This window comes from Hevea brasiliensis, chromosome 3, assembly GCF_030052815.1.
Source record: "Hevea brasiliensis isolate MT/VB/25A 57/8 chromosome 3, ASM3005281v1, whole genome shotgun sequence".
In the NCBI taxonomy this organism is placed as follows: Eukaryota; Viridiplantae; Streptophyta; class Magnoliopsida; order Malpighiales; family Euphorbiaceae; genus Hevea; species Hevea brasiliensis.
The window spans coordinates 24,150,626-24,222,714 of NC_079495.1; the positions used below are offsets into that span (position 1 = coordinate 24,150,626).

The 72,089-nt window shown below is 32.6% G+C and overlaps 3 protein-coding genes across 6 annotated transcripts; 2 read left to right on the forward strand and 1 right to left on the reverse strand.

The window, feature by feature from the left end:
• Nucleotides 1-17,166: 17,166 nt before the first annotated feature.
• LOC131178344 (uncharacterized) lies at nt 17,167-17,760 on the forward strand. Its single transcript, XM_058143302.1, has one exon. It carries the CDS (start codon nt 17,167-17,169, stop codon nt 17,758-17,760), a length of 594 nt encoding a protein of 197 aa, XP_057999285.1.
• A 29,593-nt stretch (nt 17,761-47,353) lies between these two features.
• LOC110638816 (uncharacterized) lies at nt 47,354-53,425 on the forward strand. Of its 4 annotated transcripts, none has more exons than XM_021789504.2 (3): nt 47,354-47,505; nt 50,139-50,229; nt 52,778-53,425. In XM_021789504.2, the coding sequence occupies exons 2-3, from the start codon at nt 50,199-50,201 to the stop codon at nt 53,161-53,163; spliced, it is 417 nt and encodes a 138-aa protein (XP_021645196.1). In that variant the 5' UTR covers nt 47,354-47,505; nt 50,139-50,198; the 3' UTR covers nt 53,164-53,425. The 4 variants fall into 4 exon arrangements, with proteins under 4 accessions (XP_021645196.1, XP_021645198.1, XP_021645199.1 ...); XM_021789506.2 differs by having other exon boundaries at nt 52,784-53,360; XM_021789507.2 differs by lacking the exon at nt 47,354-47,505 and adding an exon at nt 47,520-47,707 and having other exon boundaries at nt 52,784-53,360.
• Nucleotides 53,426-56,237, reverse strand: LOC110638818 (cytokinin dehydrogenase 1). Its single transcript, XM_058143949.1, has 5 exons — nt 55,161-56,237; nt 54,741-54,868; nt 54,385-54,645; nt 54,025-54,287; nt 53,426-53,940 (listed from the first exon to the last, which is right to left on the reverse strand). Exons 1-5 carry the CDS (start codon nt 55,840-55,842, stop codon nt 53,631-53,633), a joined length of 1,644 nt encoding a protein of 547 aa, XP_057999932.1. The 5' UTR covers nt 55,843-56,237; the 3' UTR covers nt 53,426-53,630.
• Nucleotides 56,238-72,089: the final 15,852 nt, after the last annotated feature.

The following is a 72,089-nucleotide window of genomic DNA, read 5'->3' on the forward strand; positions in this document are numbered from 1 at the left end:
ATTCAACTGCCGATAGTCAATGCATAACCGGAGAGTGCCATCCTTCTTTACAAACAACACTGGCACTCCCCAAGGTGACACACTAGGGCGGATGAAGCCCTTGTCAAGCAGCTCTTACAACTGTATTTTCAATTCTTTTAGTTCTGCTGGTGCCATTCTGTATGGTGTTATGGAGATTGGGTCCACACCAGGCATAACATCAATTTCAAACTGCACTTCTCTTTCTGGAGGTAGTCTTGGCAATTCATCAGGAAACACATCCGGAAAGTCACATACAGTAGGAATGTCCCTCAATGCTGGACTCCCCACTTGGGTGTCTATCACATGTGCCAGGTACGCCTCACACCCTTTCTTAATCATTTTTCTGGCCAGTGCAGCTGAAATGATGTTTGAAGGCAATAGCTGCCTCTCCCCATGAATTACTACATCACCATACTGAGGAGGACCAAAAGTGACTGTCTTCAGTCTACAGTCAATCATGGCGTGATGCCTGGCTAACCAATCCATGCCCAAGATAATGTCATAATCTCTGAAGGGCATTTCAATTAAATCAGACAGAAAAGTGTGTCCTTGGATCACCAAAGGACAATCCCTATATAGCCTATTTACCCTGACCTCCTAGCCTAATGGACTAGTTACTAGCACATCATAGTCCATTGGTACACACTGAATAGCAGTAGAACACATCACACTGGCACTAACATACGAATGTGTGGAGCTAGGATCAAATAACACATGTAAATCTTGGTCAACGATGGAAAAATTACCAGCTACAACGTCTGATGTTTCAGCTTCCTCCCTTTGACGCATGGTATACACTCTGACTGGTGCGCCACTGGGTACTGGCTGGTTAACAGTGCTTTGACTTCCAGGAGTGTTACCAGGACTGCTACCTCTGCCTCTACCTCTAGCAGCTGACTGTGACCCTCTAGGTGCAAAGACTTGGGCTGATCCTTCAGATTTAGCAAAAGATCCAGACCGGCACAGGCTAGTGCAATCTTTAGCGAAATGTCCGCTCCTTCCACAGTTAAAACATGCACCGGTGGCCTTGAAACAAACCCCACCATGAGTTCTACCACAAGTTTCACACTGTCGTACTGATAGAGCTCCTCCGGGTGTCTGCTGGGTCTGCTGACTAGACCGGGGTGGTCGTTGGCCAGAAAATCTGCCTCTGCCAGATCTACGGGAGCTGGATCCCCCAAACTGTTTCCTCTTTCCAGAACCACTCTCAGATGTTTGTCCCGTAGTCTTTTCAGTCTTCTCTTTCTCTTGTATACCCTTCTTCACTACCCCTTCTGATTCTATCCTTTCCAGTTCCAGGGCCTGTGAGATCAACTCAGCGAAATTCTGATGTCGAAAACCCACAACTTGCATTCTCAGATTCGGCCTTAACCCGAACTCAAACCTCTTACATCTGTCTCTGGGGGTGGAGACTAGGCTTTCAGCATAGTGGCTTAGCCTTGAGAAGTCTCTCTCATATTCTGCTATGGTTCTGTCCCCTTGTTTCAAACTCAAGAATTCTTGTAATTTCATATCTACATATGCATCAGGAACCCATTTCTGCCTGAATTCCCTCAGGAAGTCTGTCCATGTCAGCACAGATGGCTCAACCAGGCTGTGGGGGATGGTCTTCCACCATTCATATGCATCCCCTTGTAACAAGGAAATAGAATACTCGAACTTCATCTCTTCCGTACACTGCAGTTTTCTGAAAACTCGTTCCATTCTTTCCAACCACTGTTCTGCCTCTAGTGGATCCACAGTGCCTTTAAACTCGGTGGCCCCAAATTTCATCAATTTTTCATATTACCGAGCTGAGGGCTGTGGTTGTGCTACAAGTACTGGCATTTGAGCTTGGGGTGGCACATTACCCATCATTTGTTGGAAAAACGCAGCCATCTGCTGTACAAACTGAGCAGGGAACTGCGATGCTGGAGTAGGAGCTGGAGTGGCTGACCCACTCACGTTCTGGAGTGCTGGGGCTTCCCCTTGAACCTCAGCCTCAACAGATTGTTCTTCGGAATGATCTCCTCCTTCCATTCTGTTTTTCCAAATTTTCTATTTCCTGAGATAAAACACAAGGAGGTTGATGTTCGTTAGTGCATATTCATGATGTAAATATGTCATATGTATCAATTAAAGACACTTTGAGCAGTTGTACTTATCAAAGAAATATTCACATGCATAGTCAAAATTTATTGTAAAATCATGCTCTGATACAACTAAAACATGTCACACCTTACCCCTCTGTAAGGCATAACATGTTCCCGTAGAATACTTAATGAACTATCGAACTTCACCTACCGATAATTCACTAAGTACACTACAAGGGATTTTAAAACTATTTTCTTACATTTTGGAAGTGGTGAGCATTTTGGTAGGAATTAAAAACCATTTATTCAAAGTTTAAATACTAGTAAAAATTTTTGTCCATTTTAATTTTGCCGCAAATTTTATAAAAATTTTGACAGAGTTCCGTTTGTATTTGGAGAAAACAGTTCTTCAAATACCTGAAAAAAAAAAAACACTTCCAATAATTTTGTCAACTCCCAACCTCCAATAAATCTCAAATCAACTCAATTCAATTCACTTCAAAATAATTCCACAATCCAAATCAAAATTTATCATCTCAAAATATTTAATACTTCATTCACTAGGCATAAAGTATGAAATTCACAGGTACAAGTATTAATTTACAGAAGAAAATCCAAAAATAATATTATTACAATTTATTTACAACTGCTCAACTTTACATTGATACATACAACATTTCTATATTTACATCAAAATTAACTACAAGGGTATAAAATAATACCCGTACAAAATGATCAGTGTGGTCCACAATTCGATAGCAGCTCACTCTGCTGCTTTCTCCTTGCTCTTATCTGCGACAGCAAAATAAGCTATCGCTGAGTATAAAAATACTCAGTGGTGCACAATAAAAATTTGAAATGCAATACATAAATCATTCATTATCAAAACACAGTTTAAATATTTCTCAATCACATTTCACAAACTATCAGAGCTCATAATAACACAATTTAGTCAAATAATTTAAGAAACACAGTGTTGCCAAAATCATACACAACTTAAGCCATGACACAAAATTTTCGATCAATGCCGTGTTATACACCACGACAAAGCAATCTACAACCCCATTAATCGAAATCAATGAGGGAGGTGGCTAGCTAGCTAATGAGTACTCATCCGATCTACAACCTCAATTGCTAAACTAGAGAGGGAGGAAAATGAACGATCTCAACCCCATAAATGGAGGAGGAATAATGTGATACTGTCATGCTAAGTGTGAACACAAAATCAATTCAAAACAATTTATTCAAATAATTTATTGGAAATCTGGTCAATTTCCAAAGTCATATTCACAATCATAAATGGCAACAAAATTCATAATTAACTCAAAAAAAATCAAATTTTCAAGAATCATATATTTAAACAAAAATTATTGTGCACAGACCTGACGTGAGTCGCCTCTAGGCCTTGACTCAGTCTCTCAGAGCTTCCAAGCCTTTTTCAGCTGAAACACACAGTTTCACAGTGTTTCAGTACCATAACTTAGCATAAATCCAAAAATAAATTTAACCTCACTTTTACCTAGCTTTAATGTGCTAAATTCGACGTTCTCGAAGTTTTTGTATTTCGGGTTACTATTCACTACACTATTCAAGTCAAATTGTTGACTTTTTGAGGCTTAATAGGTATGGGAACTCCAACTTCACCCACATACCACATTTTGGTCATTAAATTTGTTGGTTTTGGTCATTTTCTCAAAGCTTAAATCCTTTAGGCAAAATTGTCAAATTTTTAGTTTTGGTGCTCTTAGTTGTACTGTTCCATTGGTAATTTTACTGTTGGAATTTGGCAAAACTTCCTTCATAGAAAATGTTCCTTATTGTCTTAAGTTTATTCTCATTTTTGAATCACCCCAATTGGAGTTTTGTAGCTCAAGTTATGGCCATTTGAACCATGGCTGCCGGATTAGAAACAACCCAGATTTTCTGGGCAATTTTGGTGCTGGCAGTTTTGGGTCACCAATTTGGGGTGGCCAAATGACTTGGTTGCTGGCAGAATTTGGGTTTGTGTTCTTCATGAAAGTTTTAGGTCTATATCTCATCTAACCACTGGTAAAATTTCAGGTCATTTGGACCTGCCTAGCTCGAGTTATGACCAAATGAACAAACACTATTCATTTGGTCAGTTTGTACAGGGCAGCCTGCACTTATCCAATTTTGGTCAATTTGTTCACTAGGTTTTGGTCACTTTTTGGGCATGGTTCCTAAATGAAAATTGTGTCATTTTATGTCTATTTTCATCCCCAATTGGTTCCATATCAATTGGACTTGTAAAATTTCATTTTTGGTCCTTCAAAGTTGACTTGGTCATACTGCCAGCAGCATGACCATACACCCTCCGAATTTAACTTAATTTCCAACCATTCCCACACAACTCATTTGGTCACAATTGACCATTTTTCACTTCACAATAGGTCAAACACATCATTTACTCATTTCTCCAATTTTTTGCCTCAAAACCCTAGGCCTCCAAACCCTAATCACACTAAATTGTTGCATTTAATCACATTTAAGCATTTCAATCTTACTACCATTCTCATACAAGTTTACTAACACATTTAATTCATTCAAAACACATCATACCCTCATACATCCATGGCTGGCCAAAATTTCAGTTTGGTCCTCCCCACATATTTTTATTTCATTTCATTAATTTTTAAGTTCATCTAAGTAACTAATTATGCATTTAAAGAAAAAAAAGTGAAAGTTAGCATACTAACCTTTCTTAAAACTTCAAATCTCTATCTTTTGTTCTTCTTTCTTCTTTCAATCTTCTTCTTAAGTTGAGATTACAAGCTCTAGTAAGGTTTTAGGGGAGTTATGAAGGTTGAGTGAAGAAATTTAAGCTTGAGTATAAGCTTAAATGAAGAAACTTTCATGGAGGAATTAGGGAGAGAGTGAGACGGCAAAGGGAGAAAGAAGATGACTATTTATTTTTTTTTCTTTTATCTTCTTTTATCTATTTTGGCTTATGAAAGACCACAAAAAAAAATCTAATTAATCAATTTATTAATTATACACTTATGGCATCATGCATGATGTCATGCATGATGTCATCACCTTTACTTTTTCATTTTCCCTTTTTTTTTCTATTAGTTCTTTAATTTAATTCTCAATTCCGAAATTTTCTTTTCTCTGATTTTATTTGACAGTTAGGTCAGGAGTCAGCTCTCGGGGTCAATTGACCAAATTGCCCCTCGTCGGTTCATCCCGGTTTGCAAAAAATTCCATATTTCTTTCGGCTCCCTGACCTAATTATTTGACTGGCTTAACAATTCTTTTTCGTGATTTTCTCTTTTCCACTGTGTTCATAAGGGTCCTAAGGACCGCATCGTCACTTTTTACGGTTCAAAATTTGAGTTTAAAACGACTTCGCAGTCGTTTCCGAGGAGGTCACCCATCGCTATGACTCTCGGCTCGTTTAACTTTTTATGTTCTGTTTTTCTTATTTATACTTAACTAATTGAACATTACTAATTATTTGTGTTTATGGTTTCTCTAGTTGTCTTAAGTATGGTTCTAATCCTCTTAATTGTCCGGACCGACACCGGTCACCGGAACAGTGAAATATACCAGGCTATACAAATAGGGGTGTTACAATAAGTATGTAAATGGTATCAAACTCAAGCTACCTATATACCAGATAACCGTGTTATCTCAGGCTAAAAGATTATATGCACGATTATGATATAGATGATAATGTGTTAACAAGAGTAAACTCCATGTACATATCATCATAATGTCACTGGTTTAGCCTACTTATCTTATAAGTGCTTACTATATTTATTATATGGCATGAGACTCACCATTCCATCTTATTAATATCTTATACTAATCCACAGAAACAAACAGATGTGATAGTCTATATGGATAAATCATACCTAATGAGGTATCCTTGATTATAAATCATAATTTATAATACTTGTACTAGATTATTTCGTCACTCATATTCTTAACCTCTTAAGAATGGAACATCCAACAAACTATTAAAGGATATTTTAAATTAAATTTAAACAATTTAAATTAAAAGAAAAGATATATGCCATTAAAAAGGAATTAATATTTATAAGATACAAATTACAAGTTATGCTCTAGGGCATACTACTAACACATCATATGTTGAAGCTCTTCGTAAAAAGAAACAAGCAGATGAAACACACTCATATTATAGGATGGAATAGCCTAAACAACTGATTTGATTAAAAATTCTTTCCCTTCCTTAGAAAGAAATTTGTTTTTCCAACTCTATAATTTTTGCCAAATCTTTTCTTTGAGAAAAGAGAAAATTTTTCTCTTATTCCTCCCAATCAAAGAAGGCAACCCTAAGTAATGTCCATGATCCAATGAAGAATGGACACCCAACAAGCCTGAAAGCCATAACTTCATATCAGTAAGAATGTTAGAACTATTTAAAAACTCTCGATTTTTGAAATTTAATAGCCTATCCTAAACCTTGCTCATAATAATTTAAAATCCACTTGATTTTTTCACACTCAGAATCCTTGCTGGCCTTAAAGAAGAAAAAATGTCATTTACAAAAAGAAAATGAGAAATACTAGGGCCACACCTACTTATCTTGCAACCATGGATCTCACTAGAAATTTTAGCTTTTACGAAGCAGACCCAAGAAGCCCTCAGCATAGATGATGAAAAAATAAGATGACAAAGGGTCCCCCTGATGCAACCCCCTATGAGGTTTTATAGGCCCAACCTTAAAATCATCGAAAGCCACAAAGTATTTGACTGAAGAAACACAAAGCATAATAAGGTCCACACATTTTCTTATTAAAACTCATCTTTAACATCATCAATTCAAGGAAACCTCAATCAACCCTATTATAGGCTTTGCTAATATCAATCTTTAGAGCCACCTCTCCTTTACCAGTTTTCCTTTTCATATGGTGTATTATTTCGAATGCCACCAGCACATTATCAGTAATTAATCTTCTAAGAACAAAAATTGATTGTGACTGTGAGATAATATCAAGAAGAAATCTATTTAACATATTGGCTAACACTTTAACAAAAATCTTGTACACAACATTGTGCAAGGAAATAGGTAAGAGATCTTTAAGAGACATAGGGGCCTCTTTTTTGGGAATAAGGATAATAGTCATATCATTAAGATGTTAGGGAAATTCCACATTGCAGAACCAAGATTGACAGTTTCTAATAATATCATCATCAATCACATGCCAAAATTTCTGAAAAAAAGCTAGATTAAAACCATCAGGGCTTGGCGCTTTATCTGGATGCATATGGAAGATAGCTTCTTTAACCTCATCAGCAAATAAAAGATAGAGTAAACTGGCATTATTAGTGTCCAAAAGATGAGGCAAAATAAGATCCATCACCTCATCATAACTACCTTCTGATGAGCTAAATAGATTTTCAAAATAATTCAAAATCAAATTCCCTATGCCTTTTTAATCCTCATACCAATTTCCAAAATCATGTTGAAGACAAACCACCCAATTATTACACTTGCGAGAGGAAGCTTTAGCATGAAAAAAAATAGGTACTATGGTCTCCATGTTGAAGCCAAAAAGTTTTTGAGGGCTGCTTCAAAAAAGATTCCTCCTGAGCCAGAGTAAAATTAAGATCATTTCTGAGAGAAGTCAGCATAGAGCTTGAATTTGCCAAATTGCTAAACCTAACATGCTCCATCTCCTTCTTAATGGAATTAATCTTTTTCTTAAAATTTCCATTTAGATCACACCCCCCAACAAAGATAGGTCCCTACTGCATAAGTGAAGCTTTTAAAGAAGATATAGAGAAAAATTTGCATTCCAACTTTCTTCTACCACCTTATAATTATCAGATTGAAGAATCCAAGAGTTCTCAAACTAGAATCTCCTTTTCTTAGCCACCTTACACTGAGAGTGAAGCTCTAACAACAAAGGAGAATGATCAGAAACAAAAGAAATAAGATTGAACAATTTAGCATCAGGAAATAAATCAATAAAACTCTGAGGAACAAAGGCTCTATCCAATCTTTCCTGAATCCAACGAATAGTGTCCCTACCCTTTTCCCATGTAAATTGATAACCATGCATGGGTAAGTCAATATAATGACATAATTACACATCATCTCTAAAGCCATTAATAAGGTTAATAGGATGAGCACGTCAACCTACTTCTCATCTTAGAAAAGCAAATCATTAAAATCTTACATAAAAGCCAAGGTAAATTAAAAATAGTGGATAAATGTTTAAGCAAACCCTAGGAATCTACCCTTTTGCTTCTTTCAGGGAAACCATAGAAATCAGCAAATATCCATATACCAACATTACTAGCAGTAATAGAGGCATTGATAAATGTAGGCACCACATTTTGGGCCAATCTCTAGTCACGACGTGCATTTCAGTCGATCTCCCTCGTAGGCATTTTATCCGATGTCAACCATTTACTTGACCTCAAGTTATTTTCTTCGAATCCCTAATAACTTGTTTCTAGATGAATAGTAAATTCAGAGTCTATCCGATCTCATGAACAAATTAGGTATTTTTCGATCCCTATGTTTACTCGACCTGTTGAACCACCGGAATTTTCATTGTGTTTTCCAATCCCCTAGCCCCAAACGTTAGGTAATTCCAAGTAGTTTCAGGATTAGGTCTCACTCGCATTATTCAAATTAATATCTTATCCGATCTGTAAGTGATCCTGAACCTAGCAAAATTAGACCGAGACCTGGTCTCAAATCATTTATTTTCAAAAGTTTTCTTATCTCATCTTTGCACTTAATGTTTACCGACCTCTTTAAGCGGTCATGCTCAATAACCGATCTTAAACTTTCTGTTTGGACTTATCCAATTAATTAGGAATTGAGTTAACGCTCATTCGTTCTTAGTTTGGTATTTTTCCAATCTCATCATGAATCGATCACTAAAGAAATTCATTCCAAAGAAAATTATACAAAAGTTATTCAGTAGGAGGGTCTTCCCTAACCTGCTCTTCAGTTACATTTTCGATCTCAACATTCTCTCTCTCCTCTCTCTCAGGCTCTTGCTCGCTCTCATCTTCAGCTGTCGGGATGAGCTTCTCCATCCAGGAGAAGTCTTCTTTAGGATAGAGCTTCACTAGTTCAGCCAAAAGATCGCTATGGGTGTTCACATAGGCACCAGCCTCTCTCGCCAGGGCTTCTTCCTCCTTCGCTTTGATCTCTTTAGTAAATTGAGCGAGATCAGCAGATTGGCAGGCCCGAGCGTCTTCTTCAAGTTCCTGCTCCAGTTCGGCTATCCTTTCTTCATAAGATTTTGCCCGATCTTCTATCTTAGCAATGTGATCAATGGCAGTTGAAAGTTGGGCTTTGGCGGCTGCTGCGTCCTGAACCGCTTTCATAATCTCCCATCTTAAGAGATGAGCCTTTTCTCTGATCATATACTGGTTTGTAATAGCCCTCAAACCCAAGCTCATCGTCCGAGTCAGGAGATCGACAATGCTATCCTGAGCCATCCTATTTCGATCTTTTTGAAAATAGATAGTAGCACCTAGGACCTTAGCTAGATCAGGGTTGCTCCAAACTAAGCGATTCCTTTCCAGAGATTGAAGGAGGACCTGAGCTCCTCGGGAGAGTGTCCTAATGGCTGGTCCAGAAGAACCCCCCTTCTGCACTTGAAGAAACCGGAGGAGGCAGAGGTTCAACCTATCGAGGTGGAGAAAGAATGACTTCTACCTCTGAGGTTGGCTACTCTAAGGGTCGGAATGGAGATCTCGGTACTTCTACCAAGTCCTGCCTCGGCGTCTAGGCAGCAGCAGCTTCTTTCATCTCTCGTACTTTTTGGGAGAGCTCCCTCTTTTGCTTACAGCTTTCCTTTGTAGTCTCACCTCCCGCCATACCTACACAAAGAACAAGTTAGTGAGTTCACTAAGGTAAAGAGACTAAGGGTCTAGATTATACCAATCTCGGGGCCAAGGTTAGAGAGTTATAGCTCATAGTCCTTACGGGTGATCACTCGTATCATCCACCATTTTAGTTCAGCCATAACCACATCCAAACATGAATACTTATAAGTGGTCACCTGATCCTTCAACTCCTTCACCATGGCGTCCTCGTCTTTATTTAGGGCGATCTTCTTCGGTACTTTAGGAACTAAATACTACCAGCTATGTGGAATGCCCTCAAAACCATTTGGATCCTTACTCCTTAGTATGAAAATTTGATCTTTCTAGTACATCAGCAAGGAGGGGAAATCAGTGAAGAGCCCACAGTTTAGCTTGGCTTGGAAAAACCAATATTCGTTATCTTTTCATCGAGTGAGCCGATGTAATTCAGCAAAAACCTTCACTGTGGGCTCAAGCTTTTTAGCTTGGCATAAACCTCTGAAGGACACCAGGGTCCACCAGGAGTTCGGATGCACTTGGGCTACACAGACATGGTGAAACTTCAGAACAACTTTATAGAATTCATCTAGGGGAAATCGAAGCCCGGTATTTAATTGCTCTTCATACACCATGATCATGTCAGTTTTGTCAAAGAAATGATCAGCCCGAAGATCGCCATGGCATCTGATAAGTTTAAAAGAGTCAATCGAGAGGTTGTACTCTTAGCTAATAGACTAGAGATTGGCCTCCCCGAGGATCGATGGCAACTCGTCCATAGGCAAGTTCTCTTTCCTTAAAGTCGACGCTTGTTTTAACCTAGTCGTTTGACCATGGACTTGGATAATAACTGTGGAAGGTTCAGGTCGCTCACTTGGCCTGACCACATCACCTTTGTCTGCCGTCCATAAAATGTGAACAGAGGGAGGGCTTATAGCTCTTTGACCATCGGTACCTCTCATTCTCAAAGATAAAGATAAAAATTGACCGAAAAGATGAAAGTTCTTACCAGATTGTAAATCGGTGTCAAAAAACTTTAGAAAACGAGAGAGAACTTCATAGTTACTCAGGGAATCTGAAAATCGCGTAAGTGGGCAAATGGCCACTACTCCTTCTGATTTATACCTGCCCGAGCACTAAATACTCATGAAGCTCTAAGTGACACATTAGTTGGCGAAATCTGACTGTTTCGATGACTCATCAAAAGAAAATTCCAGAAACATGGCAAGGAGATCGGATAGTTAAAGGTCGGTTATGAGGGATCAACCATAGCAAGTAGTTTTGAATCAAAGAGAACGGTCGATGAGTATGATTTGGGAGATCAGATCAGACACAGCTATAAGAGATCGAGAAAAATAATGCAATAATAAAATAAAGTAAACAATCAATTTTGAATTAATAAAACTTCATTTCCAAAAGGTCAGATTACATCATTTGAGCGATCTCTCAAGATCAACAATTACAAATTTCCCTTCACTACATTCTACCTATCTTGCTCCTATGGTTCAGATCACTCCCGATTCCAAGATGCCGTTCAAGAGATACGTGGAGATTGGGAGGGTAGCTCTCATCAACTATGGCAAAGACTACGGGAAGCTCGGTATTTTTATTGATGTCATCGACTAGAACCGAGCTATGATTGGGACCCCTGATATGGTTTGGAGCCAAATGAACTTCAAGAGGTGGTCACCAATATCAAGATTAAAATTAGTGGTCCCCTTGTCAGAGATCGGTCTGCAGGTCATACCTGTAAATCGATCCAAGATCGGCACGGTAGTCAATTTTGACCTTGATTGGTCAATTAGTTTGGTTCCCTCACTGTCATCAGACGACGCCCTCATAAGTCTTTGATCACCGAAATTGTCCATTTCCAAGCGATGGGCAAGGAAAACATTCGAAAAAATATCAAAGTGGTTGCTATGAGGAGAATTCTCACTGGAAAAGTCAAGAGTAGAAAAGTAAAACATTAGAAATTCACTGGAGAAGGGAGAATGTGAGTGTGTGAAGGATAAAATTCCTTTGCATATATATAGGACCTTGGCATTTATTGCGTGCAGAACTCAAAATGGTTCATCGGTAATCAAAGAATTAATTACTTTAAGAGGTGAGGAAGGGATCGAAAATTAAGATCAGAAAGGAAAGAAATCAGATGCAGAAAGAGTCGAATTGAAAGATTGGAATAAAAGGTCTTGGGTCTACCAACCATAAAAGAGATCGGCTAAACTAAGAAATGACCTATAGAGATCAGAAGACTTAGAGAATCAAAATCACTTTCAATCATGACCCTCAAATTTATAAGATTAACTCCTCACCGTCGGATCTCTAATTGTTAAAGCAGTCCAATACATCTCAATTTACACCATTGATCACACTTTTAAGGATAGATTTGAGACCTTCATATCAAAAGTGAATAACTGATTCGGCACCTTTTGCTCCCAGCCCTTGGATCCATTCTGTAAGGTAGAATTCCTGATCGTTGGATTCAAGAATGAAAGGACAGAGATTCTGAATCAAATCCTGACCCTCAATCTTGATTCTCTTTTATTCTAAGACATCGGATCATGTCCTTTTAAATCCTAGCCCTCTATCTCTTCCTCCTGAAATCCTGACCCTCTATTTTGAGTACCCATTCCCTATAAATACTTGCATACAATACTATAGTGAGTAGAGCGATTATCGTCAGGAAACCTTTGCATTTTGATATAGTTTTATTGCCCTTCATTCGTAAGCTCTTGAAATTCCTAGAGACTTTAGAAATAATTTTTCTAAAGGATCGTTTCACTAAAGCTACAGGTCTTGCAATTCATACCCTTAGTATTCATGCACCATCTTGGAAGCCTAATCGCAGTTCAGCGTTATGGCCTCATTGTCATCTCCTTCGGTAGCTCAAAGTCACTCCATCATCTCAGCTATAGCAGATCCAGAATTAGTAGAGCATCGGTATTGATTCATCCATTGTTTCAGCTCTCTACAGGTAAGTGTTTAACTTGTCCATCTCTAAATATCGCTGGTTTGTGTTCATGACGTGAGTATTCTTAAGGTGTCTTATCACACTGAGTTTTCAGAATAGGGATGTATAAAGTTTGACTTGTGTCATAAATATTATCTTTGGCCTCCTATCATTTGCAAGTCTTATAATTATCATTATTTTCAATTCTTTTTTATTTCGTATGAATGAAAGTTTGGGTCGCTAATGCTCCGTAACTACCGTAAGGAGTATGGATAAAGGTGACGACTTAGAAATTTTTGACCCGAATAAATAAATAAGGAACGGACCCTGAACCTAGAATCTCTATTTTAGAAGTGGTTTTATAAATTTTTAAATTTTTATTTTTACAAATGGTTTCCTATAATTTTCCTTAAAATTAAAGTGGCAACTCCTTACTTTTTCCACTTCGGTGAGAATCGTCCGGCGACCGTAAAACCCTTGCAACAGCTTGGCGACTTTGCTAGAGAAACAACCAAAATAGCCCTGGTTTAGAAGTCCAAAAAGCAAATTTAGTCCTGTGCTCTTATAAATTAAAATCGATAATTATGGGGGTTAACTTATGAAATCAAAAGTCTTAATATTTTTATTATCACTATGGTTAACTTATGAAATCAAAAGTCTTAATATTTTGATTATCACTATTCTTTCTAACCGTTTTGTTTGTTTTGATTATTTGATTTATTGCAGTAATCCTCATCTAAATTCTCCTGAATAAGGAAAAGGTAAATGTGTCCGTTCACACACTGATCACTTACACAATGTCCTCACACACTTTAGCCCTATACACAGGCTTTCTTACCCTTTAGGAAGTAGGACGAAGTCATTTAGCGGTACCCGTGGGTTTTACCCTGTTAGTATCCGTGAAGACTTTTGCTCATATTGAAACTTGTTTTCATTTATTATGATGCCCATGGATTTTTCCCGCTAGTGTCATAATGATGAAATGAGGATCTACTGTTTACAGTAGAGACAATTTGGGACCTATGGCTTTAGAAAATTAGGCCTCGAGCTAAATTGTCACATTAGTCGAAACCTATAGTAAGCCATCCTTAAGGGTAGAATCATCCAATTAGATAGTACATACCCGGTGTTACAGCTCCCCTATTTTAGGGCAAAAAGGACGTACTTGCTTTCACCTTACTCTGTTTATATCTTTAGACTTTTCTTTAATAATATGAAGATAATTTTGAATCATATTGTCAGGATAGTCTAAACACCTTCCTACTTTGATAGGTGTATAGATATTGTCACACTAGCAATATAATTCAAAATTACCTTAATCTATTTTGCTGACTTATTTTCTTTATAGGTATTATAAATTGGTGTCTGTAGAGGGTAAGAAAAACTTTAAAATGGCATCTTTAAGTCAGTCAGCCAAAGAGGTTTCAAAATAGAAACAGAATGCTCAATAAAGATCCAGATCAATCCATGACTCGGAATCTTTACAGACTGATGAAGTAGAAGAAGAAACCAGTCCATTGCCCCCATTTGATCCTAGTAAAATTGAGATCATAATAGCCAGTCTTGATGATTTATTAAACAATTGGAAATCATTAACCAATCATGCCCAAGCGCAGTTCAAGGAAAAGTATGGGAAGATTGCCTTTTTGACACAGGTCAGAGCACAAACTCCTGCACTAAAGGCCATGTTATCTACTTGGAATCTCAGTTATAGAGTATTCTCTTTTAACGATGTTGATACGACACCCATGATAAAGGAGTATTAAGCACTGCTGGAAATCCCTTATGTAGCCCAGAATCACATTTATCTCCATCTTGATCATAGACAGACATGGAAATGGTTCACGCACATAATAGGGGTCCCGGCAGAAGAAGCAAAAGTAAAAGAAACCATTAAGGGAAACTCACATGGGTGGCCTTAGACTTACATTAAGAAACATTTGGATCAGCATATTCAGGGTAAGAAATGGGATAAGGCATTGTCAACACTAGCTCTGGGAATTTATGGACCGGTCTTGTTCCCCGGACCTTTGGGAATTGTAACTCATAACATCATGAAATTGTTTTAGGTAGTAGAGAAGCAGAATGTCAATCCAATACCTGCGGTCCTCACTGAAACCTTTTTGACTCTGACATATTGTCGGTAACAGGGTAGAGGAGTCATTAAATGTTACTTCCAGTTGTTGTATCTTTGGATCCTCAGCCATATCTATCCACTGGAAACTAAGGGTTTAACCTGGTACTCCAATCAGCCTATTATTGAAAATATGGCGAAGTTAGCAATAAGTCAAAAGAATGAACAACAATGGTAAGAGCAAATTCTAAGCTTTAATAGTCATAGTTATTACTAGAGGAAGTTGTGGACTACAGGCTAACCCATCTTGATCAGTACAGGAGATCATCATTTTGTACCTTTGGTAGGGCTAACAGGATGCACAAGTTACATCCTAGCTATTGTAATGAGTCAATTCGTCTTGACTCAATTCATTCCCAATATTGAAGGGTTCCATCGAACTCATTTTTATCATGAACCTAGTAGAGAAGATGAACTGAAAGCCTTATGCAAATCTTAGGAAAAGGTAATCTTGATGGAATGGTCACCTAAAGGGCCAAGTACAACAGAAGAGTATCTCCTATGGAGAAACAGGAGGGGCAAGGAGTACCAAGTCTCCAAACTGATAGGATCCGAAGGTAGCATGTCTCACCAAGAAGTCCGCTCAGAAGAAGTTAATACCGGATTGGTTAGTCCTCTCCAGAGTTCAACCACCGAGAACCAGCAACTGAAGGATAAAACAGTTAGAAGATCAATAGCAAATCCTGAAAAAGGAGATAAAAAGACATAAAGAGGGAATGACAGTAGGGGAGGTAGAGTATGAGGAACAAAAAATCTAGTGGGAAAAAGAGAAAGCCTTGCTCCAAAGCACGGTAAAAGAGGCAGGGATACAAAATGGCAAGTTACGAGAAAAATTGGAATATCATGAGATACTAGTGGAAGAATACAAACAAAAGAACAAAAGAAGGAAGCTTGAGCTTAAGGATCAGGCACAACTAATCAACGATATCTCGAAGGAATGTGCCAAGGAAAGAAAGGAAAAGGACAGACAAGCCACCCTCTATTAAGAACTGCGAGTAAATGTTGACCAATTAGAAAAGATGATAGCACAAGGAAAACAAGAGCTGCTACCAGAATCCGAATATGCTTTGAAGACGTTTAATCCTGCAAAACAAGAAGCAAGATTATATGAGTACTTCAAAAGATGTCATTGTATTTTAAGGAACCTTCCTGAGCCTAGGCAATAGCATAATACTAGGTATGCTTTACAAATAATAGAATCGTGTTTTAAGACCTTAAAATTTATGAATGAATAGTGTAACTCCCATGTGATTTATCCTCGTTAGAGCTATGTGAAAAGATGTATGGGCCATATGAATAAGTATCATAGCCACGCATACGCCCCGTAATTCACAGTTGGACTATCGAATGATGCCATTATAAATATTAACATGATTCACTCTTAGCGAACACCATTTTGGTAATTGCTTACTGCAGTATCCTTTAATCAGTCAGGACGTTAGTCACGATAAAATTATTTTAAGAAATAAAACTGATAATATGTTTTCTCAATAGAAAACCAATATTGCTCCTAATAAAGCAAATCTGATTGAGCAACCAATTGTACCAAGAAGAGTTTACTTAACAAGATCTCGAATGAAGAGGATAATGAAAGAGCAATAACAAGTATAGAACTTGCAGGGACAAGTTTTAGAATTAAGGGAACAGAACACAGAGTTAATAAAAATGATGAGAGAAATGTCTCAAAGTAAAGAAACCACCCGACCGGCACTAGAACCAAATCTACCAGTAATTCTCCCACTTACAACAACAATTGATTCTCATGCCCAAAAGCTTTATGATCAAGCCTCAACTTCTTTCACCTTCCAAACTCCCATCCTTAACCCAACAATCACCTTTAATCCAACATTCTCAAGCAGTGAATTAACTATCTCCTGCCATAAAGCTGTCCCAAATGCAGAATTTCATCCTTCAGCACCAATCCCTTTAGTTTATCTTCCAACAAGGGGAATAGCTTATGTAGCAAGGGGAGAAAATAGAGAGAAAGAGAATGAGAAATTATAATGCAGTTTTTGCAAATTAAAGCAAGGAGTGAGCCAGAATACTGCTTTATGATTGAAGAAGAAATAGACAGCAAACCCTAGTATCATGATATCCAGGTGTACATCAAAAATAAGGAATATCCTCCTGGGGAAAGCAAAAACGAAAGAAGAATGATCAGAAGGTTAGCGATGGGATTCTTCCCCAATGGAGAAATCTTGTACAAGAGAAGCTCCAATGGTGAGTTATTAAGATGCATGAATGCAAAAGAAGCAAGGAGAATTATTTTTGAAACCCATGAAGAGAACTACACTACTCATAGCAATGGGTGTATGATGGCAAAGCAAATCTTAAAGTGGGGTTACTTATGGACCACTTTAGAAAAAGACTGTATTGGGTACTTTCGAAAATGTCACAAAAGCCAAATTTATGCTGATAAGATAAATGTCTTGCCTCATCAGCTCTATAATCTTATCTCACCATGGCCTTTTGCAATGTGGGGTATCAACATAATCGGTCCAATTAATCCAAAAGCATCCAATGGACATAGGTTTATTTTGGTGGCCATCGATTACTTTACTAAATGGGTTGAAGCTACCTCATATGCTCACATCACTCAAAACACATTTCTGAAGTTCCTTAAGAATAATAATATCTGTCGGTATGGTCTTCCCGGTGAGATTGTCACTGACAATGCCACGAATTTAAATGGTCCAAAGATTCAGAAGTTGTGTGATCAGTACAACATACGACTCTCAATTCATCACCATAACGACCCTAGATGAATGGAGCTGTAGAAGCTACCAATAAAAATCTCAAGAGAATAATTGGGAAAATGACTATCACTTATAAAGAGTAGCATGATATGCTTCCTTTTGCTCTTCGTGCCTATCATACCATGGTAAGGATGTCGACTGGGGCAACTCCATATTCGCTGGTCTATGGGATGGAAGCTATTTTTCCAATAGAGGTGGAAATTCCTTCCTTAAGGATTTTAAAAGAGGCAAAATTAGATGAGACAGAATGGGTTCAATCAAGGTTAGATCAGCTGAATTTGATAGATGAGAAAAGACTAACAGTAGTATGCCACAGGCAATTGTACTAAAAAAGAATGGCTAGAGCATTTGATAAGAACGTACACCCGCGAATTCCAATCAGGAGATCTAGTTTTAAAGAAGATCCTCCCAACTCAAAGCGATTCCTAGAGCAAGTGGTCACCAACTTATGAAGGGCCTTATGTGCTTAAAAAGGCATTTTCTGGCGGTGCACTGATCTTGACTCACATGGATGGGAAAGAATTACCAAGGTCGGTAAATGCAGATGCTGTAAAAAGATATTATGCATAAAAAAAAAAGTGAGAGTAAAAACCCGAAAGGGTACTCCTAGCAAAACGAGGAAAAGAAGGCGAAAACCCAAGAGGACATTTTTTGCAAAATGAGTGAAGGGTGAAAACCCAGAAGGGCACCCCGAAAAAGAGAGAAAAAAAAACTAAGAATGAAAACCCGAAAGGGCACTTCTAGTCGGAGACAGTAGAGAAATAAGGAAGGTCTCGAGATCAAAGGACAATAAATTACACAAAATGCTTTTCAGAAGGTCACTTGGGACGCTGGCGATTGAGGGACTTCAAAGTTAACTGGGGGCATTTGTGAGATTTATCCTTGTACACTTTTTCCCAAAAATTGTACCTTTATTCTTTTGTTCATAAAATCATAGTATTATTATCTTCTCAGGCCATGAATAAATTTGTGCATATCTCGTCTACCTTGGTTTATGCGCTATTAATTTATTGAAAGCTTTCTTATAAGATGAGAATTTAAACACAGGTAATTTCATACACTTTATTTTAAGATTTGTAGAAGGGTAAACGATTATCAGGAAACTGGTACATCTAAGAGCGAAAACCCGAAAGGGTGCTCCTAACAAAATATGTGAAAAGAGGTGAAAACCCGTAAGGGCACTTTCTGCAAAATGAGCAAAGGGTGAAAATCCAGAAAGACGCCCTGAAAAAGAGAGTTAAAAAAAAAAAAAAAACCTATGAGTGAAAACCCGAAAGGGCACTTCTAATCGGAAATGGTGAAGAAGTAAGGAGGGAGCTCAAAGGGCACTAGGAGAAAATCATGGGCCAAGCCTTGAGACTCGTTCTAACCTTTTCCATTAATCATTCATCTTCGGGACCTCGTTAAGTAAACTTTGCTTGGATGAACACCTTGCATCAGATTTGCTTTGTGAGCATTCAAGATACATACATAAAATTTTAGTTTTCAGCATTTAATTTCCAGTTATCAACCTCTGGATTTAAGATCCAAGTTGATTTTAATTTTCAGTTATCAACCTCTGGATTCAAGATCCAAGTCAATTTTAATTTTTAGTTATCAACCTCTGGATTCAAGATCTAAGTTGATTTTAATTTTTAGCATTTTAAATTCATGTCATCAACCTCTGGATTCAAGATCTAAGTTAATTTTAATTTTTAGCATTTTAAATTCTTGTTATCAACCTCTGGATTCAATATCCAAGTTGATTTTAATTTCCAGCTATCAACCTTTGGATTCAAGATCCAAGTGGATTTTAATTTCCAGCAATTTAAATTCTTGTTATCAACCTCTGGATTCAAGATCTAAATTGATTTTAAATTTCCAGTTATCAACCTCTGGATTTAAGATCCAAGTTGATTTTTAATTTTCAGTTATCAACCTCTAGATTCAAGATCCAAGTTGATTTTAAATTTCCTGCCATCAACCTCTGGATTCAAGATCCAAGTTGATTTTAAATTTCCAGTTATCAACCTCTGGATTCAAGATTCAAGTTGATTTTTAATTTTTAGCATTTAATTTCCAGTTATCAAGATCCAAGTTGATTTTTAATTTTCAATTATCAACCTCTGGATTCAAGATCCAAGTTGATTTTAATTTCCAGCATTTAATTTCTAGTTATCAACCTCTAGATTCAAGATCTAAGTTGATTTTAATTTTCAGCATTTTAATTCATGTCATCAACCTCTCAATTCAAGATCCAAGTTGATTTTAAATTTTCAATTATTATCCTCTGGATATTCAAGACCCAAGTTGATTTTAATTTTCAGCATTTAATTTCCAGTTATCAATATCTGGATTCAAGATCCAAGTTGATTTTAAATTTCTAGCTATCAACCTCTGGATTCAAGATCCAAGTTGATTTTAATTTCCAGTTATCAATCTTTGGATTCAAGATCTAAGTTGATTTTAATTTTCAGCATTTTAAATTCATATCATCAACCTCTGGATTCAAGATCCAAGATGATTTTAATTTTTAGTATTTTAAATTCTTTTTATCAACCTCTGGATTCAAGATCCAAGTTGATTTTAATTTCTAGTTATCAACTGTAACACCCTCCCTGTTTCGTACATTCTACTGTTCCAGTGATCGGTGTCGGTCCGGATAGCTAGAATGTCTGGAAAAATATTTAAACTAAAGTGAGGAACTATAATTAACTCAAATATTAATAAGAAAAAATTTAGGAAAAATTTTAGAAATAAAATACAACCAAGTGAAATGAGCCGGTGCCCTAGCGATGGGTAACCTAGTGAGAAGTTGCGGTTCTCGCAACTAGGAGCCCTAGACCCGGGGGAAAAATTATAAAATAATTTTTGGAACTCCAGAGAAGGGTCACTGAGGTTCCTATAGCATTAGAATTCCAAGAAAATATTTAGAAAAAATTTTCAATCGGTACAGACAATTTTGGCCCGTTAAGCCAAACGGAGGGCATTTTGGTCATTTCGCCTTCAGAGGTGATTTTTGGCTGACTTGTCCAGTTAAGTAAATAATTATTATGACATAAAATGTGAATAAATATCACTAAAAATTGAATTGAAAATGAGTAGAAAAGAAAAGAAAAAAAATGAATTAAATGGGAATTTATAACATCACATGATGTCATTAGTGTGCCTTCACCCACTCAAGTGTTGACACATGGCATAAATGTGTTTAAAAGAGACAAATGGGCTGAAAATTGAGAGAAAAAAAATCAGATTTCTATTTCTTCTTCTTCCTTGCCGTGAACCATTCTTCCCTAACCTCCATGGACAAGCTTTTTCAAGCTTAATTTTCCCTAGCTTCCACACCCTAAAAGCCCTAGTTGTCTTCACAAAAAAAATTCACCCCACACCTTGAGGAAGCTTTGGGCAGCAAAATTTTGAAGAAAAATTAAAGTTTTGGTTGGCTTGGATTTGAGCTAAAAGAGGTTAGTGACCAAAACCTTAAATTTCAATTCAATTTCATGTTTAAGCACTATATTGGTGATTAAATGACAAAGAAACTTGATGAAAGACATTGGTATGTCATCCCTTATTTTTGGCAGCCATGGTTAGGGTTTGATGGTGTTGAATTTAATGAAGTTAAAAGGGTATTAGGGCTGCCCACAATATGTATTTGCTAAGTAGATTGATGAAATAAAGTGAAAATGCATGATTTTGAAATTGTTGAGTTAGGGTTTGGGTTGAAGAATGAGATTTGATCTTGTGATAATGGAAGTAGGTTTTAATGGTCAATTAGTGACCATTTGGTTTGGTTTGAACAAGAAATGAAGTGAATTGGGTTGTGGGATTTGAGGTTGGAGTGGCTGCCTTGTGTAACCTGCAGGTTTGGCTATGAGTCCAGCCTGTTTGGACAGCCATAACTTGAATTGTAGAGGTTCAATTGGTGTTTGCCAATTGGACATGAAACTAGACACATAATGGCACAACTTTGATGAAGAAACTATGCCCAGAAAACCAAACCAACTTGACCAAAAGTTTGCCCTAATCCGGGTGACCTGCAATCTGCCTGGGCAAAATGACCAAATAAACAGTGTTTGGTCATTTGGCCATAACTCAATGTAGAAAGGTCCAATTGACCTGAAATTTTACAAGAAACAAGGTGACATATAGACCAACAACTTTCATGAAAAAACCTGACCCAAATTATGACCATAACCTAGTCAAATTACCAACCAAACTTGAGTCACAAAATCTGGCAGAACCAGTTTTGCCCAGAAATTTGGAATCTGTCCAATCCGGCCAGTTATGGTATTTAGGCCATAACTTGAGCTAAAAAACTCCAAATGGAGTGATTCAAAAAACGAAATTCATCTAGACAAAATAAGGAACAACTTTCATGTTGATCACTTTTCCAAATTTCCAATGAAAATATGACTAATGGAACAGTAAAGACAAAGCATGAAAACTGAAATTTTTGTCTAATTATCATTAAGCTTAGAGATGGTATTGGTAACCAATACCAATAAGTTTTAAATGCAAAATGTGGTTTATTGATGATAATTAAACTAATTTACCTATTATCAATGCAAAAGTCAACATTTTTGGCTGACTAGTGAAATGAATAGTAGTCATAAAAATTTCAATTTCAAAGAATTACACAAATAAAAAGTGTTAAATGCCCTAGTAGGCCTAATGTGATTGGTTGGATAGTTTGGCATACCAATAGGGTTCTCTTAGCAGTACTGCATATGGCTTTATGCCATTCTGTATTTCATGGCTTCCCATGCCATTTTGTAACATAATAGCCTTTGGCTATGATAATGAGTTATTATACTCGGGTTTAATCCCCGATAATTATCACAACTTATTAACTGTTCTGTTGCACACCGGGAGACACAATGTGACCGATGGTGTGATGGTCCGAGGTACTTAGTACCCAGTACCAGTTTACCCGTTTATCCAGTCCAGTCAACTAGTATAGGTTACTCGGGCAGTATTAATAAATTTTACCAAACTTTAATCGAATAATATTGCAATAAATATTTGAAATTTAGTCCACTAAAAAATGTAAATATACATTTTGCACACATGTATTATTTTATTTTATTTTATATTGTCACCACTAAGCAGAATTGCTTAGCGCGTCGCTTTTGCCACGCGCAGGTACTGGAGACATATCTGGAGAGTCCAGTAGGCCTCATACAGGGTGAGCCTTCATATCTACACTCAGAGTTCAGAGTCACCTCACATTGTAGTGCATTTGGTAGGACATTAGGCCATTTTGATATTTTGATATGTTGACATTTGGTATTTTGTAACCTTCTATAATGTATATTATAAGTTCATGTAATTATGTTTTGATGTAAGTATCTATGGAATATGTTCAGTAATAAATTGAGCATTTTTCATTGAGTGGATTGTGCTTTGAATTGAATTAAATTTTTGAGATACTTAAGTGAATTGAGAAATTGTTGAGAATATATTGGAGGTTGATTGAGAATAATGTGATGATATTATTGGGAGTATTTTTAACAGGTTCAGAAGAACTGTTTGTCCAATTTATAGTCGGCACTCTGCCGGATTTTCTATAAAATTTGCGAAAGAATTTAGATTTATCAGAAATTATAAATAAATGAATTAAAAGGGATTAATTGAAATTGAAACATGAATTGGTGTTCCGACACACTGAGTGGCATAACTTGCTCGACTACACTGTAGACGGGTAAGGGGTGTCACATTTAGTGGTATCAGAGCACGGTTTAGGTGTTTCTGGGCCTAGATTGAGTCCATACCATGCATTGCATTTGTACGAGTCAAGGTGACACTAATGCAGATCTGTTTGTCTTTCTTATTTTGAATAGGATATGGACCCTACATCTCAAAGGGCAGTTGAGGAGGAAGTGGAGAGTCATGCTCCACCTACGGAAATGAGACTGGGGTATGGGAGAACTGCTCACTTGACTCAAGCCGAGCACCTTTCGGCCTCCACAGGCCATATTCCAGCAAATGGCCGAATTCTTTAGACAAATGGCCGGGGTAATGCCAGCACCACCACCACCACTAGCTCCACAGCAGAAATCACACCTGGAAAGATTAAGAAAATTTGGAGCAGTGGACTTCTTCGGCAAGAGAGAAGATGATTCTGTTGCAGTCGAAAATTGGTTGAACAAAACAGGCAGAATTCTAAAACAACTCCACTGCACTCCAGAACCAAACCTAGAGGCTGCCATATCTCTGTTACAAGACGATGCCTATGAATGGTGGGATACGGTGTCCAGTGAAGTACAGCCAGAAATAGTAACTTGGGACTTCTTTCTCTCCGAGTTCAAGAAGAAATATATGGGTACTGTATACCTAGAAGAAAGAAAAAGGAGCACAAAAATGTATAATGATTTGAAGCCTCATTATTGGTGGCCTAGTATGAAGAGGGATATAACTGACTATGTGACTAAATGCTTGACATGTCAGCAAGTTAAGGCAGAACATCAAGTTCCATCAGGTTTGTTACAGCCTATAAACATACCTGAATGGAAATGGGACCGGGTCACTATGGATTTTGTTAGTGGTCTACCTCTCACCCAAAGGAAGCATGATGCAGTGTGGGTGATAGTGGACAGATTGACGAAGTCAGCACATTTTCTGCCAGTTAGGACTGACTACTCACTGGAGAAGCTAGCAGAATTGTATATCAGTGAGATAGTTAGGCTACATGGAATCCCACTTTCTATCATATCTGACCGAGACCCAAGGTTTACATCAAGATTTTGGAAGAAGTTACATGAATCCTTGGGTACACAACTCCATTTCAGCACAGCTTTCCATCCTCAGACGGATGGGCAATCAGAAAGAGTAATCCAGGTAAACAACTGAAACCAATTGAACTAATGCAAATATTGAACTGAAATGATAATAATAACATGAAATATATGTCAGGTCCTTAAGGATATGTTAAGGAGTTGTGTCATTGAGTTTGAGGGAAGTTGGGATAGATATCTTCCACTGGTAGAATTCGCATACAATAATAGCTACCAAGCTAGCATTCAAATGGCTCCGTATGAAGCACTATATGGGAGAAAATGTAGAACCCCAGTGTGTTGGACTGAATTGGGCGAAGATAAGGTGGTAGGACCAGACCTGGTGAAACAGACTGAGCAAAAAGTGAAAATAATCAAAGCTAACCTGAAGATTGCCTCCGATAGACAGAAGTCTTATGCCGACCTAAAGAGAAAAGAGATAGAGTATGCAGTTGGTGATAAAGTGTTTCTCAAAGTCTCACCATGGAAGAAAATATTGAGGTTCGGAAGAAAAGGTAAGTTGAGCCCTAGGTTTATTGTCCCATATGAAGTCATTGAACGTGTGGGTCCAGTGGCCTATAGGCTAGCTTTACCACCAGAGCTGGACAAGATCCACAATGTGTTCCATGTGTCTATGTTAAGAAGATACCGCTCAGATCCTTCACATGTCATCTCCATGGAAGAAATTGAAGTACAACCGGATTTGACATATGAAGAAGAACCCATACGGATCCTGGCTCGGGAAGTGAAAGAGTTGAGAAATAAACAGATCCCACTAGTGAAAGTGCTTTGGAGACACCACAACACCGAGGAGGCAACTTGGGAAAGTGAAGAGACGATGAGGCAACAGTTCTCTCAACTGTTTGCATCAGGTAAATTTTGAGGACGAAATTTAAATTAGAGAGGAAGAGTTGTAACACCCTCCCTGTTTCGTACATTCTACTGTTCCGGAGATCGGTGTTGGTCTGGACAGCTAAATTGTCTGAAAAAATATTTAAACTAAAGTGAGGAACTATAATTAACTCAAATATTAATAAGAAAAAATTTAGGAAAAATTTTAGAAATAAAATACAATCAAGTGAAATGAGCCGGTGCCCTAGCGATGGGTAACCTAGTGAGAAGTTGCGGTTCTCGCAACTAGGAGCCCTAGACCCGGGAGAAAAATTATAAAATAATTTTTGGGACTCCAGAGAAGGGTCACTAAGGTTCCTATGGCATTAGAATTCCAAGGAAATATTTAGAAAAAATTTTCAATTGGTACAGATAATTTTGGCCCGTTAAGCCAAACGGAGGGCATTTTGGTCATTTCGCCTTCAGAGGTGATTTTTGGCCGACTTGTCCAGTTAAGTAAATAATTATTATGACATAAAATGTGAATAAATATCACTAAAAATTGAATTGAAAATGAGTAGAAAAGAAAAGAAAAAAAAATGAATTAAATGGGAATTTATGACATCACATGATGTCATTAGTGTGCCTTCACCCACTCAAGTGTTGACACATGGCATAAATGTGTTTAAAAGAGACAAATGGGCTGAAAATTGAGAGAAAAAAAATCAGATTTCTATTTCTTCTTCTTCCTTGCCGTGAACCATTCTTCCCTAACCTCCATGGACAAGCTTTTTCAAGCTTGATTTTCCCTAGCTTCCACACCCTAAAAGCCCTAGTTGTCTTCACAAAAAATTCACCCCACACCTTGAGGAAGCTTTGGGCAGCAAAATTTTGAAGAAAAATTAAAGTTTTGGTTGGCTTGGATTTGAGCTAAAAGAGGTTAGTGACCAAAACCTTAAATTTCAATTCAATTTCATGTTTAAGCACTATATTGGTGATTAAATGACAAAGAAACTTGATGAAAGACATTGGTATGTCATCCCTTATTTTTGGCAGCCATGGTTAGGGTTTGATGGTGTTGAATTTAATGAAGTTAAAAGGGTATTAGGGCTGCCCACAATATGTATTTGCTAAGTAGATTGATGAAATAAAGTGAAAATGCATGATTTTGAAATTGTTGAGTTAGGGTTTGGGTTGAAGAATGAGATTTGATCTTGTGATGATGGAAGTAGGTTTTAATGGTCAATTAGTGACCATTTGGTTTGGTTTGAACCAGAAATGAAGTGAATTGGGTTGTGGGATTTGAGGTTGGAGTGGCTGCCTTGTGTAACCTGCAGGTTTGGCTATGAGTCCAGCCTGTTTGGACAGCCATAACTTGAATTGTAGAGGTTCAATTGGTGTTTGGCCAATTGGACATGAAACTAGACACATAATGGCACAACTTTGATGAAGAAACTATGCCCAGAAAACCAAACCAACTTGACCAAAAGTTTGCCCTAATCCGGGTGACCTGCAATCTGCCTGGGCAAAATGACCAAATAAATAGTGTTTGGTCATTTGGCCATAACTCAATTTAGAAAGGTCCAATTGACCTGAAATTTTACCAGCAACAAGGTGACATATATACCAACAACTTTCATGAAGAAACCTGACCCAAATTATGATCATAACCTAGTCAAATTACCAACCAAACTTGAGTCACAAAATCTGGCAGAACCAGTTTTGCCCAGAAATTTGGAATCTGTCCAATCCGGCCAGTTATGGTATTTAGGCCATAACTTGAGCTAAAAAACTCCAAATGGAGTGATTCAAAAAAAGAAATTCATCTAGACAAAATAAGGAACAACTTTCATGTTGATCACTTTTCCAAATTTCCACTGCAAATATGACTAATGGAACAGTAAAGACAAAGCATGAAAACTGAAATTTTTGTCTAATTATCATTAAGCTTAAAGATGGTATTGGTAACCAATACCAATAAGTTTTAAATGCAAAATGTGGTTTATTGATGATAATTAAACTAATTTACCTATTATCAATGCAAAAGTCAACATTTTTGGTTGACTAGTGAAATGAATAGTAGTCATAAAAATTTCAATTTCAAAGAATTACACAAATAAAAAGTGTTAAATGCCCTAGTAGGCCTAATGTGATTGGTTGGATAGTTTGGCATGCCAATAGGGTTCTGTTAGTTGTACTGCATATGGCTTTATGCCATTCTGTATTTCATGGCTTCCCATCCATTCTGTAACATAATAGCCTTTGGCTATGATAATGAGTTATTATACTCGGGTTTAATCCCCGATAATTATCACAGCTTATTAGCTGTTCTGTTGCACACCGGGAGACACAATGTGACCGATGGTGTGATGGTCCGAGGTACTTAGTACCCAGTACCAGTTTACCCATTTATCCAGTCCAGTCAACTAGTATAGGTTACTCGGGCAGTATTAATAAATTTTACCAAACTTTAATTAAATAATATTGCAATAAATATTTGAAATTTAGTCCACTAAAAAATGTAAATATACATTTTGCACACATGTCTTATTTTATTTTATTTTATTTTAGTTTATTTTATATTGTCACCACTAAGCAGAATTGCTTAGCGCGTCGCTTTTGCCACGCGCAGGTACTGGAGACATATCTGGAGAGTCCAGTAGGCCTCATATAGGGTGAGCCTTCATATCTGCACTTAGAGTTCAGAGTCACCTCACCTTGCAGTGCATTTGGTAGGACATTAGGCCATTTTGATATTTTGATATGTTGACATTTGGTATTTTGTAACCTTCTGTAATGTATATTATAAGTTCATGTAATTATTTTTTGATGTAAGTATCTATAGAATATGTTCAGTAATAAATTGAGCATTTTTCATTGAGTGGATTGTGTTTTGAATTGAATTAAATTTTTGAGACACTGAAGTGAATTGAGAAATTGTTGAGAATATATTGGAGGTTGATTGAGAATAATGTGATGATATTATTGGGAGTGTTTTTAACAGGTTCAGAAGAACTGTTTGTCCAATTTATAGCCGGCACTCTGCCGGATTTTCTATAAAATTTGCGAAAAAATTTAGATTTATCAGAAATTATAAATAAATGAATTAAAAGGGATTAATTGAAATTGAAACATGAATTGGTGTTCCGACACACTGAGTGGCATAACTTGCTCGGCTACACTGTAGAAGGGTAAGGGGTGTCACATCAACCTCTAGATTCAAGATTCAAGATTCAAGTTGATTTTAATTTTTAGCATTTTAAATTTTTGTTATCAACCTCTGGATTCAAGATCCAAGTTGATTTTAAATTTCCAGTTATCAACCTCTAGATTCAAGATCCAAGTTGATTTTTAATTTCTAATTATCAATCTCTTCATTCAAGATTTAAGTTGATTTTAATTTCCAGCATTTTTAATTCATGTAATCAACCTCTAGATTCAATATCCAAGTTGATTTCAATTTTTAGCATTTAATTCCTGTTATCAACCTCTGGATTCAAGGTCCAAGTTAATTTTAAATTTCCAATTATCAACTTTTGGATTCAATATCCAAGTTGATATTAATTTCTAGCATTTCAGCCTCCCAAAATGTGGTTCTATATCTTTACATGATTTCTATACGAGAGAATTTTATTCTTCCTAATATAAAACATGTAAAGAGGGGCAGCTGTAGGCACCACATTTTGGGCCGATCTCTAGTCACGACGCGCATTTCAGCTGATCTCCCTCGTAGGCGTTTTACTCGATCTCTACCATTTACTTGACCTCAAGCCATTTTCTCTGAATCCACAATAACTTCTTTCTAGATGAATAGTAAATCCAGAGTCTATCTAATCTCATGAACAAATTAAGTATTTTCTAATCCCTATGTTTATTCGACCTGTTGAACTACTGGAATTTGCATTGTGTTTTTCGATCCCCTAGCCCCAAACTTCAGGTAATTCTAGGTAGTTTCAGGATTACGTCTCACTCGCATTATTCAAATTAATATCTTATCCTATCTGTAAGTGATCCTGAACCTAGCAAAATTAGACCAAGACCTAGTCTCAAATCATTTAATTTCAATGGTTTTCTTATCTCATCTTTGTGCTTAATGTTTACCAAGCTCTTTAAGTAGTTATGCTGGATAACTGATCTTAAACTTTGTGTTTGGACTTATCTAATTAATTGGGAATTGAGTTAATACTCATTCGTTCTTAGTTTGGTATTTTTCCAATCTCATGAAGAAGATCTAAAGAAATTCATTCCAAAGAAAATTATACAAAAGTTATTCGGCAGGAGGGTCTTCCCTAACCTGCTCTTCAGTTACATTTTTGATCTCAACATTCTCTCTCTCCTCTCTCTTAGGCTCTTCTTAACTGTCATCTTTAGCTCTCGGGATGAGCTTCTCCATCCAGGAGAAGTATTCTTCAAGATAGCGCTCCACGAGTTCGGCCAAAAGATCACTATGGGCATTCACATAGGCATCAGCCTCTCTCGTCAGGGCTTCTTCCTCATTCGCTTTGATCTCTTCAGTAAATTGAGCAAGATCGGCAGGCCCAAACATCCTTAAGTTCCCTCTCCAGAAACTTTAAAAACAAGTTTTCTAAAGGATCTTTTCACTAAAGCTACAGGTCTTGCAATTCATACCCTTAGTAATCATGCACCATTTTGGAAGCCCAATTGCAGTTTATCATTAAGGCAGTGTTGTCATCTCATTCGATAGCTCAAAGTCACTCCATCATCTCAGTTATAGTAGCTCCAGAATCCGCAGAGCATCCATATTGATTCATCCATTGTTTTAGCTCTCTACAGGTAAGCATTTAACTTGTCCATCTATAAATATCGCTGGTTTGTATTCATAACATGAGTATTCTTAATGTGTCTTGCCACACTAAGTTTTCATAATAGAGACGTATCAAGTTTGACTTGTGTCATAAATATTATCTTTGGCCTCCTATCATTTGCAAGTCTTATAATTATCATTATTTTCAATTCTTTTTTTATTTCGTATGAATGAAAGTTTGGGTCGCTAACACTCCGTAACTACCGTAAGGAGTATGGATAAAAGTGACGACTTAGAAATTTTTGATCTGAGTAAATAAGGAAAATAATTAGGAAAATAGATGTATTCCAGATCGATGTAGAAGGTTCGGATGAGTTGTGAGGTCAGAAACGGAGATTGGCTCGGACAAGTAAATTATGAGATCGAAAAGAAATAAGGCAAGCCCGGATGATAAGCTAAAAGATCAGAAAATCAAAACAAACTAGAACCATACGACACAAAACTCGAGATAGAAAAGTTCAGACAATAAGCTATATGGGTGGAAACAAAGGAGTTCGGATAACATAGAGGTCGAGGAATTATGCGAAAGATCGACGAAGAGTTCGGATTAATATTCGTGACTTTTGAATTCACTTTTCAAAATAAGGAGTTCATAAGAGAGTCCTTTCCTAGAATTCCTGGAACTTAACCTTTTATAAAGTGTCTGGTGCTATATCAAAAAGACCGGGAGAGAGTCATTTCCTGAGTTCTTAACAAAAAGAGATCGGGAGAGAGTCATTTCCTGAATTCTCTTAGCCAAAATTTTAATAAAGTATTTTAAGAGATAGGGAGAGAGTCCTTTTGTAAATTCTCTTAGCCAAAATTCTAATAAAAAATATTTTAAGAGATCGGGAGATAGTCATTTCCTAAATTCTCTTAGTCAAAATTCTAATAAAATATTTTAAGAGATCGGGAAAGAGTCATTTCCTGAATTCTCTTAGTCAAAATTCTAATAAAATATTTTAAGAGATCGAGAAAGAGTCCTTTCCTGAATTCTCTATTAGAAATATTTTAAGAGATCGAGAAAGAGTCCTTTCCTGAATTCTCTTAGCCCAAATTCTAATAAAAAATATTTTAAGAGATCGGGAGAAAGTCCTTTCCTGAATTCTCTTAGCCTAAATTCTAATAAAATATTTTAAGAGATCGGGAGAGAGTCCTTTCCTGAATTCTCTTAGCCAAAATCCTAATAAAATATTTTAAGAGATCGGGAGAGAGTCCTTTCCTAATAAAATATTTTAAGAGATCGGGAGATAGTCATTTCCTGAATCTTCTTAGCCAAAATTCTAATAAAAATGTTTTAAGAGATCGGTAGAGTCCTTACCTGAATTCTCTTAGCTAAAATTCTAACAAAAATGTTTTAAGAGATCGGGAGAGAGTCCTTTCCTAAATTCTCTTAGCCGAAGTTCTAATAAAAATGTTTTAGGAGATCGGGAGAAAGTCATTTCCCGAATTCCCTTGGCCAAATTTCTAATAAAGATGTTTTGTATAAATTAGGGGAGATCGGTAGAGAGTTCTTTCCTTTTAAGCCCTGATACTTTCATTATAAAATTCATCATATATTCTAAACAATGGGTCTGCGGGAGAGTCCTTCCAAAAAATCCCGAATCTTATATTGAGGCCCGATGGAGAGTCTTCCTCAAGGCCCTCATATTTATATTATTAAGGTAGAGTTCTTCCTTCAGTTCGACTTAATCAAAATATCAAATGTTCCTCACATCAACAAAATGGACCAACATTATAATACTAACCTCAAAATTATCGATCTTAAATTATGAAGAGCACATCGTTAAATCTGCTTACCCTCATTGAGGGACGAGGTGGGGCACCTAACACCTTCCCCACCCATGAACGGACTCCGAACCTAGAATCTCTGTTTTCAAAGTGGTTTTATAAATTTTTAAATTTTGATTTTTACAAATGGTTTCCTTTAATTTCCCTCAAAATTAAAGTGGCGACTCCTCACTTTTTTCACTTAGGTAAGAATCGTTCGGTGACCGTAAAATCCTTGCGATAATAAAATTATGAGAATAGCCCAATAAGTTAACAAAAGCATCATTAATCCAAAGTAAATCCAAGCCACCACTTCAACCCAAACGATCCATAGCAAAACAACCAACATAACCAACCTGAACCTTTATTTCATTAATTTGATTAGCACGAACAAGAGTGTCAATAAGAAAAATCAAACAAGGCTAATTTAATTTAACTAGCTCCTTAAGAGCAACAATTACAAGAGGGTTGCCTAGCCCTTTGTAGTTCCAACTTAGGCAGTTCATGGCTCTCAGCAGGCCTAGTGTTCGAGTCCCATCATTAAACCAAGAGCAAGCTGCGAATTTGACACAGATGTTGATGACTTAACTAGTCTGCTTGTAATATTGGGTTGATCAATTAAAAGAGAAACACATTTTCCTTTTTAGTCTCATTCAGCTACATAGTAGTATCCTCCTAGTTCATAACTATCGGCCACAATTAGAAACAGGCCAGGCCTACTTCCACATTGGCATCATTATTATCGTAAACAAAAATAACATGTGTAACCGATTTATTGATTCTCGCTTCTAATATGAAAGCTCCCATATTTGTATTATTTTGAGATTGCCCCATCTAATGCACCAAATTCAGAAACTGAGTTTGCCCTCCAATCCGGATGCCAACATTAACTGCAAATTGCTCCCGAAAATCTCTATCCATAATAGTGGGCAAAAAATCTAGACTTGCCAATCTCGCACCATCTTGTAGTTAGCGATCACTAAAAAGTGGTGTTCTATTTTACTATAGCTCTTAACTAGGGCCCCTACTCATGTTACAAATTCCCATCAAAATATTCAAACATAGCATTGTAAAAATGGTCGTTATGACCCAACCATCCACACACAAAACAAAAATTCAGGAATCTCTTATATTTGAAGTGAACCAAGGGCCAAGTACCACCTTATTTCTAAACTTTTTTCTAGTGTTTTAGAGGTTCTTTAACATCCACACTCACCCCGATATGCATATAGCTACTCCACATGATAGTCGAGCTACTGCTATCACAAGCCAGGAAAGAGACAATGAAATTTTTTAGCTGAATTGCCACTTTTTTAAACATCGAATTGAAAGGGAGGTCATAAACCTGGACCCAAAAGATCAGTAATAAAGAGAGGCACTTGGATCAGAATTTCACCCTCCTTTAGATGGTGAGCAAGGAGAAGGTGATTACTGAAAGTCTAAGGACCCCCATCAATGACTCTCTTCAAATCGAAAGGGTGAAAAAATTAAAATAGAAAAAGTTGTGGTCCAACTTCCTTAATGCAAACCCCTTTTCCAAGTCACCAAATATTTGCCATAGTATTCCTTATGGAGAGGAAACTGATAGTGCAAGCCATCAAAATCCTTCCAATGAGACTATACTCTAGATGTTCTGATTCGTTAGGCGAATTCAGAATAATGGCATTGGCCTCATCTTCAAGCAATGAGAGAGTAGCAAAAGACGATTCCATTGAAATTGACAAAACGAAGATAGCAACCTTGCAGAGAAAACAAGACTCATAACCTTCTCTCTAATTTTTGTTAATACAATATTATGATGGGTTGAAATGTGCATGAGAGGTTTCTTTTCATCGAACATGGTTGGCATGGTTAGTCTTAGTATTCAATATGGTTGCTGCTTAGCATGGTCAATGCGTTCATTCTATACTACTATAGTTTAGCATAATCGGTGTGTTTGGTGAATAATGCATGTTTCCTTATTCACATAGAATTTATTATATATTAACGAGAAATGAAAGTGGAACTGAAATCTTGATCATTCATTAATCAATCACCTGTTATATACAAGTCAGTGACTAACAGAAGCTAACTTTGAAAACTAGCTAACAGAATTTATAACTAATTAACAGAATAAGTTAAACTTCAACTCCTTCACTCCACGTCAGCTCAGCTCTTCTTCATGGTTCTTCTTTATATCTGATAATACCCTCCCGCAAGCTGGAGAATGTATGTCTATCATTCCTAGCTTGGACTGAAGATGATGAAATGGGGCGATGGGCAGAGGCTTTGTGAAGATGTCGGCAATTTGAGCTGCTGAAGAGACAGGTAAGAGCTTGATGATGCCTAACTGACTTTTCTCCCTAACAATGTGACAATCAAGCTCAATGTGTTTGGTTCTCTCGTGGAAGGTAGGATTGGCAACTATATGTAAGGCATATTGGTTATCACAATAAACTAAGGCTGGTTTCTTATAAGCAACTTGAAAATCATCAAGCAAAAATGTTAACCATTGAAGCTCACAAGTCACAGAAGCAAGAGCACGATACTGAGCTTCAGAAGATGACCGCGACACAGTGCTTTGCTTCTTTGATTTCTAGGAAATTAAAGAATCACCTAATTAAATGCAGAATCCAGTGACTGATCTCCTAGTATCGACACAACCTGCCCAATCAGAGTCACTAAAGCTTTTTAATTGAAGAGAAGAAGTAGCTGGAAAAAATAAGCCATTTCCTGGAGAATTCTTAATGTATCTGAGCACTCGGTGGGCTGCCTGTTGATGAGCAGAGGTGGGATGTGCAAGAAACTGACTAAGTTGTTGTACAGCAAATGCCAAATCTGGTCTAGTAGTGGTTAAGTACAAGAGCCAGCCAATTAACCTTCTATAAGCTGCACTATCAGAGAGAGATTCACCTATGTGTTACTGAAGTTTAGTTGAAGCATCCATTGGTGATTTTGCTGGCCTAGAAGCTAAGAGTCCAGCATTAGATAAAATCTCTAAGGCATACTTTCTTTGATTCACAACAATGCCCTTAGATGATCTTGCAATTTCTAAACCCAAGAAGAACTTTAGATCACCCAAGTCTTTGATGTGAAAAGAGTCATTAAGAAATTGTTTAACAAAGTCAATTTCTACCATATCATCTCCTGCTAGAATGACATCATCCACGTATACTAAAAGAGCAGTAAAAGAAGTGGATGTCTTCTTAATAAACAAAGAATAATCTGACTTTGATTGTGTGTAACCAATAGACACCAAGGCTGTTGAAAGTTTAGAAAACCACTACCTGCTAGCCTGTTTTAAACCATATAGAGACTTGAGTAATTTGCACACTTGGTTAGGTTTAGAAGAGGAAAACCCTTGAGCCAAAACCATATACACCTCTTCATGCAAATCTCCATGCAAGAATGCATTATTCACATCCAATTGTTTAAGGAACCAATTGTGCATAGCAGCAAGAGCAAGTAAGAGTCTTACTGATGTCATTTTTGCTACAGGTGAAAAGGTGTCAAAGTAGTCAATACCCTCAGTTTGTGTATAGCCCTTAGCAACTAATCTTGCCTTGTAATGTTCAATAGAACCATCTACTTTGTGTTTGATTTTATAGACCCATTTACAACCAATGGGAACCTTGCCACTTGGTAAATCTGTGAGCACCCAAGTTTTGTTTTACTCTAAAGCAGATATCTCAGCTTGCATAGCTTCTTTCCAACAATCAAACTTTATAGCTTGGTAATAAGACTTTGGTTCAATTGGGGTGGTGATGGAAAGAACAAAATTTTTATATGATGGAGATAAAGAAGTATAAGAAACAAAATTGGAAAGGGGATAAAGAATACCTGAATTTTCAGCAGCTAAAGTTGAAGAGGATAAGTTGCAATGGTAGTCTTGGAGATAGGAAGGCTTCCTTCTAGTTCTGCAAGATTGTTTAAGAACAATAGATGGAGTAGATGATTGTGATGAAGAAGGTGGTAAGGAATTAGCAAGAGGATCAGTAAAATCATAATGGGGAAGACTGATATTTTGAGGCATAGGTATTGGAAAAAAATTAGATGAAGAATGAGGCTGTGAATGAAATGGAAAAACTGATTCATGAAAAATCACATTTCGAGAAATGAAAATCTCTCTAGAATGAAGATCAAACAAAATGTATCCTTTAGTGCCACTCTTAAAACCAAGAAACACACATTTCTTTGCTCTGGGGTCAAATTTTGATCTTTGTGCAGTAATAGTGGAGGCAAAACATAATGAGCCAAAAACTTTAAGGTTATCAAGACTAAGAATGGTGTGGTAAAGTACCTCATATGGAGATTGATTTTGAAGAACAGGAGTAGGAAGTCTGTTGATCAAATAAACTAAATGCAAGATAGCATAAGACTAAAAAATTTTGGGTAGAGAAGCTTGAAAAAGTAAAGCTCTAGCCACATTCAAGATGTGTTGGTGTTTTCTCTCCACTATTGCATTTTGCTAAGGTGTTTCTACGCAAGTGGTTTGATGAATTATGCCTTTAGAAGCATAAAATTGGGGCATATTAAATTCTAATCCATTGTCAGTTCTTATAATTTTGATCTTGGCAGAAAATTGGGTTTCTATAAGAGCATAAAATGATTAAAGTAAAAACTGAATTTCTGATTTATTCTTCATTAAGAACACCCATGTATGTCTAGAATGGTCATCTACAACTGTAAGAAAATATCTATGGCCATGAATGGCTGTTACAGAGAAGGGACCCCAGATATCTACAGGTAGAAGATCAAAAACAGCTGTTGTCACACCCTACCCCTCTGTAAGGTATAACATGATCCCGTAGTATACCTAATGAATTACCAACTCCGTCTACTGATAACCCATTAAATACACTACAAGGGATTTTAAAAACTTTTCTTACTTATTTTACAGTAGTGAGCACTATTTACAGGTATTAAAAATTTTGGTGAACTGAAGTGAAACAATTAACTCATTTGATTTATTTGGAATTTCTGTAAAAATTTTGGCAGAGTGCCATCTGTATTTTGGATAAAACAGTTCTTCAGAAAACCTGTAAAAAGACACTTCAATAATTTTCCAAATCTCAACTCCAATACATTTCTCAACACAATAATTTATCAACTCAATTCCATAGAAATTTTTCAAAGTCTGAGATAAGGAAATATAATACAATTTTTACAAGTCAAATAACTCATAATTAATTTACAACTTCAAGGTACAATTTGAATTTACAACTGCTCAAAATCAAAAAAACAATATGTACATACAGTGGTCATACATTACAGTACAAAATGCCAAATGTGGTATACTCACTATACCCAAAAATCTCTCGCTGGCGGTACTAGCAGCCTAGTCTGCTGCCCTGTCTGTATGTCTACCTGCGACAGCAATAAAAAGCTATCGCTGAGACAATGTCTCAGTGGTGCACAACATTAACCAAATACAATTTAAATCACAATTCATAAGTCATGTAAATAGTGGATACTTAAAATCATAGTTAAATTCAAGACAGTAATTGTCAACAAGAATTTAAACTCCATTTGTCAATATCACAATAATTTTCATAAGTTAGATCATGTTTGAATTCAAAAGACAGTATATGTCAATGAGAGTTTAAATCCATTTCACAATCTCACAATACATATCAATAAATCACACACAGCTTAATCATGATCCATAGTTCAATTCGTCCCAAAAGCCAATGGCTAATGAGGTATTCAATTCGTCCCAAAAGTCGATGACTAATGAGGAATAACATAGCTAGCTAGCAAAAATATGAGTACTCATCCAATTCGTCCTCAACAGGCACACACCTCAACACTTCAGCCAGAGAGGGAATTCAATTCGTCCCACTAGACAAGCTAGTGAGGAATACAATCAATATACATGATAGCTGTGGTTTCAAACCATTTCCAATACTTTTCAATCAATAAATATCCATCAATATCATTCAAACAATTTCTCACAATTTCAAACCATTTACAATGCTTTTCAAGTGATAAATATCCATTCAAACACATTTCCACAATTTAAAACAATAATGTACAAATAGTCATAATTCATTTCAATTGAAAAATTCAAAAGAAATAGTTGTTGTGCACAAACACAATTTAAAACAATAACATACAATTAATCATATGAAATATTATTCAAAGCAAAATCAGTTGAAAACTAGTTGTGTACAAACCTCTGATAACTGTCTCCGAGTCTGGACTCAGTATTTCCTTCCCTTTTTCTGAGTCTTTGGTAACTGAGAAACACAATTTGAAGTGTTTCAGTACTAAATTAAACTATCTCTAACGATAATGTTCGATAAATAATTTACTAAAAGCTATTATTTGCTCAATTACCTAATATACCGACCCTCGATGCGTTTTAGGTAAATTAGGTTTTAGTGTCCTTAATATGTCACATTCGATAATGTTTTAGGATTGGTACGTGTTACCAAACTCAATTCTATGTATATTGCGTTTTCTTGCATTTCATTGCAAATTGCTGGATTTCGGGATACTAGTTTGACCTAACCGGACGACCTAGTTCCCTCGCTTTTCGGGTTTCGGTCAAAACTAAAAACTTGTAGATCTATGTCTTATTGCATGCGGGGAAAAATTTTAGGTCAATCCGAGTTAAGTAGACCAAGTTATGGTCATTACATTATTGCTGGTCAAATGGCATCAAATTAGGTCAATTTTAGGTCAATTTGGTCAACTTTGGTTCGGCCAGTTTTTGGACCCGAACTTGTGCAAGCTTTTTGACTTGTTTCTGGTCATTTCTGGGTTTTGGTGTCTTCATAAGACTTGTAGGTATGGGTCTTAACTATTCATGGTTAAAATTTCAGGTCAATTGGACCTGTTTTGAGTGAGTTATGGCCTAAACACTCACTGCTGCCCAATTGGTCATTTATCAGGTCCTAATTGTACCTAATCCGAATTGGTCATTTTCTTAGGTCACCTTGCAAGCAGAATTTTGGTATGCTTTCTCAATGAAAGTTGGCACATTTTGTGCCTAGTTCCACCTCCAATTGGTCTCATACCAATTGAGGTTACACATTTAAACTTATTGGCTAAAATGTACACTGCCCTTAGTTACCTTGCTTAAACACACATCAATCACACACTTACCTTGCAATATGTTTACTTCCCTACCAAATCTGTTTTGGTACATTACCAAAAACATATTCCACTTTACATTAACATCACTTTGGGCAGATTACAATTATCCTCAACACACCAAATATAATTCTAATTTCCAAAGTCCAAATACAATTACACATACACATAAACATTACTAGTTTTTACATACACTTTACACAACAATTTCATATACATATCCATCTATCCCTAATGCCACAATTCTGCCCATATCTTCATGAACACATATACTTATCCAAGAGTTCCAAGGCTGCCGAAAATGTCCCTCAACACCAAAGTGTCCTACAATTCATCAATTTCCATTCTAAATGCAAAATCACCATATACATATGAAGTAATTCACTAAGTTATTAAATCACCATAACCAACATCATTTCCTATCAAATATATGCACAATTATCTCATCAAATACATCACTACATGGCTGCCCAAAAATGGATATCTCAATAACTCTTCAACTTAAAAATTTCCTTCACAAATTCAATACCCATAACATGCACACAAAGTTTAACAAAGCTATCTTCAAAAATGCTAACTTACCTTATAGTTGAAACTTGTTAAACCTTGATTAAACTTCTCAAATTTGGTATCAAACTCTTCCTTGTGATGTGTAGACAATTTTTCATGAAGGGACCTAAGTGTTTGGAGATGAAATTGAGGGATGGATCAAGCTTTACATAAAACGGCCATGGAGGTTTCTAGGTTCTTCAATTCGGCTGGTTTGGTACAATGAAGAAGATGAACATTCTGATGGGTATAGTGGACTTACATCAGTATTTTTATGTTTAATTAAATCCCTAGTGGTCCACTAACTAAGATTAAATCATATAATATGTTAATTGTTCATTTATCCCACATTAACCCATGATTTTAGCTATTTACTTTAGGTACCACCAAATTAATTTTTCATTTCATTTTCTAAGTGTAATATTATTTATTTTTAATGGACATTTAGGTCAAAAGACAATTTGGGATGTCAAATGACCATAATGCCCCTGTTCGGGTTGCATTCCAGATTATTCAGAAACACCGGATTTTGTCTGTTTTTCGATTTCTCACTTTTCTTTGTACTAATTATTTAATTTTTCTTTGATCTTTCTAATGATATTTATTCTTCTATAAGGGTCTATTTAAGTCCTAAAAATGTTTTCCAGGGTTCCCCGCAGTCCAGGGCTAGTCAACGGTCCACGCCGTGACTTCCCGGTGCGGTCACCCATCGCTAGGTTTCCCGGCTCGCTTAACTTGATCACATTTCTTTGCTATTATTTTTTCTTTGTTTTTCTTGTATTTTTTTTTCTTGTATTTCATTATTTTATGTCTCCTCACTCATATTGAAGTATAGTTCTAGGCATCCTAGCTGTCCAGACAACACTGGTCACCGGAACAGTAGAACGCACTACCGAACTTTGGGGTGTTACAGCTGTAGTTTTGGATTTACTGATTGAAAAAGGCAATTTTTTTTGCTTAGCAAGATGACAAACATCACAGACCTGTTCTAATAGTGATGTAACAAAAGGATTTTTATTCTGGATGATATGTAATATAGCTTGTGATGGATGTCCAAGTCTGCAGTGCCAAAGATTGAAAGAAGGTTGAGATTCTTGCGGAATGGAAGAATTGCAGATAGAATTTATTACAGCAAATGAAAAGAGTACAGGTGTGGCAGGTTCTACCATTGCATACAAACCATCTTTAACTTCAGCTATACCAATCCTCTTCAAGGTATTCAGATCCTGGATGAGACACTTATCATATTGAAAAGTTAGAAAACAATGTAAGGTAGAAGTGAGTTTGGTAACAGATATAAGGTTGAATTTAAACTCAGGAATATAAAGGACATCTGTTAAAATAAGAGAAGGAGAAAAATGAATTATGCCAGAAAAATTAGCTACAATTTGACTACCATCTGGTAATTTTACAGTTATTGGTTTAATCATTTTGTAAGTGGTAAAACAAGAAAGAGAAAATGTGATGTGGTTTGTGGCTCCTGTGTCCAAGATCCACAGATTAGGATTTAAGGAACACAAAAAACTAAAATGAATACCTGAGGGCTGGGCAATAGTGGAATTGAATACTGGATGAGTGCTTATTTGATTGGTGAGATGCGAGGGTTTGAGAGAATCTGGTCGTTGAGTTAAAGCCAACAAACGTTGACATTGCTCATGAGTAAAAGCAAAACCTGAGTTTTCAAGACTTCGTTGGGGTAAAGCTTGAGTAGCAGATTTTTCATTTGAATCAAAACCTCCAGAATCTTCAGTCTGATCAGAGGAAATATTGTTGATAACAGCACCAGATGAATTCTTAAATTTGAATCCAGGTGGAAATCCATGTTTTCTATAGCATGTTTCCTCTGTATGCCTTGGTCTGCCACAATATGTGCAAACCTTATTATCATTCTGAGAACCAGATTTCCTGTTATTCACTGATTGAACAGCAGTACCTCTCCCAAACACATTCTTTTGAAAATTACTCTGCTTTGTAGGCACATTATTCTGAAAATTATCGGTTTTGTTAACCAAAATTTTAGGTTCAATAAGTAATCCAGAATTCAGTTGCCTTTCTTGTTGAATCACTAAGGAAAACACCTTATTAATTGAAGGTAGAGACTCTAGCAACATATTCTGTGATCTGACTGTAGTAAACTGATCATTCAGTGCTTTTAGAAACCTAATGACATAATCATTGTGTCTATAGGTTTTGACAATAGTAAGAGCACCACAGGAACAATGAGTGCGGCAAGAACATTGTGGAATTGGCCTGAAATTCTCTAATTCATCCCATAGAATCTTTAATTGAGTGAAATAATCTGTGACAGAAGGATCACCTTGTTTAAAGGCATAAATTTCTTCTTGAAGATCAGATATGCGAAAAATATCTCCTTGAGAGAATCTATCTTGGAGATCCTTCCAAACTTCTACAACAGTATCAATCCACAAGATGCTTTGTGCAATAGAATGTGATAAAGAATGAGTTATCCAAGATAATACCATAGTGTTGCATCTTTCCAAAGCTGAGAATAATGGATCTATGCTTGCTGGCATTTTCAATGTTCCATCGATGAATTTCACTTTATTCTTAGATTGCAATGCCATCTTCATAGCTCTTGCCCAGGAATGATAATTGGAACCAGTAAGAACCGGTGAAACAAGCACTAAAGCTGGATTTTCATTAGGATGAAGAAAGAAAGGATTTGATGGATTGGTCAAGTGATCAGGAACTTGATTTTGTGAAGGAATGCTAGATTCAATAGCCATAGCAGATAAGATCAGATGAACAAAGTAACTGATATCAATGAAAAAAAAATAACTGTCGAAGAATAGATCTGAGATCTGTGAATAGAGAAGAATCAAGAGAACAATAGCTATTGCTCTGATACCATAACGAGAAATGAAAGTGGAACTGAAATCTTAATCATTCATTAATCAATCATCTGTTATATACAAGTCAGTGACTAACAGAAGCTAACTTTGGAAACTAACTAATAGAATTTATAACTAATTAACAGAATAAGTTAAACTTCAACTCCTTCACTCCACGTCAGCTCAACTCTTCTTCATGGTTCTTCTTTATATCTGATAAAGTGTTGTCACCGTGTTTATGACATTCAGTCCAAAGTAAGCCATTAGCCATAATTGAGTAATATGTAAAATTCACAAGTATATGAATCGTACTGTAGTATAAAAAAATATTGCTTCCTCGAGGATCGAGATATGTAATAAAATATTGATTAAATAGATTATTTAGACTTATAAAAGTGGGTAATGAGAAAAACAATGAAATTAGACTAACAAGTATGCAAAGTAAACTAAGATCAGCAAACTAATTAAAATAAGCAATAAAGATACAAATTAAACTAAAAAAGCAGATATAGATAACCAGGTACTTAATTAATAAAGGCGTGATTTCAGAGTTTGGGTATACATACCCAAATTAATCGTGTATTTCTCAAATTAATTTAATAAAATAGATAAATAAAAAGAAATTAATTTTGAAATATCTAAGATTTTCGTCCAATATATCAAAGAAGTGTTCAAATTAAATCAATTCATACTTTTGTGGTTCTTAACTTAATAAAAACCCATTAAGGTTTGAAATTAATTTGTAAAATCCCTTTCACAAATTATATAATTTTGTTATATAACTTTTTAATTTATATCAAACTAAATCAAATTTTATTTATATAAAAAAATTACTTAAATTATAACTTTTTAATTTATATAAAACTAAGTCGAATTTTAATTATATAGAAAAAATTACTTAGATTATACATAAAAATATAATCACAATAAATTATAAATAACAAAAATAATTATAATCATGAAATATAAATATAAATAATATTGTGTAACCAAAGAAATCTTAAACTACATAAATAGTAGAATTAAAGAGAATGATTTTAAAAAAATATAATCTAACTTTATTTAGGATTAACAAACTGAACATATAAAAAAATAAACCAACTTTAATTAAAAATAAAATAGTCATAACAATTTGATATTATGAGAATAAAAAAATTAAATTTAATTGATTATTAAAAATTAATATACTATGATAATATTATATTATATATAAAAGTTAATAAAAAAATGCACATAAAAAAAATTAAATCACGGGTGCATCCAATAAGTACAAATAGCGTTTAATACATAAAATAATAAGATAATAATAGTGAAACACTAAATTCAATTAAAAATTAATATATTATAATAATAATATTATATTATATATATAAATTAAAAAAATTTCATATAAAAAAAATTAAATTAATAGTATGTACAATTATTATAAATAACATGCAATTCTATAAAAGAGTAACGGTTAATAGTAGGTAAAAAAAGCAAATCCATAATTTTTCACATTTATTTATTTTTAATTAATTTTGTAATACAAATCAATGGGTTTATACAACGGTTTTCTCGCGTGGTTGTTGCTAGAGCTGGTTGGCTTGGATGCCGTCACCGCAAGGCACTGTGATTCAACTGGGTGTGGTTTTTGGGGACAACTGTGGGCTTCTGTTGGCTGCTGCGGTGAAGCACATATGTGGGTCTTGGGAGCCGGCAATTTCAGAGTCAATGGCAATCTCCTATAGGTTACGATTAGCTTTGGATTTAATCTTACGAAGATTACTAGTTGAATCTGATTGTTTGCATATGGCCATACAGCTGCTTCAGTCGAAGGATTGTCCTCACAATGGATTGGGTTTTGTCAGTCAAGATTGTTTAGAGCTCATGCAGAGTTTGTGCAGTTGGTTCTGTGGCTCATGCTGAGGGGACAGGTTTGGGTTGAGGATGTACCCTGCGTTGTCGCTCAGACATCTCTCTTGTTTTGAAAAAACAATAATAAATAATTTGTCGTAGTGTCCATATGCAACAATGTGTTATATATATATATATATATATATATATATATATATATATATATATTAGGAGGTATTTTCAAGAGGATGTTATATGTCATATTTTTTTTAAAGAATTTATCATATATTATCCTTCATAAATAACTATATTTTAAACTAAATTAATTACTAGCGCAAAGCTTATATTATACATGGTTAATTTATAATTTTTATTTTTTAATTATATTTTAAATAAAATAAATTATTATTATTAAATTAATCTTAAATTAAAATTTCTCATTTATTTAATTTAATTTAATTTAAATAAATTTTTACTTATTATAATAATTAATTTATGATATAATTAACCAAAATATTTATTTAATTTTTTTATACATATATTAATAATAATTTTTATAATTATCTCATATAAAATATAATAAAAATATATAAATCAATATTTATTTTTTATATATTACAAAAAATGCATTAAATTAATTAGAAAATAATATTATTTTAAAAATATATAAATGTAATTTTTTTTATTATTAATATAATAAAAAAGTTAAATAACTAATAATGAATTAAATTATTTAATTTTAATAATAATACAAATATATAACATTATTATTAATTAAAAATAACATTATATTATATTATTTTTTAAAAATATTATATCCAAGTATAAATTTTTTTTATTAATATGATATATTTTTTATAAAATAATTCTTTGGCCAAAATGATTATCATTTTACGTAAATTTATAATATAAAATAAATACATTTTATAAAAATTAAAATTTTAAAATATCATCATTTTTCATTAATATAATAAATATTAAAAATATATATTATTTTTTAAAAAATAAAATTCATAATTTTAATACTATAACTTTAATTTGTAGCTAAATTTTCGATACAATTATATTTATAATTTATTTTTAAAATTTTATTTCTATATAAAAATATAGTTGAGAGATAATTTAGGCATAAAAATATAGATATTTAATTAAAATTTAAAAATAATGTTATTAAAAATTAATGATAATAAAATATAGATAGTCAAATTATTAATTATTATTGCATTCGATAAATAATTATAATGAAATAAAATTTTCAAAAATTTAAGAAATATTAAATAATAAATTTATAAAAAAAATTAATAATTAAATAAATATTAATTAAATATATTTAAATAAATAAATTTTGATAATGATAACAAAAATTTTTTGAAAGAAATAATAAAAAAATAGTATAAATAAAAAAAAATTAAGAGCATTTAGGTAAAATAAAAATATTTGGTGAGAAAAGAGTACTCGATGTGTATTAAATGTCTAATATGAATACTATATATGGACAGACAAATGAAAACCATTTAAATAAAACCTAATTTATAATTAAATATTATTTTATTAAAAAATGGTAATAAATATTTAAATTTAATTTTTATAAGAGTAAAATATTTCCTATTTACTTGGTCATTTCAATTAAATCGTCATAAGTTGTCATAATAATAATAATGATGATAAGTATTAATTAATTTTAGAAAAGTGTAATAAAAATAATATTAAATTATTAATATAAAAAATAATATATAATAATTATAAATGAGTCAAATCTCTATATTTTATTTTTATAACTTTTTATATAAACTATATTTTTTATCTCTCAAATTTTTTAATAAAGATTTTATAATCAAAATAATAGAAAATATAACAATGTAATAAAAATATTTATTAAAGATATAAAATAATTTAAGGTTAATTAAATTATATGATAGTTGATTATGAGATCACAACTTAATGGTTAATTTTCTTTAAATTAATAGCCATCAATTACCTATTATTATTATTATTATTATTATTATTATTATTATTATTATTATCTTTTAAATTATATTTTTTTATTTTAAACTATTATTATTATTATTATTATTAAGAGTAACACTTGGTAAATTTGCATAAATAAATTTATAAAAAAATATAAATAATTTTTAAATATTATATTTAATTATAAAAGGTCTTAATTTTTAAAAAATTAAATTTTAAAAAAATAATAATTTAAATCATAAATAATAAGGTATAATAATAATAATAATAATAATAATAATAATAATAATAATAATAATTAATAGAGAAATAAAAAATTAAATAATAATTAGTATTTATAAAATAATATAAATATTTTTTAAATATTATATTTAATTATAAAATATCTTAATTTTTAAAAATTAAATTTTAAATAAAATAATAATTTAAATCATAATTTTTAAGGTGGTATTGTAAATAATAATGATAATTAAAAGAGAAATAAAAAAAAATTAAATAATAATTAGCATAAAAAAATATTTATGATTAATTATAAAATTATAAATTAATGATTAATTTTTTTAAATTAATAATATTAATGATTTATTATTATTATTATTATTATTATTATTATTTTAAAGAGTAACATGTGGTAAATAATATTTTTACTTAAATAAATTTTAAAAAAATAATATAAATAATTTTTAAATATTACATTTAATTATAAAGATTTAATTTTTTAAAAATTAAAATTTTAAAAAATAATAATTTAAATTATAAATATTAAATAGTATTATAAATAATAATAATAATTAAAAAATAAAAAAATTAAATAATAATTATTATTTATAAAATAATAAAAATAATTTTTAAATATTATATTTAATTATAAAAAATCTTAATTTTTAAAAATTAAATTTAAAAAAATAATTTAAATTATAAATATTATAAATAATAATAATAATTAAAAAAATAAAAAATAATTAATATAAAAAAATATTTATAAAAAATGACCTATGATAAATTTAAAAAAAAATTATTCATTTCGTTGAAAATAACTCATTACTTGATATATATATATATATATATCTCTGGATGAAAATGATTCTTGTATTGTACATATAGATTTATCTCGAAGAAAATGATTCCTCTCCAGCGTTACAGCAACGCAACACGACGTCGTCGCTGTCAACTCTTTAATCAAACACGTGTCTCACAAAATCGGCGTCCACATTAATGCCAAAACGACATTCCTAACATAAACGAACAAGACAACGAATTTTTAAAGTAGCACCGCTTCGGCATCGCCCTTGTCTTTTCCAGCACAGAATCTCAGGTAATTTCAGTTTCGATTTTTCTTTTGACAACCTTCAAGCATGATCGTAAGTACTCCCTCTGTTTGCTCACCGAGAAAAAGCAGGAAAAAAAAACTGAAGAAATTCTAGTTTTCAATCTCTTGTTTATTGTTGTTTTCTGCTATATTTTCGTTGTTTATTTGTGTAATGTTAATTGTTTCTGGTGTGGAATTTGAGTTTGAGGTAAGCATTTTTATGTGTATACTGTGCTAATGGTGGATTTACTTGTGTTGGTTATCTTCTTTCCTGGAGATTTTGTTTTGAACTGTTTCCTGTTGGTATATTGAATATTGAAATGTATTTATTTTATATATTATCTGATTTTATTCTAATGTGTTGTTGTTGGTGGTGGTGTTATTATTATTAGTATGGCTCCATACATTGAATTAGAAAAGTTTGGACCTTATTTGTTCTTGAAAAAGGCAATATCCTGAAATTAAGATATGATTCGTTTAGTTTGCTTTTCGGTGATGTCTTCAAAAGTTTTTTTTTTTTTTTCCCTCCTTAAAATTGGTTGTATCAGAAAGTATACTTAATAAATTATGAATTTCACTATACATAAGGAAAGAAAAGGATATTTTGCAACAAGAAATTATAGATTTTATTTTCATGAAATTATAGTAAAAAGAGAAAAAAGAAAGGGGGGGGGGGGGGGGGGGTAAGGAGGGGAAGGGGGGTGGGGACTTTCTTCGTTTTATCATAGAAGTTATCATTACTCTATGCGATTTGTGATCAATGGTGCGAATGACAATTGGCAAGTTTGGGGTTACCTGCACGAAAATGGTTTAAGCCAATTTGGTTTGGCTTCCCCTTACAATATATTTTCTTGCTTCTTCTTTTCACTGATGTGGGACATCCAATGCTCACCCTCAAGCAACTGGACTGGATTGTGCTCATGTTTATAGGTCCAGTTATCACTTGCACTATATGTGGTGCCCATCCACTAGAGTTAGTTGTTTTTTTTACGCTTCTATTTTTTTACAAGCCAATGGATCCACCTCAGTCTGGCTAACTGCTGAACTTCTCACCATGTTTATCATGGTCCCGAAATGTGACCTGCTCTGATAACATGTGAATTCTCTGATCTGAAGAGGCAGATGACAATCTGCGCTTAAGCCCATTTGGCTTGGCTTGGCTTCCTGTTACTAAATATTTTCTTGTTTGTTACTGATGTGGGACATCCAACAACAACAATACCTTTTGATAAAGATGTGTTTTCTTTTTTTTTTTCTTTTTTTTTAAATAAATGCTACTGTGATATTTAAATCTCAATATATTGATGCATATGATATTTCAGAACATGCATGTAATCTTGATGCTATAGTGAAACTATATGCTTGCCTAGAAATGAAGGGTTTGAGAGTTTTTCACATTTCTTCTATGATTGCAAATCTTTGACAGCAACAATAAAGTTCAGTTATTTTAGCAGCTAAATACCAAATATATTTATCCTTGTGCTAATTATTTAAGGTGTCTGTGGATGAACCATTTACCAGCTGAATATGAATTGCCTTATTGTTGGCCTAATATATGAGATACCTGTGCAGTAATCTGTTTGAAATTTAGCTTATAGGATGTCAGAGAGTTTTTGGTTTTATGAGAAGTGATGATTTCATTGATAGGTTGCAAGAATGTGTAGTTGTTATGACAACTTTGATGATGGGGCTCCAAATTCTAGTTTTCTCTGATCATTTTGCCTTTACTCGAGCTTCATATAGGTTTATGAAAGTTTTGGCATACAGATTAACCTCTGTAATTTGAGTGACAGAATATTAGTCTAAGGTCTAAGCAAGCGTTTTGTTGTGAATAAGCCTAGCCAATTCAGTGCTTTCTAGATGTTGAAGCATCCTTGCCATTTGATGACATACTATGTTGGGTTAATCATTCAAATATCTTGAATTATGTCATAATTTACCATAATTTTTTTTTTCCAATTGGAACCGATACCTCAATCATGGATTACATTTATGGCTAAAATCATCTACAAAACCAGCTTTAGTCGCACCTCATGATCTAAGTATAGGCTAAAATTGATCATTTTCAATGAACAGCCCATAGTTGCTGATTTGGTCAAAGTTTGGGATTTTTTGTCTATTGGTTAACCCTATTGTATTTCATATACTGATGTGCAAAGAATGACCATTTGGTTGGCACAATTCTAGAAATGGTCATATCTGTTGACTATCTAGTTCAGATAGAAGCACATCTACTACATAAATTTTTTGGGTTGACTAGTAGTTCTAATCTTAGCAATTAGATGCTTTTAAGAGAAGGATTGCAGAATCATGTATATGGTGAATGTGGAATTATAATTAGAGTAATTAGGATCCTCAAATACTCTACAGGCTGCAAAGTGCCATTTTTGTTCTGATTGTGCAATGTTTCAATATCTTTTCATTGTCAATGGTGAGAAAGAAAACTGCATTCTCCTCTTTGATCAGCTATAATTTTCCTTAGTTGTCTTGTCATAAATGGCTTTTTTAAAATTGTTGAATTTCATGTTTGTGCTCCATATCTTGTACTAATGCTGTTTGGTAACAGTGTTTATAAATGTGAAAGTGTTTGGGGTGCAATGAATCTTAACAGTAGCTGCTCTTCTAATATGTTTTTGCAGAAGATTCTAGAGGGTCTTATTGCCTAGAAAAGAGACATTTGCGGAAGATTTTCATGCATTATGGAGTATGAGTCAGTTGAAGTTTCACATGGTACTAATGTTAACTTAAGTAGAATTCTACTTTCCTGCTTCTTTTATAGCAATTTTGAAGCCTTTTCACCATTGCCAGGAGATAATGATCTTATTTTTCAAGCTTAGGAGTCACTGTGGAAATTTTGTACAGAAGTTTTTTTTTTTTTTTTTTTTTTTTTCGGTGTGTGTGTGTGTGTGTGAAATATGTTTTATGTACCGGAAGATTTTAAATCACATTTGAGGTCAGAAATGCCACGCCCAACCATGACAAAAGCTGCTTATGTTGCTTTTAGATATTGAGGAGAAGAGGGATTGAGTCCATTAATGATAATAGTTTAACCTTCTAGGGAATTAAAGAATTACTTCGAGTTGGTGTGCTCAGCCTGCTATCTGTTCGTAATACTTCCTGTATATTATTATTCATGATCCAAATGGCACTTTGCTTCACATCTTTGGGTTAGAATAGGAGTTTTGTGTATGTTTAGGTCATTCAAATTGTAATCTGAACTCTTCCTTTTTTTTTCTTTTTTCGATAATCATCACCATGTAACAGTGGAATAATTATGAGGAAATTACTCTTGGCAGAACACTGACCTTTTATGTGATGTCATTGTTCACTGATTGCATGCTTTCACAAACAGAGATTTAAGATCTTAATGTTGTTGTGAAAGAAGATAAAATGACATCAATATACAAGAAGAGTTTTTCTTCTCACTATAAAATAGAGAACAAAATCTATATGCCTATATGCAGGTTCTGGAGTATGAGTATCTTTTCTATGTTTGGGCTTTGAAATGAAAGTGTCTTTTCTCTTTATGATGGCCTTTTAATCAAGAGATATCTAAAATAGATTAAAACTAAATGCACCTTTACGTGGACATGAGGATACCTTTCCAATGTCTCAAGTGAGGGCACCTTTTATCTTAATGATGGCTTCCATATTTAGTTAGCATGTCAGGTGGCATGGTAAATAAAATGTTCTCTCTGGTCTCCCCTTTTGGCAAGATGTAATGTAATATCGTTCTAAAGAAATGACCATCCTTATTAATTAAACAGGGCTCACTTTTTGGAAATGCAAGTTAATAGGAGCTACTTGAATTAGAAATGAGCTAATCGGGCCAATTATGCAGGGGCCAAGATGTTGAAATTTAATAATCTCTCAGTTCTCCTTTATCTTCCAAAATAGTTGTTAAACAGAACCAACTTGCTGAATCTAACACTGTTGACAGAAGAAATACAGCCAACAAGTATTTTTACATTTTCAACCAAAAATAATGGAAAAAAAAAGGAAAAAGCAAAGAAAATGGGTAACTTAATTGTTGTCAATATATTTATTTAATTCCGTATTTTGTTATATTCTTATGGAACTATCATGTAACCTGAAATATGTAACCTGAAATGTATCCTAGAGATTTGATTAATAAGATATGCAGAAACTTTGTGCTACAAAAAGAAAAAGCACCACAAACATTGTTTCCTCTACATGATGGCCAACAAAACAAGAGGATGCACTTTTATTTGAGCTAATTCAGAGGTTATTTACCTCATATTTGTATTCTTTCTTTACGCAGTTGGACCAGCCACATTAAAGTTAACATCAGATGTAGCAGATATTATGATGTTATCATTTTTTTCATATGCTATTTTCTTTCATATATTATTTTGCATCTAAAAGTTTTCCCCTCAAATGAAAAGTGCATAGATTTATTTAGATTTTAAACTCCTTGAAATTCTTCATATTGCTTTTACTATGAGCAATCATACTCTTGAAGTGGGGTTGGACAAGGATTTTGTCTGATATCTCAGTGATGCTGTTCGTGGATTTTTCCTACGGGTATGGACCTACATGACAGGAGAGAGAATACTGAGAGAATACTGAGTGGGTTGGCATGGGTAACCTCTCCGATGCTTAAGTCAGTATTGAGAACTTGACTATTAAAGAATAAGAGAGTAAAATAGATTAGATATGCGTACTTGATGGCTTTTATATAAGCTTTTGGATTTGTCTCCTGTTAGGATTAGGAGTTAGTATTATAATAGGACTTAGGGTCACATCAATAGGAGTCGTGAGGATGCTACGATTGTAATCTCAGCCTCGGGATTCTTATCTTGTAGTGGCTGTCTGAGTAATTAGGGCGATTGTTTGAGTAATTAAGGTGAGTGTCCAAGTAACAAGGGTGAGTGTCCAAGTAATAAGGGCGAGTGGCCGAGTAAATAGGGAGAATGTTTGAGTAACAAGAGCGAGTGTCCGAGCTACGTATGGTAGCTTGGACCCTATCTGGGTATCCTCCCGTTGATTGGTTACTCGGTACCCACCTGTGAGCACTGGCTTTTAGAGGTTTTAGTATCACTGAGGACGAGACTTCGTTTTCTGACTTTCATACATGACTGAATTTCAGTAGCAGTTCTACATTAAAAACTTCAAATTTGTCTATGATGGTTTTTAAGGATTTTGCAATTTTTTAAAGTTTCTTTTACTATTAACGCCAGTCCTTTTTTATTATGTTTTGTGCATAATCTTGAAATCCTTAGCCAACATGCATTTTTCTGAGATTTGAATGTCCCAGATGCAGATGATAACAGCAAAATGAACGAAGCAACCAAATCCAATCATGCTGATGCAAAAGATGTTCCAAGACCAGTTCCTAGTTCTCCTGGGGTTAAGAAACACATTAACAAGGTTGAGGGGAAGGATGAGAAAATAGTTTCCCAAAATGTACCTACTGATGAGGACAAATCTGGGAAGATAAATATGGAGGCTTCCTTAACAACCGATGATGTTATACGGGCTGGAGGCTTTGGAGCTAGAGATGATATAAGTAGCTTTCTTCCTGTTGCAAGTGATTCAACAGACTTTGAAGCAACTATTCTTGATGCTAGAAACTATGAAGAGCCGCTGGGAGAAATATGCAGACACGGTCTTGGCTGGAGGGAACCAGCAGAAGGAAAATAACTCATTTGTCATTCAACAGACTTTTGCTGGCATTATTTTGCTTTTAAGATATTATGGTATGCAATTCACATGTTACCATATGGTTTGGCTTTATTGTTACAATTTCACGTTTTCTGTTTGCAATATCTGGTACTTTTTGGGAACAAAATAGATGTTTTCTCCTTGCCTATTGAAATGACAGAAATCAGATACACATAGCTCACTGTATGACATGCTTAAAATCACCTTCTATGAGGTTAATGCTATGAGTCCTTTTTCAACATTGGCATACTTCAAATTTTCAACTTAATTGACAGCAATGTCAAATGGTTTACTCATTTTCTATCTTGCTAATGCTTCTTGTGGAAACTCAACAACGTATGAGGACTTCTAATAATTTACAGTTTTAGGCATCATGACTCCATATGCATCTAGTGCACTTTGTATATTTTGTGGCTTACTTGAGCAGCTACAAAATCATATGAAGGCTATTGCCTTTTAAAGATTCTTTGGCCTGGAGCTAGGATTGCAAAAGGGTCATAAGTTGATTTCCTCTGTACAAAAACTTCCCACTGAGGACCAAAGTGAGCTTGCCATTCTTCTTGTGTGTCATAATGAGGCAAATATTGCTTAGCTCCAATATTAGGCTTGCAACAGAAATCTAGAATTCTTTGGTTTTGGGTTAAAATGTGCTGCAAGCCATCCTTGCCTGTGGAAGATGGTACTGCTGAGGATAGGAATGCCACCAGATAGAAAATATCTTCTCCTGGGGTTATTAAAGATGTTTGATTGTTCCACCTGCAATATGAAGGAAATTTTAGGTTTAGCATAAATATCTCTGAATCCTGTTGAGGAAATTGATTAATTTTTTCTTCAAATTACTTGGACTTGTTGACTGGATACATGAGGATGGGACCATTACTACTGTCTGTAAGAATGTTGCCAAAGACCTCTAGAGCAAACTCAGAAACCTTGCTTTTTGGGACTAGAAGATTCAGCCATGGGTGTGAAACTTCCCATAAGCCTTTTGCTCGGAGCTTTATCTCAGACACATGTACTCTATCCAGGAATTCCGCATAAGAAACTTCTGACATGAAAAGTGTTGATGGAATATAACTTAGTTCTGACAGCAAGTCCTCAATTTTCTGTGTTAGAGAATAAAGGTTAGAAACAGGGACTTTGATCAAGTGGATATTATGATGAATTTATTAGAATTGTATGATACTTTTCTTGAAATCTTACCTGGTTTACAAGGTCAGACTCGTCCGAGTTGAAGTATTTAGCAATTTCCATACAATAAAAAGTTCTTCCTTCTGAAATGAATTGGCTGGCTTGAAGTGGGTCTTTGGGACTGAAGGAGGACCTCCAGTTGTTGAGGAGACCAGTTCTATTTATAATTACAAATCCTTCAATATAGTCGAAAGAATTCTCAGATGACATTAAATGTTCTTGGTCCCTGGAGAACTTGGAAAACTCAGAGTACAATACTCTGATCCATTTCACCTGTCAAAATAGTAGATTCCATTATAGAGTGTGGTTCTTGGAATAGGCCACCCACTTTATTTATCAAGCTTCTGGAGAAATGAAATATTGTTTACCTTCTTAGGTGCTTGTTCAAGAGAAATTCTGGCCCGAGTGATTATGCCAAACTGTCCTAGTCCTCCAAGAACACCATAGAAGAGATCTGCATTCTGCTGCTCTGAACAGGTAATTACTTCTCCCTTCCCTGCACCGAAAGCGTCAAATTAGATTCAGTTGTACCTAGTTTTAGATTTACATTTGAATATGGTTGTGAGATAGATTTCATTATTGTTCAGGGTACGTTCTTTTTTCTGCTGTTTGATTTAGAAGTAAGTTTTTCACAATATGATATGCAAGGGTAAGGTTGTCATTTCATAATGAAATGATAAAATCACTGGACTGCCCTTCCCATTGTACTGATTTGACAATTTGTATATCTTGTACTATAATCTTGAGCTACGTGGTCTGCAAAATTGCAAGAGCATGCCTAAATATACCTGTGACAACCTCCAGCTGGTAAACATTGTTGATCTGAGGTCCATGACGGAACGCCTGTCCACTAATTCCGGCATTTGATAATGTCCCCCCTATGGTGAGATGAAGGTAATCTGTCCATGATTTCGGTGCAAGCCCATGTTTAAGAGTCTCATGCAGAACATTAATCCACAACTGGCCCCCTGATACGTCCACATAAGGTGTCTCCCCCATGTGAATCTGCATCTCTGGAACCTGAAGTGATTCCATGTTGATTACTATACCTTGATGAGCTTGTGCTTGACCCTGGAGGGAGTGACCATGGCCTCTGGCAGCAACTGTTATCTCTGAAGTGGAGCCCATATTGAAAATATAGTTTATTGTGGATGCAATATCAGAAACTGACTTCGGATACAGAACTGCAGTTGGATGAAAATGGTATCTGTTGCCAAAGTCTTTAGCTGCATGTTCAATATTATCAAAGCTGAAGTAACCATCTAGATTCAATTTTTCCAGTGAAGATATGTTTGATGAATTCTTATAAGATAGAGCAGAAGAGTTGACATAAGATTGCTTAGAACGAAGGTCGGGTTTCTCAGGTATAGAGCACAAGAACATGATCATAAAAAATCTGAGGAATATAATAGCCTTTTGTTTGAGAAAGGCATAAGGTGGCGACCCCATTTTTGCCTCAAAGACACACATAGAGAGAGAGAGAGAGAGAGAGAGAGAGAGAGGAGGATGCTTGTGTATGTTGTTCTAGGGTTCTTAAGAGGAGAGGTGCAGAGGGGGTTATGGAAATGGAAGGTGATGAGAAGACAATTTAAAGGGGAAGGTTTTAGGCGGCATAGTCAAAAAAACAGGAGAGAGCCAGATATCCAGTGGTCTCCGTATGGGAGCCATCCCTATACTTATGTCTTAAAGGTGTGTATGTGAAGGATTTTGTTTTGGCTCTCCTTTTTGGCTTCCAAAGTTAAGTAGATAAAAGTCACAAGAAAGTGAAATACTTCCATATACGTTAATACTTTTGCTGGTACTCATTCTCTCACCTCATCTTCTTCTTCTCTTTTATCCTCTTCTCTTTTATCTTTTCTTTTATCTTTTTTCTTACCAAGGTGCTCTTTCCTACTTTGCTATTTCTACTTAAAGCAATGACACTGTTTTTTTACTACTTAAAACAACAGAATACTGTTTCTAAAGTGAATTCAGTTTGCTTGTGGTGTATATGATATATTCATGTCGTTTTTATCTTTCCTTTTTTTGTTCCTTCAAAATTGACTCACCCTATGTGCTTTTGTGAATGCTCTTTTGTCAGTTTTAGTGTACCAAATAAGGATTGAATTTCCCGTATCAACCGGCCGGCCCCTACTACCATTGTATTCTTTGGTAGAGCTAGAGTGTGGTCATAATTTGAGAATTGGGGCCCTCGCTCATGTGAACTTCACGAGGATTTTGCTTGACGATAAAATTTTTTTTGGCACTTCACTGATTATAGCAGCCCAACTAACATTTTTCTCAAAATTTTGTCTTCAATCTCCTTCAATCCAACTTATTCTAATTTCAAGTCTTTCATTTCTTTTGGGTATATACAGAGATGAAAAATTCATATCTCTGTTGATTGGTTTTGCATCTTATTCAAATACGGTACCGTTTTAGTCACTAAACATATACACATTATTTTCTAGAAACACCCACAAGATGGGTGAACAAATGATATGAAGCATGTTTAAGAGTCGAGTGCAGTGGTATTATTAGTTTTTGTGGGTATGTTGTACGGACCATCTTTAATGTTTTGGTTCGTGTGTAGGGGCCAGCAAAAGCTTGGCAGTGTGAACTGAATGGTTAAAGGAGAGAAACAGCTTGGTGAAGAATAAGAAGTGGACATGGTGATTGTTAGTTTGAATGAGGGAAACACTAAAAAGGTCAGCCTATCAACTTAGATTAGCTTGGAGTCTTAGATCCCAGCACTGGTGTATCCCTAAAATGAATATTAAATTCATATTTAATAATCTGTGTGCCCCAAAGAAATAACCATTTTAGAAAAATATTGCCCCCATTTGCTTCTGCTATTGACTACCTAATAAGCATCCATTTGAAATCAGTCTCTCTTTTGGAAAACAAATGCTTAGTCACAAACATTTTATATAAAAATTATGTTGTATTTATGACCTCAATGTTAGTTTGGGCCCTATAGTTTCCTACTTGTCTTGATGATGAGTGCTTTGTTTTGTCCCAATTATTGGGCTTAGTGGCGAATAAATTAACTACTAATTTCAAAATCTTAAGTCAAATATTTCATAATTAGCATGATAACAATTTGCTAGTATTGTCTTGGATAATGCTTTTCTTGCTGGAGTTGATATTCTTGTGGCCCTCTAAGGCCCCCCTTTTCTCTCTCTCTCTTTACCTAGGCATACAATTGGTTGGATCTTTTTCCACTAACATTTAGCTAAGCCTTTCTATTCTACCTACTTTATTATTATCCTAAAAGTGGCTTTGTTCGACTGATCAAAATTCAGGACTCCAATTTAAGCCCTCGTTTGGTTTGAAGAGTGATAAAACTTTACCAATCGGATCAAAATAAGTAAGTTATTTCCTGAGAAGTAAAAGAATTAAAAATTTAATTAAATTTTAACTTAACCTGAAAAGCTTGAATTCTTGAGCTAAATCACCCTAATCAAATATTTTTGTTGTTTAATCCGCTTATTAATACACTGATAAAACAAATTATTTATAAGCTTATGAATTAATTTTAATTTGTTTATACACTCATATAATAGCTTGTGTGCAAGTTAATATCTAGTTTTTATATAGGCTCGTTTTTGAGTCCATATAAATTATTTTCTGTACATATTTATTTTAGTACTCATCACTTCTAATTATATTTGATAATTGATAAATAATTTAATAAAATATATTCATTAATATACAAATTGGTTGTAGTGATCATATATATATATATATGTATGCAAAATAATTATAACCAATTTTTTATGATAAAAAAGTGTGATATAATTATGATTTCGATTGATCTATAAATTTAAAATATGAATTTTTTATTTAAAAAAATAAAATAGATGGCATTAAAATATTATATGAAATTTATTTATTAAAAAATATGAATATAAATATATAAATCTCAAAGAGTTAAATTAGAAAGCATAATAATAAAATTTTTATTATTTAAATAAATAAATTACGGTAATAAATTGTTATATTAAATTTTAGCATAAAAGTAAAATTTTAAAATTTAAAAGAATTTTAAAAAAAATAACACTTTACTCAAATTACAAAGTATGAAAAAATAAATATTAGCAAAGCGTTAAAAAAGTAGATGATAATTTAATAGCATGTGTAATGTAAACATGAATGTATATTTAAATTTATCAACTCAAAAATTAAATTGAAATTAAGATGACGAACTTTGTATAATTGTATAAATAAAAGTAAAGAAAATTTTTTAATTTAAATAGCCAAATAAAAAAATAAGAAGAAAAAATTGTATTCTACTTGTAAGAGTTAATTTTGATACGGTGTTCATATTGATTTATATTTAATTTTTAAATAATAATTATAATTAAATTCATTTCAATTTCTAAATATAAGAGTTTCAATAATTAATTTTTAATTAATTTTCATATTTCTCTAAAGTAATTTTAATGTTTTAACTTAAATCATAATAAGTAAATTTCAAACTATTAAAATTTAATTCTAATTAATAAAAAAATTAAATTTTATTATATTTATATAAAAATTTTTATAAGTGTTTAGAGGGCAAGACTCCTCATTGTCCTTTCTACTTCTATTCATATACATTTTTTATTATTTTTTTTTAAATGTTTGAAGGTTAAAACTCCCTTGTTTCCTCTCTCTACCTCTTGCGAGAATTTTTTTTTCTCATAATAATAATATATAATAAATATTTAATTTCTCTATTAAATTATTTAATATTTTTATTTAATATATTAATTAGTGACTGTATTTTTTATTTATTCACTTTTTAGCCTTTTCTGTTATTTTAAGCATTAGTGAATTGTGATATACTCTCTCTCTCTCTCTCTCTCTCTCTCTCTCTCTCTCTCTCTCTATATATATATATATATATATATATATATATATATATATATATTCTCCATGTGAAGGTGAGTTCTCTCTTTCAAATATATTATTAATAAAAAAATTTTATTTTAAACTAAATAAAAGGATTAAAAAATAAATAAAATAAAAATATAAGAATTAAATAATATATTTTTTAAAAATAAAAAATTAATTAATTAATTTTATTAAAAGAAAACAATTAAATAGTAATTTTCATAATAATAATAATAATAATAATAATAATAATAAACTAATATTTAACTAGTAAGTGTATTTTTTTAAAAAAATATTATTAATTAAATAATTATTTAATAACATAATAATTTAAAATTTAAATTTTTATATTAATTTTAGAATAAAAAATATTTTTGATGCTATGACTTTATAATTGATGTCACCAAAAAGTCTCATCTTACTTTATGTAGTGGATTTTGCTGCCACTAGCCATAATAAAGCTAAGATCTTCTTGAAAGGAAAATGCTAGTTAACCTTTAACAATCTTATGAAGTCTTAGTTTTGCCACGTAGCAGGATATTATTTTACTCTTACTAATTTATATGCATTCAAGTATTCATATATTTTTAATTTTATGTTAATTTGATATTGCTTCTAAAAATATTATTAAAAAATATCTTTTAGAAAATTTTAAAAATTATTTAACCTAGTTAGTCTAATAATTGAAGATATATCATTTAGTAAATTCATATTCGAGTCATCACTCTTCTATTTACTTATTAAAAAAGTTTAAAAAATTAATTTAAAAATAAATTTGATATATTTTAATTATAAGAATTTTAAATAATAAAATAGCTTTTTAAAAATTTTAAATATTTTTTAAAATGAAGCTTTTTTAAATAATGAATTTTTATTTTAAAATTTCAAAAAAGGATACTTAATATATTAAACACTAAAACTGTATTGTTTTCATAATTTTTTCAAAAAAAAAATCATATTGATAACATTTGCATCACTTCAAATGAAATAGATAGATAATAAAAAATATAATTATACTCTATTTGTTCACAAAAAATAATTTATATATAAAGAAATATTAAAAAAATATTCTCTGTGAAAATATTTTTTGTTATTTTGTTGTAATGTTAAATTAATGATATTTGTTTATTTCATAAATGTATAAGTATTTTTCATATTTTAATAAATTTATGAAAATTTAGAAATTGAAAATTGACTTTCTCTTTTGAAAAAAAAAAAAAAGAAAGTCATTTTCCTTAAAAATAATTTTTTTTAATCAGAAAAATATTTTTCGTTAACTAATTTTTCTGAATGTTCCTAACACTAAAAAATATGAAAAATATTTTTTAAGAATATATTTTTCACGAAACAAACGAAGTATTAGTTTCTTCAAATTCATTATGTAATGGGATAATATCGATTTAATTTAAAACACTATAATAATTTTAAAAAGGATAAATAATGATAAATTGACAAAATAATTGTTTCAATTTATAATAAAAGAACAAGTAGCAAAAAAAATGTTTAATTTTGTACTTTTTACAATTTAATAATAAAAAACAATTACATTGCTTAAAATTGTCATGGCCTTGTTTGCTTAGAGATAAATTTCCACTCTCTTATCAACTTTTGACACTAGGGAAAGCTAAAAAGTGGAGTTTATATGACATTCCAAGTCTAGATATGACATGCAAAATGTACAATAATTTCTTGCTATAGTAAAACCAAACAGTCCTTTGATGGGGAGCTTGTCCCCCTTTATTTCCTCAAGCATAGAAATTCAAGGGTCACTTTGCATTTAAAGATCTTTTAAAAATTTGTCTTTGTAGTTAAAAGTACAGTCACTAACTTCTAATCCTATCCTCAACCTCCTTCACTTTAGTAGTGGCTTAAAATTTAAAGAAATGAAAGACCTCCACTTTTTATTCAATAGTGTTAGTTCAATCAGTCAAGATGAGAGTTTTTCTTTCTTTTTTATTAATTAGGGTTTGACACTGTTGAAGGTCTTTTAAGATTATTGATCCTGAATGCATCGAATCAATAAGAAAATGTGTCTTAAGATTGCTCGAAAAGGATATTTAGTTTCGATGTACGAAAATTGACCTGAAAATACTCCTAACCCTAAGTGGAAAAAAAAAAAAAAAAACCCACTTTTCCTAGTAAAAGATAAGAGTAGGAGGGGGTTGAGATTTGGTGACCTCTAATTCTATATCAGAAGGGTGAGACTTAAACTTTTTATTTTTTTTAGGGATTTTTCTTATTTAAATTTGTCTATTATAAATCTAAGATACGAAATATATGATAATATCCACTTATTAAATATATAATCTTATATATTTATATTTTAGATCCATAATGAATCGAAATTATATACAAATTTTCCTCCACTGCGTTAATATTTGGATTGGAAGCATAGTTTTGAAACTTGAATAAAGTGTAGTTGATTTAATAAAAAAATATCTAGAAATCAAGCCTATGTTTGATCCAAGTTATCTTTAAAAACTGAAAATTATAAAACTCGATCAAAACTCGTAAAATTTGGATAAAACCGATCGACTTGGTCATGAGATTATTATTATTATTATTGATGACGTCTTACATGCAATAATAATATCCATTTTCCATAGAAGTCAAAGTAACTCTAAATTACTTTTATGGATCAGTAGTCAATTTTAGAGAATAATTGTCCATTATAAATATAGTAATATTAATTAAAATTTAAGAGTAAATTAGACATATTAATTTATAAATAATTATATTTATTAAGGTAATATTAATTTTGATATAGTAATATTTAATTTAATATCAGTATAATTATATTAACTAAAAAAGATTATTAATTATATAACATGAATTTAATATTAACTGAATAGTAAATAATTTTAATATATTAATATTAATGTATAAAAAAGATTATTAATTATTTAATACAAATTTAATATTTATTAAACAATATTCATAATAAATAATATATCGATTCAATCTTAATTTAATTTCAATTAAATTTTAAATTCTTAATTATGTAAAATGTATGGTTGGAAGTCTAACATTCATGTCACACAAAATAGTACTTAAGAAACTGTTTTTTTTTTTTTAAGAAAAATATAAATTTATTAATAATATTAAAAACTTTAAGCATTATAAATAATTACAAGAGAGACAAGACTTAGAACTTATTATCCTAACTAGTAAAATTAGCTAATCTTTTAATATAATGATATGCAATTTTTCTATTTAAAAATGATCTTAATAAAATACATAAATCTTTTAAGTAGGTATTGATTTATTTGATTTAGACAATAAAATAACATCTATAAATCTTTCATACCTAGATTGCTTCTTTAGAAATTTGATATATATGACGTACACATATGAGTTTAATTCATTATGTATTAACAGAGAAATAGACTGCACAACCAAATACTATTGATAAAAGATTCACATCTATAAATTAATATTTTATTATTATTTAGTGAGAATTAGAAGTGATATCAAAATTAGTAAAATGTCTCACTCAAATCTTGTTGAATTTAGAATATGAATAATGCTAAAACAAAAATTCTTCCTAACTTTTATTGTTTACTTATAAATTTTGAAATCTTTTCATAATCTTTTAGGTTTTTTTAATCACAATACTTTGATTTTGAGGTTCAACTTGAATTTTAATATTGTTTCTAATCTCTTATATGGTGGAGTAGTTAGTAAAAAAAATTCTTTTTACCTCTATAAAAATAGTGCTAAAATATTATTAATAAAAAAAATACTAAATTTAAGAGTTTAAATTTTAAGAAAAATGAGATTTTGAACATTTAATTAGCAGTTTAGTACTCTTGAATTTGTCATTGGATTAGCAATTAATTAAATATTTATTTTATAATTCAAAATGTGTACCTTTTAAATTATATCATCTTTGATCCTTGAGAAGTTTTAAAGCTCTCTTTCTCTCTCGAATTTTGGCTATTAGTTTGCAATAATGAAATCTTCATATATTTCTTACTGCTTAGAGTTTAATTAAACCTATGTACTTATTGGGGAAGTTCGATTTAGTTCATTTTCAATTTTTTTTTTCTAATTTAATCTAAACGTTTTAATTTAAGTTCAAAAGCTTAAAAATAAAAAAATTAAAGAAATTGCGCTTCTTGATTTTTTAGTTTAAATCAAAAAATTAAGAAATTTAGCTTATAAATTTTAAATTTTGGGCTAAATTAAGTTTAAATTAAAAATTTCAAGTTAATTTAGACAAAAATTTAAAAATATACTAAATTAAATTTCTGCAATAAATACAAAGATTAAATTAAATATTTTATCAATTTCTTACTTACCCATTTGGAATGATTCTTATAATAATTTTCATTTTTTTAAAATTAAAATTGATATTTTAATTATAAAACACTAAAATATTAAGTAATTTTCAAACAATTTTTTAAAGTTCTTATAAAAAAAAAATAAATTTCAAAATAGTCATGTTAAGATTAAAATGGTCTTAACGAATACCTACCTCATTAGACTTCAATTAACTTAAAAAAAAAAAAAAAAAAAGTCCTCTACATCTTTGATATTGTCATCCTATTATGTCAAAGTTTGGCACAAGTTGAAAAATGGCAAGGTAAGTTAAGACTAGTAGAAAGAAATGTCCATGGGGCGGTTGTACCCTTATCAAATTATGGGTCTAAAGATTCTAGGGTTTTTCTTTTTATTTTTTATATAAATTAATTTGAGGGTTTCAAAAATTATCAAAGCTAAATTACTCAAACCTATCTAACAAGATCTATTTGATACCTCCAATATATATTTTTTAATTTCTTAAGTTCTATTTATTTCATGAAAAATATTTTTTTCATATTTTTTTAATATTTAAAACACTCAAAAAAATAGAATAACAGAAATTATTTTTCTACTCAAATGGAAAATTAAGTCATTTTTAAAGAAAATAACATTTTTTAGAGAAAATCATTTTTCGGACTTTGATACTTCTATTAAAATGTAAAAATATTTATGCATATTAGAGGTGTGTGATTCCGATTTGATTTGAGATATGTCTAGGAACCGGAACCAAATCAAAATTTCAATATGGTACTAATTTGATTTTTTGTTGTTTCGGTTCTGATTCGGTATGGTTATCGATTTTTCTATTCCGATTCAGTTTGTTATGATTTTGATTTGATTTTTAATTCTAAAATATTTTATGTAATTATTTCCTTAAAAAAGTCATATTTAAAACTAATGATTTTGAATGTGCATTTAATTTTTGAATTGGATTATTAATATATAAAATATTATATAATATACATTTTAGCTATTTCTAAATTATATAATTTTAACTATAAAGTGTATATATAATTTAGAATTAAGTATATTATATAATATAATAGTGTAAGTATATAATATACATTTTAACTATTTACTAATTATTTAATATTTAACTATAAAATATAAATACAATTATATATATATATATATATATCACATAACAATTATAAAGTAACTTGATATATTTAAAACTAAAATTATTAAGAAAATATAGAGAAATAAAATATAATATTAGGTTATGTTTAATTTATAATTAAATATACATAAATAAATTAATTAATTAAAAGTATATAATACATATAAAAAAATCATATGTATAAATTTGATTCTCGATTTGATTTTGGTATAATTTCGATTCAGTTTTTAGTGGAGAATCAGAACTGAATTAAAATATCAAAATAACTTTTTATTAGTTCAGTATAGTTCTTCAGTTCGATTTGAGACCCTCAAAAAATTGTGCATAGCCCTAATGCGTATATAACATGGACAAATAATATTAGATTAACATGGTAACCAAATAATGTAAATAAGTTTTTTTTTTTGAAATAAATAGAGGCTAAATAAATAAAATAAATTATTTTGAAAATAATTTAATATTTTGAGGTGAGGACTATCTGTAAATTGACTCGAAATTCTTTTTGTAATAATTTGATGAGTAATCCAAACTAATTTGTAATTCGAAATGACCTGACCAAATCCATTTGAGAAAAGATGAGTCTGCAATATAAAATAACTCGAACGCCAATAATTGGAGCTCGTTTGATCCATTTTCTACTTATAAATTTGACATTTTATGATTCTAGAAACAAGTATGATATAACTATTGATTGAATCTTTATTGGTATATGTTGAAACATAAAGAGGATTAAAGATAAGATATTATATCCAACAATTACACATCATTTTGAAAATGGTTTCAACATGACAAATAATCAAATAGGTTGAAGTGGGGATAGAGTCATCAGCTCTACAGTGGTCTCAGGCCTGACACAAAATTGAAGATAGGTTTAATTAAATTGTTGGATGTAATTGATAGGTGATAAGCATTAACTATTTCTGTTAACTTATGGCTAATGTTTAATGATGGTAATTAATTTATATTAAGTGTAAATTTTGTCTAATTGTTGCTAATAATATGTAAAATAACCAATCAGATATATATCATATAATTTATTTTGTTATTGAAATAGATACATAAAAATTATATAATATAAGAAAATAATATAAAGATACATATAGATTGAGAAAGGGTAATGTAATCTTCTTATTTTAAAACAGCAACAACTAATTGAGAATAATTCTATTTTCACAACTTTTTGAAGTGCAATAGCTTAAGTGATGTATCAGCTGAACAACAAACCTCTATCAGTTACCCAAAACTCTAATTCAAAGACCCCTTAAAACTCATATGTATTGCTAAATAGGATGAAGCATGTTTCTCTCTAATATAGAGATTTAAAAATTTTTAAAATTATATCAAATGTTTGAAATTTTCAGTTATGCACTGTGGAAATGTGTAAATTGTAAAGAAATAAAATAAACCAATCACAACAAGTCAACAATAATATTTACATAGTTCACCTCTCAGTATAGGGTTACATCCATGGGTATGACATCTTACACTATCTTTAAATATAATTATCAATTGCAAACTCAAGACTATCTACGCATCAACCTAATTATACTAAAGAGAACTCATAGTACAAAATTATTTATAGTAAATATATTAGTTAGTTACTCTCATTCTCCTCTAAACATAACTCAATATATTTACTATGTTAACTATATTATACACCATAAAAAAGTGTCTTCAATTACATAGGCAAGAGCTTTATCAATGGATAAGAATTATTTTCTCTTAAATTCTATGCCCTTTCTTCACCTTAGGCTAAAACCTCATCTCAATAGACAATAGTCTCTTTCTCTTTGGCCAAGCTCTTTCTTCACCCTAGGCCAAAGCCTCTCTCACTCCATGGGAATGCAATAGGCAAATGCTACTTTCCTTAATGGACAAAGGCCTCTCCTTTACAATAGGCGAAAGACCTTTTCTATGGGCTAAAAGTCATTCCTTTCAAGGGGCAAACACCCTTCTCTATAATGGGCGAAAGCCAAATAATCTCTCTATAATACTCCTATTTATAGTGTTAGCCCTTTAATCCTAATCTAATTAGGAATCCAACTTAATTTAGGAGTAATACTAAAATAGAAGTTTTACTTTATAATAGAAATATTCTACCAACCTGTTGAGAAATATCTTTCCTACTCAAATTAGGAAAAGGTGTCCTCCAAATTCACTAAAATTTTGAGTTATAAATCTAGCATTTTCAAAATAAAATCTCTAGAATTGTACCATAACATTAAATATATGTTTCATAATTTGTTTAAAATTTGGGGTACTTCGATTTAGGAAGAAAAGAATGAGAGTAGGAAGAAAAGATAGGTGATTTTAGCAAGCTTTTATGAGACTAAAGATCTTAATTATATCTCTTGTTTGACTACACTTTTATGCTTGGACTTGTAGAATATATATTAAAAAAAAAAAAAAGTGAGAAGACCTTATCATTGACAATTAAACCATAGTGTTAGAGATATAAAACTACTCTTAGAATCCTCACCTACGAGCTTAAATGTTTATGTTGAGGGGTTTTTTTACATGGTATTATAATTTCTTAGATCAAAAGGTTTAGTGTTTGAATTCTAGCAACCCTATTTGTTGATTAAATATTTCAACGCAAGATAAAATGTGTATTTGTTCACGCTTCAAGCCAATGGACATTCCTTTTAAGTTGATTAATTTCTTGACACATAAAAGGTAACCAATATAATTGTCAAAATAAAAGAATTGACTTGTAAATAATGATAAAATCTAGGGAATATATTATACTTCCCTTACTACAAGAAATTAAAAAAATAGCTACGAAAATTACCAACCAAATATACTTAAATTTCGTTGGTAATCAGTGATTATTGACAAATTACCGACGAAATTTTTGCGTCCACAAATATTAGCGTAGGTAATTTTTACCGATGGAAAAAGATGTTGTCTCTAAATTTACTAACAAATTATTTTGTAGGTAAATTTAAATTTTTTTGCAGGTAATTTCGTAGGAGATTTTACTCTTATAAATTACCGACTATTTACCGACAAAATTTTTTGTTGATAATTATTTACGAAAACAAATTTTTCATAGCTAATTTTTATTTAATATTTTTTAATTTAGTTTTTACTTTTTCATTTAATTTAAATTTTTAATTTAATTTTTAATTGAAATTAACTTTTTAATTTAATTTAATTTAAAATTTAATTTTAATTTTAAATTTTCAAATTAATTTTTAATTTTTAATTTTTTTAATATTTAAATTAAATATTAAATATTGTTATTTTAATTTAAATCCAAAATTAATTTATAGTTTTTTAAGATATAATTGACTTAAAAAAAAATACTAGTGGGGCCCAAAGTAGGCCCCACATATGTGACTATGTCACAATTACTCTATATTGGGGAGTGATTTTCCTTTTATAGACAAACTCACTACCTCCAAGAATTTCACATTTTTTGTGATTTACCAATGAATTACCGACTAAATATATTTCGTTGGTAATTATCGATAAAAAATTTTTGTATGTACTTTTTTAAAATTTTATTTTCTATTTTCTCCTTAATATTACCTACGAAAAGCGTTTCGTTGGTAATTACCTACGAAAACAATTCGTAGGTAAAATTTTTTGACATTTTTATAATTTTTCTTTTCTATTTTCTCTTTAATATTACCTACGAAAAGCGTTTTATTGGTAATTACTGATGAAAGAAATTCGTAGCTAAATTTTTTTAGTTTTTTAAATTTTTTTTTCTATTGTCGCCTTAATATTACCTACGAAAAACTTTTCGTTGGTAATTACGGACGAAAAAGTTTTCGTAGGTAAAATTTTTTTAGTTTTTTAGAATTTTTCTTTTCTATTTTTTTTTCTTAATATTACCTACGAAAAGCTTTTCGTTGGTAATTACCAACGAAAATTTTTTCATAGGTATTTTTTTTAAAATTTTATTTTTTATTTTCTCTTTAATATTACCTATGAAAAGCATTTTGTTGGTAATTACCAATGAAAAAAATTTTGTAGCTAAATTTTTTGAGCCTTTTAGAATTTTTCTTCTCTATTTTCTCTTCAATATCACCTACGAAAAATTTTTTGTTGGTCTTTACAGATGAAAAAGTTTTCGTAGGTAAAATTTTTTTAGTTTTTTAGAATTTTTCTTTTCTATTTTTTCCTTAATATTACCTACGAAAAGCTTTTCGTTGGTAATTACCAACGAAAATTTTTTCGTAAGTATTTTTTGTAAATTTTATTTTTTATTTTCTTCTTAATATTACCTATGAAAAGCATTTCGTTGGTAATTATCAACCAAAAAAATGTTAGTAGTATGCCCTAGAGCATATCATTTTGTATGTATCTTGTACATATTTTATTAACAAAAGGCGATTTCACTTTTTTGTTTACATAATGTATTTATGTGTAATAAAAAAGGTCCATTGATATTTTGTTAGAAATTTTATTCTTAAGTTGTTAAAAATATGAGTGACAGTATTTCTAGCACAAAGTATCATAAATTGGTTCACAATCGAGGATACTTCACAAAGGACATGACTTATCCAGAAATATTGTAATCATGTTTGTTTCCAAGGTATTTATATGAGATATAAATAAGATGGAGTGGTGAGTCTCATGCCACATAACAAACATGATAGGTACTTATGCATGATAAGTAGACCGAACTAGTGACGCTTATGATAAGCACATGGAGTTTACTCTTGTCAATGCATTATCATATATCATATCAGTATATATAATATTTAGACCTGAGATAACACTGTTATCTTGTATATAGGTGGTTTGAGTTTGATACTGCTTTCATACTTGCACTGTGTATTGGCATATGGGTATGTGTTGGCTCCTACTAGTTATATATAGAGATAGGTGTTGATCAAGATGGAATCCGTTACCCTAAGTAAATAGTGATAAAATCCTATGTTCATTTAATTGTTCTTGATGTTTTAAGTTCCTGGCCAGGATAGACAGATTTAGTCAGAAAAGAGTTTCTGATAAGAAAATCTAATTAATCAAGACATAATATTCATTGCAAATAGGGTTTGACATTAAGCATGACTCCAACTCGAATTAGGATTTTGTAATGGAGAGATTCTAGTGCATGGTAACATATGATTAAAGGTTCATTTAAGGTATTCCTTATTACTGATTGGGTGGCCATGGTATACTATGCTAGGTGTCAACCATGGTCTATGAGATGCCTGAAATGATTTAGAGAAATCATTTATGGTAAGAAAGAGTTCTAATGATATTAAAAGTTAATATCATTTCTCATTGCCAATTAGTGATGAGCCTAGTGAGTCATACACATACACAAGTTAATCACCAAGTTAAGTGTGATTTAATTGATTAATTAAAGAGTTTAATTGATTAATTATATTGGTTTGGTTTGCAATGAGATTGCAAAGTCCTTAGAATGGCTTGAAACTAAATCTAGGTTATTGGATGTATAGTATAAGTTAAATTTATATTTAAAGTGTTTAAATATGAATTTAATTATGAGAAATTAATTAATGGAGATTAATTAATTAATTTATATTTGATATAAATTTATTAGAAGATGAGAAATAATGATTTTGGGTTGAGAACTCAAAATTAAAACATAAGGGTAATTTGGTCATTTCACATTATAACATGTGGCACCATGAGATAGTGACACATGGCACCATATAAGCTTGTTATTTTTCTTCCTATCATGTAAGATTATCAAAGTCAAGATTAAGTCTAGCTTTGACACTTGGCTTAATGAGAATAAGTCAATTAAAAATAAGATGCAATCTGGTGGTGACATGTGGCAAAGGGTCTAAGTGATTTTTTACCTAATTATAAAAGGAAAAGAAAGAAGAATTAATTTATTATTCTTCATTCTCTAAAAGGTGCGGCGGCCACTCTCCCTCTCCCTCTCCTTGCTTTCTTCCACAATTCAAAGAGAAATCATCCATTTCCTTTAAATTAAAATTGCTAGAAATTGTTTCTAGTGTCCTATACACACATATAACCTCTCTAAAAGCAAAACCCCAAATTATAATTGGTTGGCAAAAGCTTGAGAAGCAAAATTGGGGGCTGCCATTGGTGATCTTGGTGTGGACAAGCTAGAGAGACAACACTTGGGGTCCTAGGAGCTTCCTAAAGGTGTCATTTGCATCCATATTGCATCAAAGAGGTTAGTGCCCAAATTCCTCTTTCAAATTAGGGTTCAATTAAATTAATTTATTAATTCACAATCTTAAATGGAAAATAAAGATCCTAATACATATTAAATGTGTTTTAATATGCAATTGAGCATTGAAATTAATTAGGCACATAAGAGATGTGGCATGATGCATGAAACCCTAGAAGAAAAATTTTGAAATTCAATGCTCTAATGCACCAATTACCATGCTTTCGCTCCTTCAATTGATATCAGAGCCACTATATTTGCCATTAGGATTGAATATGAGATTTAATTGTGTGATTGGATCAAATTTGGATTGATTCAAAGCTGTTTGGGCAATCAAAGGTGGCGGAATGAAAGTGAATAACACCCTAAGGGTGTGTTTGATGTGTGCGCATGGTTTATGGGCCCTTTACGTAATTGTTGTATATTTTAAGGCCCATAATTAGGCCCATACCTAATTAAATTGTTTAATTAGAAATTTTAATCACACAATTAATTATTGAAAAATGTTTTCAAGATATTAAATTTGGAAAGTGTTTCTAAATTTAAATTTGTTTGAATGAGATTCAAATCTGAATTTTTAGTTGAATATGTGATATTCAATTTAATTTTTTAGTATGTATATTTTATTTAATTGTTAAATTTTAATATGCATGATGGATGATCATGAACAATAAAAGGCCAATGTGATTGGATTTATTTCTTTTATTTTTCTTTGGGTTGTAAAATAATTAATTTTATTTTAGTGGCATGTATTATAAATGTTGTAATAATTTGGGTTGTAATTTCATTTATTTGAGGACTTTAAGGTTCATATTCTTGTAGATTCTCCTTGATATACCAAGGATTACAATGTAATTGGATTGCAAGAAGATCAAGGAGGTCAAGAGCATTGGTAGGACCAATGGGAGGAAATCAAGATTAAGTGTTGATTATGTACTCCTTCAGCAACTCTAGTAAAATGAATGAATGAAATATACCTAGGAATGCCCTGATTCAATTCTTGGTGGCTCAGAATTGAATCCCTTAAAAAATCCATGATCATACCATATTATTTGTTTATCCATGTATGCATGAGCAGCTGGAACATCTTGACTTTCACATGGATTTTCAACTGCAGACGGATTTGATCCTTCAGTCCCTGCCTGAGTCATTTGGGAATTTTGTGACAAATTTTCATATGACAAAGCAAGAGTGTACTCTGGCTGGGTTGCTTAACATGCTAGTTATTGCCCAAAAGAATATACCGAGCAATAAAGGAAAAGATGTGGCTTTGATTGCATCTTCTTCTTATGTTGGAAAGTCCAA

What these genes read in the sequence shown, in the direction of transcription:
- LOC131178344 (XM_058143302.1), top strand. Translation starts at nt 17,167, where the DNA reads ATGGGATTCTTCCCCAATGGAGAAATCTTGTACAAGAGAAGCTCCAAT.
- LOC110638816 (XM_021789504.2), top strand. Translation starts at nt 50,199, where the DNA reads ATGGAGTATGAGTCAGTTGAAGTTTCACATG. An exon ending in GTCAGTTGAAGTTTCACATG is followed by an intron (nt 50,230 to 52,777) that starts GTACTAATGTTA and finishes TGAATGTCCCAG; the next exon opens with ATGCAGATGATAACAGCAAA.
- LOC110638818 (XM_058143949.1), bottom strand. Translation starts at nt 55,842, where the DNA reads ATGTGTGTCTTTGAGGCAAAAATGGGGTCGCCACCTTATGCCTTTCTC. An exon ending in TTGAACAAGCACCTAAGAAG is followed by an intron (nt 54,646 to 54,740) that starts GTAAACAATATT and finishes CTATTTTGACAG; the next exon opens with GTGAAATGGATCAGAGTATT. An exon ending in AGTCTGACCTTGTAAACCAG is followed by an intron (nt 54,288 to 54,384) that starts GTAAGATTTCAA and finishes TCTCTAACACAG; the next exon opens with AAAATTGAGGACTTGCTGTC.